Below are 72089 nucleotides of genomic sequence, written 5' to 3'. Positions count from 1 at the left end.
GGCTTTAGAGGGGACGATTTGCCTTCCAGGCTGAAGACGCTTTAGTTAAATTGTTACATAATTGGTTCAATTTGTGCACCAAAAGTATCACAGATGACTGATGAACTGGCAAATATCTATGTGACTTCCCTATGTGATGGAAAATCATTCTTGCATACCGCCATTAATAAAACGTAAGTGAGCAATCATTATGAACTGAAGTAACACTGAGACATTGATTTAATATTAGTATCAACAGCACATACTATCAGATCCGCGAATCATTTTCCAAACTTTTAATAGCCGCTGTTTCCGTTCTTTAGCCAGATCTATGTTGGGTCTTGTTAAAAAAAATTGCCAGTGGCCAGGCTAGTACTAGTACATAAACCCCTTAAGAGCCTGGCATTTCTGTATATCTCCAGGAAAGTTCCTGGGTCAGACCCAGCCATCTGAAAACCAAGCATAGGAATCTTGCTCCCCCCTGCCTGGCAGGGAAGGAGACCAGATTTTTCCCTACTGGAGTTCAGTAACATTAGACACCGAAAAGAGAAGCAGGCTGATGAACTTATCTGTCACTCTGCTCTCTCCTCCTATCAGCATTTTCTTGATATTACGGAAGGGTTAGACCCTCTGTCGGGGTTTTATTTCTGTCCTATGTCCCTGCCGGGACTGATATTCAAACCTGCCTAAGGTTGATTAACCAAGGCTTCAGCAAATTTTGTTAGAAGGTCAGTGATCCCGAATTTAGAGGCAAATCCCACTGAAGTCTATGAGTATCGTTCTTGTTACATTTTAGCCATTTTTAGGGCAAATAGGAAAACTATTGCAAAAAATGGAAGCTGGGCACTGGCAATGGTCCTCATTGCCAGTGCCCAGCTTCCATTTCTTTTACAATAGTTTACCTATTTGCCCTAAAAATGGCTAAAATTGGCTAAAATTTAACAAGATATACCAATGCAAAATTTTTTTTTAAAATGAACATACAGCAGGGAGAGAATATTTTCACCCAGTAAGGATCTTTTCAAGGGCAGCAACCAGATCCTTTAAAAACCTGCTGGGGGGATACCTTGACGCTGTATGTGGAGTTACAGAAAAGTACGATTTTTCATTGACAACTTACACTGGCAGAACATTTTAGGTTTTCTTTTACATTTAGCATGACTTACATACAGCAGCAGAACCCCATTTCATTTCCATTTGAAAAAAAGGGCTTTCTTTGGGTAGTTTTGGCACCAGGGGCGGACTGACCATTTGGAAACTCGGGCATTGCCCAAGGGCCCGGGGTCAGTAGGGGGCCCCATGAGATGACCCTGGTACCTTTTTCATAGGCTTTTTTGAGTTTGGCCAAGGACACAGGGGCCCCATGGTCCCCTATTGCCCGGGGGCCCCAATGAGTTGTCAGTCCGCCCCTGTTTGGCACATCTTTTTCATCAATTGACCAGCAGATAGAAATGAGTCAATAGTTCATTGAGGCTTATTCTCCTTAATGCAGAACTGTCCTGCCGCTGGACAATTTCTGTCAACCTCTTGTTAGGAATTAATAAATAGATGACACAGCAGTGTAAAAGTACTTAGAAGCAGGACAATTTTAAATAGCAAGACTTGGCCCAAATTTACTAGAGACAAAAACACCACAAGAAATAAGAGAGGATACAACAGTGCAAAACTGTCCACAAGCAGGAAAGCTTATGCTGGGATAATAGGCCAAGATATTCTATGAAGACAGCAGGTAAGTGTTTTACTACAAGAATTAAGATACGGCAGATGATACAATAATGAAAGATTGGCCAGCAGCACGGCAATTTTGAGCAATCCTGGGCCCAAATTTAATAAAAACAAAAAGCACAGGCTGGGATTTTACTACAAGAACGAAGATACTGCAGAGGATTCAGCAGTTTATAAATGGCCTCCAGCAGTTTTATTTAGGATAAATAGGTCTAAATGCTAAATTCCTAACTTTTATTTAGTCAATAGGGATGGGGGAATGCAGTGATAAAATGTGAGCTGATTTAGGTGCACATTATCCTTGCACTTTGCTTTTTTTTTTTCTTCTTTCAAACGATGCAGTGGCGTGCTGCAAACAATAGGCAGCTTTAAGAACAGATGGTCAGTAACAAATGAATGCTGTTCTTTGCTTTGAGGACCCCAAATTTGAAAAAATCCTTACCGAAATAAAATAGAAATAAAAATCCCAGAGAAGAAATAAAAAATGTTCAAATATAACTCCCGAAACACTGTTTTTTTAGGGGAAGCCTTGCAAAAAAGTTTTTTTTTTTTCCATAGTAAGGGGGCTGCCAAAGCCCCTTTATTACCCCTTCTAAGCCAGATGGCTGTAGTTAAAAGGTAATGCAGTGCATTTTGGTTTTATTATTTATTTATTACAGGTACTTTATATAGCGCCATCAATTTACGCAGCGCTTTACATATATATATTGTGCATTCACATCAATCCCTAACCCTCAAGGGGCGTACAGTCTAAGGTCCCTAACTTACATTCATACATACACATACTAGGGACAATTTAGACAGGATCCAATTAACCTACCAGTATGTCTTTGGAGTGTGGGAGGAAACTGGAGTACCCGGAGGAAACCCACGCAGCCACAGGGAGAACATGCAAACTCCAGGCAGGTGGTGTCTTAGTTGGGATTTGAACCAGCGACCCGAGTACTGCCAGGCAGAAGTGCTAACCATTTAGCCACTGTGCTGTCCAGTTTGAAAAAGTTTCTCCCAAGTAAGCCCTGGTTCACACCGAATTCCGCACCGCATCAGAATCGCACCCCGCTCATGCGAACCGCTGGGGGTGTGTATGTTAAGTTAACAACACCCCAAAAGCGGATAACAAAATGTGGTGCGATGTGCACAATCGGATCGCATAGGTGTGAATACCCATGCGATACGATTCTAGTGCGGGCCCAAAAAAGGTTTCTACACCTTTTTGGTGCGGTTGTGGTCCATTTAGAGCCATACAAAATGTATGGCTCCAATCACACTGCACACAAATCGCATGTGAATGTGGTGCGGTTCCTGTGCGAACCACATGCGATATACTGCACTGCAAATATGTGAACCCAGGCTGAATCTGCACATAAATTCAACAAGCTGGCAGGATTTGCACCCAACCCATGGTATTGCTATTATTTCATATACAGGACTTACTGTATATAGCACCAGCAGGTTTCACATATAAAGGGAGACAGTACAAATACAATCTAATTCATGACAAGAGGGTTTGGAAGGCCCTGCTCCTGAGAGCTTACAATCTAAAGAGGGGAGACAAGTGGTACAAAAGGTTATAACTTTGTAGGGGTAAGTTTACGAAGAAAGCAAGTTCAATTGTTAGGTAGAGGCGATACGGGTTTCTCTGAAGAAGGATTCTATTAATTCCACATCCTGTAGAAAAATAAACCCTATTTAGAAAACGTTTTGCTTGTCTACAGTGTTATCGCCTCCTCCTGACTCTGGAGGACCATGGAACCTTCCAGAAGTCGGTAAGCAGGAAGGGGTGGAGACCTAATCTGCATGGGAGTCTGGCCAATCCCATCTATGGAGGCCCTGGTAGAGTGGTGGACTGGCCCATAAATGTGGGAGAGTCAGGGTGACACAGGAGTTAGTGGAAGATGCAGTGCTGAGGAGACTGTCAGTGCATGGGAGGGGTCCCCTAGGTCCGGAGGGGGGGAGCTGGCCCCCAGGCTGGGCTCAGGCTGGCTCAGGAGGATACATTCAGCAGTGCAGTGGGAGCAAAGAGGAGAGTGTGAGTACAGGTGAAACTCGAAAAATTAGAATATCGTGCAAAAGTTCATTTATTTCAGTAATGCAACTTAACAGGTGAAACTAAGATATGAGATAGACTCATTACATGCAAAACAAGATAGTTCAAGCCGTGATTTGTCATAATTGTGATGATTATGGCTTACAGCTCATGAAAACCCCAAATCCACAATCTCAGAAAATTAGAATATTACATGCAATCAATAAAACAAGGATTGTACATAGAACAATATCGGACCTCTGAAAAGTATAAGCATGCATATGTACTCAGTACTTGGTTTGGGCCCCTTTTGCAGCAATTACTGCCTCAATGCGGCGTGGCATGGAAGCTATCAGCCTGTGGTGTTATGGAAGACCAGGATGCTTCAATAGCGGCCTTCAGCTCTTCTGCATTGTTCGGTCTCATGTCTCTCATCTTTCTCTTGGCAATGCCCCATAGATTCTCTATGGGGTTCAGGTCAGGTGAGTTTGCTGGCCAATCAAGCACAGTAATCCCACGGTCATTGAACCAGGTTTTGGTACTTTTGGCAGTGTGGGCAGGTGCCAAGTCCTGCTGGAAAATGAAGTCAGCATCCCCATAAAGCTCGTCTGTGGAAGGAAGCATGAAGTGCTCCAAAATCTCCTGGTAGATGGCTGCGTTGACCCTGAACTTAATGAAACACAGTGGACCAACACCAGCAGATGACATGGCTCCCCAAATCAACACAGACTGTGGAAACTTCACACTGGACTTCAAGCATCTTGCAGTGTGTGCCTCTCCATTCTTCCTCCATACTCTGGGTCCTTGGTTTCCAAATGAGATACAAACGTTGCTCTCATCAGAAAAGAGGACTTTGGACCACTGAGCAACAGACCAGGTCTGTTTTTCTTTAGCCAAGGTAAGACGCTTCTGACGTTGTTTGTTGTTCAGGAGCGGCTTGACAAGAGGAATACGACATTTGAAGCCCATGTCCAGGATCCGTCTGTGTGTGGTGGCTCTTGATGCACTGACTCCAGCCTCAATCCACTCCTTGTGAAAGTCCCCAACACTTTTGAATGGCTTTTCCTGACAATCCTCTCCAGGCTGCGGTCATCCCTGCTGCTTGTGCACCTTTTTCTTCCACACTTTTCCCTTCCACATAACTTTCTATTAATGTGCTTTGATACAGCACTTTGGGAACATCCAACTTCTTTTGCAATTCCCTTTTCAGACTTTCCCTTCTTATGGAGGTTGTCAATGATGGTTTTCTGCACAACTGTCAGGTCAGCAGTCTTTCCCATGATTGTGATTCCTACTGAACCAGACTGAGAGACCATTTAAAGGCTCAGGAACCCTTTGCAGGTGTTATGGCTTAATTAGCTGATTAGAGTGGGACACATTGAGCCGAGAATATTGCACCTTTCACAATATTCAAATTTTTTGAGATTGTGGATTTGGGGTTTTCATGAGCTGTAAGCCATAATCGTCGCAATGATGACAAATTACGGCTTGAACTATCTTGCTTTACATGTAATGAGTCTATCTCATATATTAGTTTCACCTTTTAAGTTGCATTACTGAAATAAATGAATTTTTGCACGATATTCTAATTTTTGGAGTTTCACCTGTACATCAGAACACCCTGGGATCCACAAGGGGAGAGACTGCCACACGTAGCAAGCTTTCTAAGGACAGCACTGGGCTCAATCCTTCATCCTTGTCCTGGGGGATCTTCGGAGCAGCCAGGAGGGCTGGTATTGTCTGCAGGCTGTGGAGCTGGGAGAAGCTCTACAGGGGAGAGGAGACATCTCTGTATGTAGCTACAAGAAGCTAAGCTGATTTTGAAGGGCTGCTAGTTCCTCGCTCGTAAAGGGGTGTCACTACTGATCCGCAAAGACTGATGGCTGTCAAGGAAAAGAACAGTCCAGGATGTGCCTTTGTACATAGGAAGGAAGTTGTCCCCCCCCACCCCCAAAACTGGGCATCCCATAATCCCTATTTCCCTCTCCAAGTTATTTCCCCTAATAAAATAACAAAACCAAGTTCATGGACTGTCTCCTGGATGCAAGTTGGTGTGAGAAATACCTATTGCCTGGCTCTGCACAGCTCAGGGGTTCCCACAACACGCGTTCCTTAAGAGGGTAGCGCTACACATGCTTTACTGCATATACAGACTGATTTGACTGCTGTGGGTTTAGTAACACTTTATGTATAAACATTTGCCATACTTTGTTTCTGTTGGAAAACACTGTTTTCATTTTTTTTTCATTCCTTTCGGTATCTCTGTGCTGCTGATTTCCTGCAGTCTGTTTGCAGCTACTTCCTGGCTGCATGTACTGCTAATAATTGCTGAGAGCAGCCCCCTGATGGTCATTATGGAATAACAAGAGGAGTCCGCCTGGCTGCTTATAGTTTCCCTTGGAAGAGTATGTGATAGGGTGACAATGCAGGTGAGCAATTGGGAGATGAGGATTGAGCGTTGTCACCTAAACAAGAAACTTCATGGCAGGCTTACCAGTTAGGCCTCAGGGCCAGTTCACACTATAGAAACGCAGTCCAGATGCATTCCAGATGCGTTTCTGACACGTTCCAGTGTGGTTTTTAAGCATTCCAGTTCTTATTTTCTTTTTTCTTCACTTTAAACAGGAACGTGTGTTCCAGTGCGTTTTTGGTGCGTTTTACTGCGTTCCAGTACAGTTCTGTACAGAAAAAAATGCAGCATGTTCTACTTTTTTTTCTGCATCCGGAACATACTGGAACTGACCACACTGGTGTGAACTATGACATTGACAATCATATAACCTTTTTGTGCATTTTGGATGCAGAAAAAAGCAACTGAAAGCACACTGGACACTTTGGCCATCTCTCCTAGACGCCCTTCCTCCTGGCAGCGGCATTTTGGCAGAAAAAACACGCTTGTAACACGTTTAGGTACATCAAGTGCTCGGGTATTAATTCATTGAATTGGCCAGAATATTTATTTATTTATTTATTTCAGGTACTTATATAGCACTGTCAATTTACTCAGCGCTTTACATATATATTGTACATTCACATCAGTCCCTAACCCTCAAGGGGTGTACAATCTAAGGTCCCTAACTTACATTCATACATACACATACTAGGGACAATTTAGACAGGAATCAATTAACCAACCAGCATATCTTTGGAGTGTTGGAGGAAACCGGAGTACCCGGAGGAAATCCACACAGGCACAAGGAGAACATGAAAACTCCAGACAGGTGGTTCTGTGGTTGGGATATTAATTTATTCTGGCCATTGATATGAAAAAATGCTCAAGCGCTAAACACATCAATGCACGTTTAGATGCATTTACACATTTAGGCTAATTAAGCATTTTTTCTCCCAAAAACACCGCTGATCCTGGACATGCTGGCAGTGGTTTTCTTCCGGCTCTGCATGGACACCCAGGCTAACATCCAGGGGCGTATAGAGGCCGAAAAAAACCCACCAGATGCCCCTAGGAGCAGCATTAGAACTAATAACTCATAAAGTGCAGCGCTTACAATTATCTCAAATAAATAAATTATAAATTAGTGACAGTTCGTGGTAAAGCGCTTGATACAGGAGTTGATGGTGACTTCAAACTTCAGTGGCGTGCCAATAAATTATAGTAAAAATACGCACTCACCAGATGCGTATCTTTAAATACGCATGTAAAATGATATAACCAGAGGTCCTCTTCTCAGGATGGAATGGATGGGTTGTGCCGTTTAACAGACTATCCTCCCTCTGGGTGGTATACAGCTACACAGATGTCTCCCTTGGTGGGTGCAAATAGGATCCAACCAGAGGCCTCCTTAATGGATGGATGGACGCTTGTCAGCCAGTAATGGAACAGCTCCCTCCTCTGGAATGGTGCCACATATGACTCTGCATCCACAAGTATATGATGGCTGTCAGACCTATGCTAGGTACCGGCGGCGTGATGTCACGGCGTAATGGCTCCTTTAACGCGTTTCGTGCAAAAGCACTTCTTCAGAAAGGGTGGCCAGGGTAGCATTAGAACTATCCCACGTGCCTTATTATTTTAATGAAAGCTGCAGATTAAAAACAATTAAAGTTTATATTACATGAACAATTTAAAAATGATATGAGATTTTAGTCTTTGGATTATCAGCTGTAAATGTTCTCCCTGTGCATTGCGTGGATGAAAAAAATATCAGTAGTCATCACCGATTAGATTAACTAGGTTAACAAAATGAATTTAGGAGTACAGTGGGTGGTGGGGTTGCCACCTCATCCCTTTGCACCCGAACACATATGAATTACACAGCTTCTGAGGCCAATTTACCCCAGGTTCACACCTAAGCATTTTCCGCAGCGTTTTGCAGAAATGCACTACAGTCCATTTAACATGATTTCCTATGGGACACGTTCACATCTCCACGTTTTCACCCGATGTGTTTTTTGGAAAGGGTCAGGGACTTTTTTGAACGCAAAAAGTTGTGGTTTTGGTTCTATAGACTTCAATGGAAATGCTGCAGAAAAGCATGTAGTGCGTTTTGGTTGCAGTTTTTTATGCGTTTTGTTTTTTAAATCTGCCTAGCAGCAAGAAAATAAATAAAACCCTTCAAAAACATAAAAAACGCAGGTGCAAAAATGCAAAACACAATGCAGAAAGGGATCAAATGCAAACTGCATACTGTAGATGTGAACCTAACCTTAATGGCCACCTTAATCAGCCACAGAACCTTTGTAGTTCATATATGTTTGGTTTTCAAGGGATGAGGTGGCAACCCTAGACCACCTCTATGCTTTGCTTAGCAGCCACAGCATTTTTGACTCAGGGTGTAGAATCTGACAGGTGGCACCACCTGTCAAACTTGCCCGTTACGTTCATTGGGGCCGCACAGCAACTGCGAGCTGAACGATCAGCTTGGAGTAGCGGCATGGTCCTGAGATGTACAATTGCCTATTCTGCAGTTTAACCACATCTCAACTGCCCTATAGCAGATATACTGCTACAGGGTGGCAGGGGTGTGCAAAATCACGTATATATATGTGATTTTGTGTTTCTGGGTAGGGGGCACACGCGCAGCCATTTACGGCTGCGACTGTCAATCACCGGGTCCTGGCCGGTGATTACCAAGGATCTCCGACGGGGAGGAGGACTGTTTTGTTTACTAACAATCCTCCTCCCTGTCAGCTCGGGCACACTGCTCTGGATGGCTGTGAGCACAGCCATCCAGAGCAGGTGATTACAGTAAAGCGCCAACACACCACCCCCTAGTAAAACACTCCCTGCACACAGTTAACCCTTTGATCGCCCCTTATGTTAATCCCTTCCTGCCCAGTGCCATTACTACAGTGTCAGGGCTTTTTTTTCAGCTTTGATCACTGTATTGGTGTCACTGGGGATGTCAGTGACACCAAGTCTGTTCCACACAGTGTAAGAATGCCTGCCGCAGTCCCGCAGTCACACTATAAATTGCTGATTGCCGCCATTACCAGTAAAAAAAGAAAAAAAAATTCCAGTATCTATACCGCCATTTGTAAACACTAACTTTCACATAAACCAATTAATTTACACATATTGAGATTTTTTTTTAGCAAAGACATGTAGCAGAATACATTTTGGCCTAAATTTATGCCGAAATTTTATTTTTTACATTTTTTTTACTGGACAGGTTTAATAGCAAAAATTCTAAAATATTGTTTTTTTCTCAAAATTGCCAGTCATTTTTTTTTCATAGCGCAAAAAATAAAAAATGCACAGGCGATCAAATACCACCAAAAGAAAGCTCTATTTGTGGGGAAAAAAGGACGTAAATTTAATTTGGGTGCAGCTTTGCATGACCGCGCAATTGTCAGTTAAAGTAATGCAGTGCCGTAACGCAAAAAATGGCCTGGTCAGGAAGGAGAGGAAATCCTCAGGAGGGCAAGTGGTTAAAAATAAAGTTTAAAAAAGGCGTTCAGGAGGGGACTCCTGAACACCTGCCAGTCGCTGCTACAGATCACTTTTCAAAAAGAAGATACCTTACTGAATATTCAACAGTCGTTTTGGTTCCTTCAATTTAACAAGCAAATCCAGATAGACACTGGTTGATTTAGAGCACGGGTCTCCAAACTATGGCCCTCCACTGGTTGATTTAGAGCAGGGGTCTCCAAACTATGGCCCTCCACTGGTTGATTTAGAGCAGGGGTCTCCAAACTATGGACCTCCACTGGTTGATTTAGAGCAGGGGTCTCCAAACTATAGCCCTCCACTGGTTAATTTAGAGCAGGGGTCTCCAAACTATGACCCTCCACTGGTTGATTTAGAGCAGGGGTCTCCAAACTATGGCCCTCCACTGGTTGATTTAGAGCAGGGGTCTCCAAACTATGGCCCTCCACTGGTTGATTAGAGCAGGGGTCTCCAAACTATGGCCAACCACTGGTTGATTTAGAACAGAGGTCTTCAAACTATGGCCCTCCAGCTGTTGAAGTAGTACAAGTCCCATCATGCCCTGCTTCTGGGAGTCTTTCCTGTGGCTGTCAGGGTCTTGCAAGGCCTCATGGGACTTGCAGTTCCTCAACACCTGGAGGGCCATAGTTGGAGACTCCTGATTGAGAGGCTGGAAGGAGTAATCTTTTCTTTTTGGACCTTTTTGATCTCAGAGAACTACATAGAGTCAGGAACATGGACACCAGAGATAGCTCTTCCAGTTATCTACATCCACTATAGATTCACAATTATACTATCCCAAGTGTCTGGACAAAGTCTACATTAACAGGTAGTTATTTTATCTAATGAGTTAACTTTTGCACGTTAAATTTCAGTTTTTGGGACTAATTCCCTTTGCAGATGAAATCAAGATGCGCCCATCTGTTCCCTATGTGGTGGGGATAATGGTAGACACACATTGGCCCTCCGGCCACAGACGAGATGCACAGGTGGAAGATGGGAAGAGCAGCGTAGAGTCAGAGTGACAGCCCGCGAGATGCTGAGACAGGCTTTAACGCTGAGTACTGGGATGGGAATTGAGAGTGGAGAATTACAGCAAACATTTCCTTCTAATTTATCTTCGGAGCTCTGTGCCAGAATCACATTTGGCATGGTTGAGAGGGAGTAATTGAGCAATAATGAACTCTGAGGTGTCCTATAATTGAGGACTGAGCATTGCGAGCTGTGCCAAAACCATAAATGCCTAAGAATTTGCGGGCGGATGCAATCTCTTAACTCTATCTGTAAGTACAGCTTAGCAATGTTCCCCTGTGGTATACCCATACTGTAATGAATTATAGAAATCCATCATTAGGACTCTTAAGCTTTTATCAAGGGTGGGGCAGGGGGCCAGATATTACTACGACCCACTATGGCTGACTTCCATATGCATGCAGCCATTAGGATGGCACTTGGGCGCCGTAGTGGCGCGTCCATTACCTGCTATCCGTTGCCATTTTTATAGTCGAAGAGGGAGGTGGGCCAATCGAAAAAAGGCTCACACTATTGTTTCTGCAAAGTGTCGCTTATCCTTTTAGCAGCAAAGAGGTTTTTTTTTTTTTTTAAATCACCCTTGCGGCCTTGTGTTCTTCGTTAATGCAAAATGATAGATTGGTCTTGCTTGTAAAGTATTTTCTATAAAGAGAGAGGGGGGTATGACTATATTTCTGGAGCACGTTACTTCAGACATATGCAGGAAAATCGGTCTGTATGTCAAATCTAAAAGATTAAAGTGGATCTGTAGGCAAACAACTGAATTCCCATTAGGTATACATATGAGGGAACTGCTTTGCCTGCCAAACACTAAGTAATTCCATTTAGGGAGTCAAGTGATCCAGGCACCTCTGCTAGAAAGCATAGCTGGGTCCCTGACCACTCTATTCTCTATGGCAGCTAAGTGATAAAGTTTTGGTCAGGGACACCCCATCCCATTCAGTGATGAAATACTTCCAGTTTTTTCCTCCTGTTAACATGCTCCCTGTGTTACATTGATAGCATTATTCAGTAGAATATGATTGGCTTAAATGACTACCCTTTCCACAACTTGTTCTGCAGTAGACTACAGGAGGTTAATTTAAAGATAGGTGGAAGTTTTATTTCACAATGTGTTTATAACTATTTACAGTTTTGCTTCAACACATATAATACTTTACACAGTGGGTGACTAATCAACAATCAGCAGAATAAATTCAGAATGCATGGCACTAATGAGGTGTGAGGGCTGAGATGGTAACCATATTCTTTAAAGCAGGGATCTCCAAACTTTCTAAACAAAGGCCAGTTTACTGTCCTTCAGATTTTAAAGGGGCCAGATTGTGGCCAGTGGGAGTAGAAAATGTCCTGCTGTTGGTAACAATGCCCCATCATTGGTGTGAGAGGAATAGTACCTCATACTTGGTGTTAGTGGGAAGAATAGTGTCCCTTCCTTGGTGTCAGTGAGAGGAAGAGTACCCTACTGTTGGTGTCAGTGGGAGGAATAGTACCCCACTGTTGGTGTCAGTGGCAGAAATTATGCCCCATTATTATCAGTGGGAGAAATAGTGCCCCATGGAGTCAATGAAGGAATAATGCCCCATCATTCATGTCAGTGAAGTAAAAAGCCGGATAAAGGCAAGGCAAAGGCCACAGTTTGGAGACCACTGCTTTAAAGCATTGTAGGAAAATTAAGCCAAAAAGCCTTGGCTTTTTAACATCTGCATTTCTGCTGACCCAATATACTTTGTGAATGTGCCCTTTAAATTTACATGGGAGAAAGGACAGTTTATAGGGGGGGCAGACAATAGCTTAGTGCAGGGGTTCTCAACCAAGAGTGCCACATAAGTATATTAGGGGTATGAAGGTGTGTTTCCATATGTGGTTCATCTGTTGGAGATAAAGAACTGAGATTTAATTTTGTGATGTACTACGTAGAGAAAAAGGCACCAGCAGATGCATACAATTATTTGTGTGTTCAGTATTATGGGGGGAGATAACATAGGCAATAGAATTGAAACCACCCTTTCTGTTTGTGGAATGTGGTGCCAGCAGGCCTGCCGGTAGAAGTTTTGTGCACCAAAGTGAGATCTCTTTTTGGTGTTTTGACCACACTTTTCTTTACGGCAGCTTGGTCAGTGATCTACTATCTGGGTTGGACCATGTTACTTTTCTCATACCTTCCAAATTTGTGAGTTAGAAAGAGGGACACCTTTCAAAACACAATATGAAAGTAAAGGACACACCTCCAGTTATGTGGACCATGGAGAATTTATATGAAAAAAAAGATTAGTTAAACCTTAAAAGTGTTTTTGTTTCACCACTATGTTTTTTTATATTGTTTTTTTGAAAATAAATGAAAAAATGTAAAGGTTGAAGGAATGGTTCAGTGTAGTCTAACAATTTAGGTATAGGGACACCTGAGGAGTAATGAAGTTGTCAGAGCCTGGGATCGAACCTGGGATCCTGGACAACACTCTGCCTGTCCTATTGGACAATCCTGCCTTGTTCCTTGTTTTCTGTTGAACCTTGAACTCCTGGCTCCTCCCAGGAATTTCCGGATAAAAGCCATGTCCATGCACTTCCTCCTTGCCAAATTATTGTGCCTTCCCAGCCAATATCCCGCTTATCGTTCCTGCTGCCGTCTACATCTTCGCTACCGACCTTTGGCTTGCCACTGACTACGATTCCGCCTCATCCTCATCTGCTACCATTTGTGACCGACCCTTGGCTTGTGACTGACTCCGCTTGTGTTTGATCCCTAACCTGTTTGATACGATATTGTTTTCCAGCTTGCTCATTCCCTGGTGGGGTGATCCTGAGATCTGCGATCTGGTATTAACACGCGTCCAAATCCATCTCCACCACTAGGAACTCTGGTGAAAACCGGTTAATACTTAGACCCCGCACCTCAGGTGAGCCTGCGCTATTTCCCAGGGTGACCTGCTGGTGTACCGATCCTGCTGGTTTCAGGTAAGCCTTTACTGCTATAGCAACTGGTCTCTGAACCTGACCCAGACCGTGACAGAAGTACAGAGGGATTTGGTTCCAAAAGAGGGACAGTTGGGAACTATTCCTTTCTTGGTATATAATTACTGGGAAAGGTATAGCTCCCAACTGTCCTTCATTTGGGAATCTCTATAACTAAGCCCTCTTGGGTGAAATGTGTTAGGGGGATCATCCCGAGGTGGGGACTGAGTGAAATGTGTTAGAGGGGGCATTCCCGCGGTGGAGACTGTCCTTGCAGTGCTTATGGTTGTTATATACAATAACACAGACTTTAGTGACCTTTACCGGAGTGCTGCAGTCTGTCATTCCTGCAACAAGAAGTTCATGAGCATGGACGGCGAAGTTCATGTCCATCAGCCAGTGTTCAAGTGAAAGCAGGCAGAAGCGGCTTAGAGCAGATAGGAATTAGTCAATGTCTTCCAGATCCCTCTTTACCTGGTTTCTCCTCAACAATGTCATATCATTGCCTATGAAGACAATATTATTCTTCCATAAAACTGTAATTGGGTGAGTGAGGTGCCTTATACTTTGAAAGAGGTGACCACAGGGTTAAAGGGTAAAGCCCAACTCAACGTTTAAATGAAAACATAGAAATTGGTAGCCCAGTCCTTGTTAAAATAAAAAAACAGCTCTTGCTACTTTGTATGTTATTGCCCAAATTCCTTAACCCCACCTCCTTCTCAGGGCATCAAGGACATGTCCTCTTTGGGCATATCATCAAGCCGGGCTTATAGGAGGATGTGTGCAGAGAACAGCACCCCATCATTACTTGGTACTATTCTCCAGCAGCATTCAAGACAACACTCCACCAGAAGAAGAAGAGGAGGAAGAGAACAAATGATAACATGTTAAGGAGCAAAGACCAATGGGAAAAATGTATGCATGCAGAAATATTGTAAAAAAACAAGGTGGTGGAGGGCTTCATGGAGTGGCAGGAAACCTGGAATTGAGATTTTATAAACATCTCTTCAAAGCACCCTTAAAATAGTTTGACTATCAACGTGCAACTCCTACACACTGGAGAAATGTCCACCAAGATTTTATCAGCACAGTGTCACCCGACATATTTGTATTCAGTACTCGACTTTGGCAGCTGGGAGCTGCTGTTGGTTAACGTGGAAATGCAACAAATAACATTGACCTATTGTTCAACACATCATTTGTTTGTCTGGAGATGCTCCATGTTTCTAAAGACCAGGCATGTTCAAACACAATTCCTAGACCGCTTTCTACAAAATTGCAGTCTAGGATTTTCCATTAGACACATTGGCTATTTACAGTAGAGCTGGAATTCTGGTAAAAAAAACACAACAACGACTTGTGTCCTGGACCGGCTAGATTTCAAGGGTGACTACCTCTTGTTCCAGAATAATTTCTAAAAATGTGACCATATGGAGTGGCTGCTTACAGTCCTTCTAAAAAATGTTTTGTTGTTTAGACCCATGGTTCCATCAAAGACAATGTGCTAATTAAGGACACCCAAGGTTTTTTTTTAGACTAACAGAATATTAAGAGGTGATTTCTGATTGGCTACTGTGGGTTGCAGCACTTTGCTCATTGCATTAGAAATTGTATAATGATCACATGTCTGTACACACAGCTTGGCCTCTTCAGACATTTCCTGACCAACAGTTTAAAATGACTGTCAGAGCTGGATTTCTCTGGCCAGGTGGTATTGAGTTGCGCCAACATCAGGGGTGTCACACGGTGACCCCTTCTCTCCATGTCTACTCTTGCTTGGCCACTTTAATAGTGTAATTTGTAAAAAAAACAATATCTATCAAAAGGTCTTTGGTGGTTGGTTAGTGACTGCATGTCCACCTGCTGAAAGATAACTTTTCACCTTAATAAATAAGCCCAATAGAGAACTAATGAAATTCTAATTAAGAACATTTAATCTTTTGCAAGTGTTTCCCATCAGAAAGATGATCTTGTCCCTTTCCATTGTGCGGAGTGTCAGTCACTTGTCACAGACCCTACCGGACACACCAGGATCTGCAGGGTTCCTTGTCTCAGGCTTTCACATGGGGATACTAAGCTTCTTTACACAAGCCTTGTTACATGCTGAGGCACAGACTGCAGTGCCCTGCTCTGTACAATACACATGATCAGTAGGGAGTGGCACAAACAGCAGCTTGTCATGCAACGCATCTGCTCCGTCACATCAACAAAGGTGAACCTGCACATGAAGCCAGTAAGCTTACACTCCAGACTATACATGCTGACCATTACTTAAATCCTCTGTTCTGTAAGCCGACAAACCTTGGAAAACATAACAGTTATTGGAGGCTCAACATATCACTCCTTGGATTGCTGTCACTGGACAATGCGAGTGTCTCAAGTTGAGTTTAGTCTGGCATTACATGATGGTTAGTAACTGCAGACATGCTACAGATGTGGTTTGAGACTGGTGGTATGCTGTAGGAGGTGGTCAGAGACTGGGGACACTACATTAGACCAGTGGTCCCCAAACTGCGGTCCGGGAGCCAGATACGGCCCTTTGCTTACTTTTATCTGGCCCTTCAGGCATCAATGATATGAGTCACTATTCCTCCAACTGACACCAAAAGCAGGGCAATAAGTCCTGCACTGACACCAATGATGGGGCACTATTACTTCACTGACACCAATGATGGGGCACTATTACTTCACTGACACCAATGATGGGGCACTATTCCTTCATTGATTCCAATGATGGGGCACTATTCCTTCCACTGATGTCAACAACAATGGGGCACTGTTCCTCCCACTGACACCAATAATGGAGCACTATTCCTCCCACTGACACCAATAATGGAGCACTATTCCTCCCACTGACACCAATTATGTGGCACAATTATTTCCACTGATACCAATGATGGGGCACTATTCCTCCCACTGATACCAATGATGAGGCACTATTCCTCCCACTGACACCAATAATGGGGTACTATTTCTCCCATTGACACCAACAATGGGGCACTATTCCTCCCAATGCTACCAATAACGGTGCACTATTCCTCCCACTGATACCAATAATGGTGCACTATTCCTCCCACTGATACCAACGATGAGGCACTATTCCTCTCACTGATGCCAACGATGAGGCACTATTCCTCTCACCGATGCCAACGATGGGGCACTATTCCTCCCACTGATGCCAACGATGGGGTACTATTCCTCTCACTGATACCAACAATGGTGCACTATACCTCCCACTGATACCAATGATGGTGCACTATTCCTCCCACTGATGCCAATGATGAGGCACTATTCCTCCCACTGATACCAATGATGAGGCACTATTCCTCCCACTGATACCAATGATGGGGCACTATTCCTCCCACTGATACCAATGATGGGGCACTATTCCTCCCACTGATACCAATGATGGGGCACTATTCCTCCCATTGATACCAATGATGGGACACTCTTCCTCCCACTGATACCAATGATGGGGCACTATTCCTCCCACTGATACCAATGATGGGGCACTATTCCTCCCACTGACACCATTCATTTTGTACTATTCATTGAACTGATGCCAAATACTAAAACTGGAAAACCATTTACTCCCACTAATGCCAGGACAAATTTCTACTCCCACTGGCCACAGTCCAGCCCCCCTAAAGTCTGAACAACTGTAAATCGGCCCTTTGTTTAGAAAGTTTGGAGACCCCTGCATTAGACTGTTAGATATCCGTTATTTTATTTTTGTACTGACAGCTGGGGGTTTATTTACTAAATTTGGAGAGTGCAAAATTTGGTGCACTTCTGCATAGAAACCAATCAGCTTCCAGGTTTTATTTCCAAATCTTAATTGAACAAGCTGAGGTTAAAAGCTGATTGGCTACCATGCACAGCTGCACCAGACTCTGAGTGAATCAGTTTTAGTAAATCTCCCCGCTGGTGTCTGCACATTGAATTAATTAAAAATGATTAATATAATATATTAAAGTTGTATTAAACACAAAACCAAAAATGTAATATATTGTAGCTTACCAATCATTAGATGTGGTGGCTGCATTCATTTTCTTTTTTAAGCTTTCCTTTCTCTGTTTTCACCTGGTGATCTGGCCAGTAACACACCTCCTGTATTAGAGTGCCCTCACTATGGATGGAGGAGCCCAGGGGGCACCTTTGTACCATAGCACTATTAGTCTGGGAGGAAGGGAGTGTTAGATGTACTAGTGGATTTAAATAAACTAACAAATTTAAGTCAGACTCCAACTAATATTATATAACCCGTTACAGCAAACATTCTTTTTCCTTGAGATAAAGGTTTTACATAAGCAAATAAAAGCTGGTCGTCGTAAGGACTCATTTCAGTGGTAAATGGTTTGTCTCATCCCTGTAACTTTATACATCTCTACAAGAGCTTGTTCTTTTGAAAAAAAACAGACTTACTTGCCAGATCACCAGGAGAAAATAGAAGAAAGAAAGCCTAAAAAAGAATACATAAGCAGTCATCACATCTAAGAATTGGTAAGCTACAATATTTTATATGTTTTGTTTTTAGGTTTAATACCACGCTAGTCTTGTTATATTTTACCAGGTTCATATACAGGTTGTAAAAGTAAAGGAAGACAGTACAATTCCAATACAGTTAAATAGAAGAGGGGTAGGAGGGTTCTGCTCCTGAGAGCATACAATTCAAAAAGTACCAAAGAGCTGCAGGCCGGGCACCATGGATTTAAAATGAGCAGAATAAAACTGTAATAAACCCCCCAAAATGTATTAAATTTCAGTTTATGAATTCCTGGATGTGGTGGCTGCATTAATTTTCTTTTTATATAATTTTTTATTAATTTTTAATAATTTATAATAATGAAGCTTTATTATAACTTGGGATCTGGTCAGTAAGTTTGTTATTTTTCAACTTCCTTTAACAGACCAAGCTGTGCAGCAAAAGTGTCAGTCAGAGGGTTGAGACAAACTATTTATCACAGACAGGGGTGCTGATAACGGTCATCTTTTATTTATGTAAAACTTTATTTCCAAATACAACACCATGGGGCGTGTCCATGACATCCTAGGCTCTCAGGAAGTACGTTGAATGACACTGGTCATCAATAAACCTTGGAGAGGACCGCTGGTGGACTACAGAGTAGACCTGTCAGTCACCTTAGCAGTCTGTGTGAATAAATTCCTTGTCTATCAAATTGTACAACAACAGTATACATTTCCTGAGCATTAAAAAGAACTTTAACTCCAGGCCAGGGGTGGACTGACAACTCATGGGGCCCCCGAGCAATAGGGGATCATGGGGCCCCTGTGTCCTCGCCCACATCCAAAAAAGCCTATGAAAAAGCCAATGAAAGGTACCAGGGGCATCTCATGGGGCCCCCTACTGATCCCGGGCCCTCGGGCAGTGCCCGAGTGCTCGAATGGTCAGTCCGCCCCTGCTCCAGGCAAGTGACTATGCACAGGCTGGTAGGAACATCTTGTGAGAACAGGGGCGGACTGACCATTTGGGAACTCGGGCACTGCCCAAGGGCCCGGGGTCAGTAGGGGGCCCCATGAGATGCCCCTGGTACCTTTCATAGGCTTTTTTGGGTGTGGTTTGAGTGTGGGCAAGGACACAGGGGCCCCATGATCCCCTATTGCTCAGGGGCCCCATGAGTTGTCAGTCCGCCCCTGTGTGAGAATAATGCCATCAGTCTGCTGCAGGCAAAAGGAAGCATTTCCCTAGTTTCTTCTCCCCAAGTCACTACTTACTGAGACTGTTACAATGTACCGTGTATCCATTATGGACATTCTCCTGTTCTGCCAACTGTACAGAAAGTCAGGAGAAAACATAAAATGGGGCCACAGAAAACAATAAAAACCATGATAGATGTAACACCTCCAGACTCTGTTCAATAAAAGTTGAACTTTAATTGATTGCTGATATACTAGGTAACCCAGCCAGGAATGGATGAAAACCCTGGACCTATCAAAGTCATCAGTAGCTGTCTTCAGGTTTCTCAGGTTCATTTTAACACAGTGTGCAAAAAAACACAAAGGCGTTACTGGGTTTTCTCATTAGACATCTAAGTGTGCTCAGCAAACACAGTGTCATGGCAGCAGTCTGTAATTAATCTGTGATATACAAATTTGCCACCTGTAAAAGTCAAGATTTAATACACATAACTAAAATATAGATAAAATGTTAGTTTATAGGCTTGTAAACCTTTAGAACAGAACTAAAACATTTAGTTTTTCTAGAAGAGGAAAACTTTTTTTTAACAATTTTTTTTGACATTTTAAATCAATAATGTTATTGTCAATAAAATATTTTTACTTTGTTTTAATACGTATTTTTATTGCTAGGAATATTATTATAATATTATCAATAAAAAAAATTAAATAATAATAATATTGTTTAAGATAAACTTTTCCTAGATCACTTTCAATCAGCAGAGAAGGCAAACATCTTGAAATAAAAAATGTTTACCCGACAACTGCCTAAATGTGTCACTTGGAGCTCAAGCATTGGTTCACTAGCACAAAAGAGGGAAGGTGATGTTGGATGGGGTGGGGGGCTTTTATGATGGAAAGAAAGGACTTAGAGTCCCCCCAGACAAAAGAGATCTGCAAATGTTTTCAATAGATTTAGTCAATGAGGAGTACATTTCCCAAAGTTTAAAAAGAGACAGAGAAAAAAATGGAGTGAATGTGGAGTATTTGGTTGAAAAGCAGAACTGAATTTAATGGGGGACTTGTGAATTTATTTGTTGGGAATCAAATTTAATTAGCTTAGTACAACCCTTCAGAGACAAAGGCGTCTCAATCTGTAGCCAATCTAAATCTCGTTTCCGAAGCTGGGCTTTAGCAGAAGTCAAAAGAGAAAGGGAAGGCTTAAAAAGGGACTCTGGGGTCTGCAGGTGACTGGCACGCGTAAAAAACAAGGGGCCCCCCTTTTTCTTTCTTTTTTTTTTTTTTTTTGGCACAAGGCGCAATTGAAAGAGAATGGAAACAAATGGAGTTTTCCTCAGGTCTTACCTCTTTAAAGCAGCCCAGAGACAAAGCATGAAGAGGCTTAAGAGAAGAGAATCTTCAGGCTACAAAGCAAACAGGAGCCATTAAGGAGACGTTTGGTGCGGGAAGCTGACAACAGGCCACGGGCTGGTTATGGGAATTTGCACAAATGGTACCTAAAGGGGTTCTTGTGTCTCTGTACTTAGTTGTGTGCTCACGTGTGCACTGCCAGTGCTGAATGGGGAGAACGGGCAGGGGTTCTGCTTGCTGAGCCTGTCTCTATTGTAATTGAACAGAAGTGAGGAGGGGATCCTGAGAGGCTACACAGTTAGGTGCTCATTGTAAGCCAAGCAGCTGCAGAACCCATCAACTTGGGATCATATGGCATTTAATAAGGCTGCTTTTGATCTATTTGTCAATTTAAAGGTTGCTAGAGATATTAGATGCTCCTTGGCCAATACTTGTGGTTTCGATAGGGAGGAACAGCAATCAGGCCACGTTTATCATGAAGCAGTCATGGGTCATTGACTACGGCACCAGGGTTACCCAACTCTAGACAAAAAGGTTTCTTTTTCAGCCTTGGATAGAGCGGCTGAGGATTACATTCTCTGTAAGGTTTTAAAAGCTGTTCCCGGTCTGTAACATAGGCAGGACTTAAGGAGGGAATTTCCCAAATGGGAACAAAGACACAATAAAAAGGAGTCTCTAACCCTTCTCTGCTCTGTCTCAAACCACAACCAAACTTTGGCTTGAGCTAGGTTTTAAGGTTCCTGGCCATGGACACAGATTGTAATATAGTGCAAAATTATTTTGATGTAGTCCAGCAAAAATCTGAGCATTTGTGGATATAAATCTCTCAGAAGACTAATGATGACCAGTGGGCATCAGTTGGAGAGATAACTGGTAATTTCTAATGCAGGTATAACCGGGAGCTTTGTGTACTGTAGAGTGGGAAAATGAACATTTGAGGGTATGATTGTGTCGAGTGCCCAGAATTGTCATGCATGATACTCTTACTTATCTGGGAGTTATCCTTACCACTTCTCCCTCTCAGCTTTATAAATTGAATTTGTACCACTTTTACAAGGAGTACAAACCAAATCTGACTGACTTTAAAAGTTCCAGAATTCAAGGTCGGCTAGACTAGATTCATTTAACATGCTGGCCCTACCTAAAATTTCATGCTACTTCAAGGCATTACCTATACCGATTCCAACTGCATTCTTTGCATCATTAAATCATATGCTCCAATCATTTATTTGGCAAGGTATTAAAGCTAGAAGTTTTTATGAGATTCTTTTTAAACATAAATAAGCAAGAGGAATGGGATTCCTCATAGGAAAAATTACTACTTAGCAGTACTATTTGACCAAAGGCTAGGTTTTACATCTTACCAAATTAGAGCTTGGTTGCACCACAAACTCTGGTGTTCAGTAGAGAATACTTCTGTACCTAATAGTGATTCATGTCTGTTTCTATTAGCATAGAATTTTAGACCTAAACCTTTCCTTGCCCATACCACCATCCATAGACGTAAAAGCATCTTATATGCTCCAGCTTTGAGGAAGAAAGCATGACATCTCTTTCCTTACCTATAGAAATATATGGACACCTCATACTCAATCTACTTCTCAAAAACTGGTCACATGAAGGAATATGAACCATAGCAGATATTATAAAGAAATATACTATGGCCTCCTTTTATACAGAAGCGCTCATGTATGCTCAGGGCTACATACTTGATCAAGGTCAGGGATGATATAGTCTAAGAAGGAAAGCAAAGATCAGGAAGCTTCTAACTACAATAACAAAGCAATGACAGCTCCCAAATGTGTTATCTTGATAGGTTTCCTTTAAAGAACAACTGTGCCTTTGGTACAAGGCATGACCCCGCCACCCTGAGTGCAGTCCACCTTGTCCAATACTTACCTTCATCTCCATTTCATGGCTTTTCCCTGTGTGACCCTGCCAGGAGCCACACAGCCTTTATTCCAGAAGGAACCATGCAGGTTCATCTTTATCCTGTGCATGCACACAATCTTATTTATTCCTATGGTGAGATGTTATGGTGGCCTCCAGTGGTCTGGTGTAGTAAGAATGAATTGAACTGTGGTGTGCATGTGCAGGAGAACAAGGAACTGGTGGGGACACTTATGAAAGAAAAACTGAGCATCTCCGAGCAGAGCTACACAGCTACTCCAAGCAGAGCTACACTACTCAGAGGAGTAAGGTCATGCCATGTACTATATTTAAACGCCAATAAAAAGCTACTAATGGTTGCTGGTTTTAACTTGTCACTGGTTCACTCAAAACGTATATTAAAGTGTTAAAGCTCCTAACTATTTCTTCTTTCTCTCAGAAATTGTAGCCACAGGATTGTTAGTTCTGCATCTCTGATGTAGTCATTAGGAGGCTTCTATCCCTCATACTTGATTTTAGTTTATTTTCTCTTATTGAGAACGCAGTAGGAATTTTGGAACAACCTAAGATAAGTAGGAACACACCAACCTCCAAGGTGGTGGAGAATATAGCTAAGAGCTATGGTAGCAAAATGCTGAAGCCTTCAGGAGCTATATTTCCAATATAAGTTGACTATCATGTTTATTATATAATTTTTAGGTGGACATTGCGAGCCAGAGATGATTTCTAGGTGGACTTAATCTGGCCATACACTGTAAGACCTCTTTCTTTCAGTCCCAGGTGCTGAACAAAAGAGATCACTTGATTCCCCCATCCATGGTAAACAGTATGCATGGTCGAATCTCTCCTGCTGACTATTGTACTCTATTCAACTTTCAGATTGGAATATATCAGATGGAAGGATGCTGACAAGGCCACGCATGGCATGAAGTTTTGGCCAGTTCATCAGGTTTGAGCCAAAACTGACTCTGTGTATGGCCAGCTTAACATTTAATGACAATCATAACAATGTACGTATTAGTCCCCGTTCCCAAAAAATTAGATTTAACAGTTACTGTAAAGTTCAACTCCCACAAAGCATTTATATTTATTTTGGTTGAAGAGGGAAAGAGTTAGGACTTCTGTCAGATTTGTATTGTTGTGTTTGGCCCCACTGCAGATGTTTAGCCTGACTTCCTGCCTTGTGACCACAGGACAAGAAATAGGTAAGACCATTGGACAGCTAGCTGTGTGTTGGAAAATATTACCACATTTTGTTGCAACTTAGCTATCCATTACTAGTCCAGTTTCAATACCAGACCAATTTTGCATCTTAGTTTTGAGCTTGTTATGGGCTGACAACCATCTTTCAAAGGTGCTTCTATGTTGTCACCTTGTCAAATGACAGAGAAAGAACTTATAACACACAAAGTTATTAAACAAACAGTAAACAAAAGTTTCCACAAGAAAGGAGATAGGATGTTAATGAATGGCTAATTAGGGTTTATTATGGGTTAATTAGGCCCTTTGTTAGGGCAAGATCAGAGAGCTAGCCAGGGATGTGCTGTGGTAACTTTGCAACATTTTGCAGGTACACCAAATGATCAACAGGACTCTTTGTTGCGGTAATCGTTCAAACAGGAGCTGATTCGACTGGCTCCTGCTTGCAAAACAGAACTTTAGCTGTCAAGCTGACACTGGGCCCCAAAAGGGGTGCACACCATGGGGAAACTAAGGGAGGGGCATTGAGTGGGAAAACTGTCCCCCGTGTTTCTCATTGGGGAGATTTTTCCTCACTGCCTGGCGTGTTGGACAGGACAGGAATCTCTTCAAGTGAGACAGAAATAGCTAAAAGGCATCTCTACTAGCAGAGTGGGGAAGGATTATAACTCACACTATCCAAAAATAACAAATAAATGTCCAATGTTCTGTTTTACGTGTTTTGATAATTTCCTGAATTTTAAATATTCATCTAAAAATGTTATTAAAACCATTTTATCCTAAACAGATTATTTTATAATCTTAATTTTAATTTATATATTAACTATATAGTACAACCGCCTGCCTGATTATGTGCAAAATGAGTCGATTTTTTAGGTACTTTCTGAATGTATCAGTGTAACTTGTCTTCTTATTAGTAGGGATAAGTCATTTTTTATTTCCCCAAAATGTTGGCAAACATCTGAAGATTTAAATGGCTCAAGAGGGTTATGGAAGCTCATTTCTATATGGCCCTGTTTTTCTGCCAAAAAAAACCCAACATACCTCATTAGCCTCACTATTATACAATTTTTCAGAGAAATAAAAATTCAGAGAATGGGAAAAAAAAAGTAAAATAGAAAATAATTGAAGCAATGGTTCACAAATAATGATCAAATACACAAATACAAAAACATTAAACACACCAACTACCTCATAATAAATCAATTTTGCCCAAATCACTCCTAGCAATGATGACACCCACTCTTTCCAGAACAGGAATATATTGAGGAGGAGGCTGATGACATTGTTCTGGATAAAGCTGTGCAATGTATGTCACATCTATGGTAGAGGGCTAGAGTGTTTTTGGGTAAAAATTACTTTTCCATGGTACCCAATCATTTTAACAGACTATTGGGTGACTAAATTAGCTGTTATCCAAACACTGAGTAATACATTTTGGAATGATTTACCCTCTAAATATCCTAATTCTTACAATGTATATCCTTTGTGAGCTATATTTTTCTCTTTACTTCCTTTTGGACATTGGCACTGAAAGTGCTGGGAAATCTCTGCAAAGAGAACAGAGACAACAATAAAACCCTCAAAAAGACATATTCAAGAGGTGCTGGGACATCTAAACTTATTTGCTCAATAAAAAGAGAAAACATAATAATTCATAAAGCTCACAGGCTCTAGTGAGACTGCTCATGAGAAGCATGGCCCTCCTTCAGAGGGGTCTGGTGTGATTGCTCATAAGAAACATGGCCCCTCTTCCGTGAGTATCCAGAATGTGTTTCGAAAAGTAAAAACACAACGTGAGTGATAGGAATCAGCCTATGTCTGTAGCCCCTTTCCTCGTTATTTTCACCCTCAGGCCTGGGAGAAATAAAGCTCCAGATACCGAAGTGTGCAAGCTATATCTCTGAACGTTCAATGCATGACAAGAATGCTTATATAGAACTCAGTAGGTGTTGCCTACTCTTAGGATGAGCAATGAACAGGGGCGGACTGACAACTCATGGGGCCCCCTGGCAATAGGAGATCATGGGGCCCCTGTGTCCTTGCCCAAACTCCAAAAAGCCTATGAAAAAGGTACCAGGGGCATCTCATGGGGCCCCCTACTGACCCCGGGCCCTCTGGCAGTGGTCAGTCCGCCCCTGGCAGTGAAACATTCCATTCTTATCAATATAGTTACGAGAAGAACAGAAACTGAGGGATACCATATAAGGTAGTTCAGTTTACAGTGAAATGGAAACTATTCTTAGAAAACAAGAGAGAAGTTATAAAAATGAAACTAACTGTTCACACATTTAGAAACGGAGGTATTATACAAAATGAATGCCAGTTAATAAGACATATTTCCTTACAGTTCCTTGCCAAACCAAATGTCTACAGAGTCCTAGTAGTCCAAGCACATAAAACAACCAATACGTTTCAGGGGTCAACACCTCCCCTTAATCAGAGCTTAAATATTATGTGGTTAAAGGGTTCAAAGATGCAGAATCCTCAGGATACCTTAATTGCAAGCTTCTAGGCAATATTTTAAGCCTTGATGTAGAGGGGAGTGTTTTGAGCTCTAAAACACATTGGATTTTTTATTGTAATCATAGGATGAATCATTAAGCTACTTATACTCTTTCGCCGTTTGGTCTGATGCTCCTGTTGTGTGTTTTGCCAGGGGATCCTGATGTCAAATATCTCGTGGAGATTGAGCTGAAGGGAGGACTTTTTTTTCACCTCTTGTCCAACACCCCTGATAGTGGTGACAGGAGATGTGAAGACAGAGTGGCACGAGGACAATTATAATGGTAAGGATTAGAGGCAGAAGCACAGTAGCACCCTACATCGGCATTGAGGAAACCTGACAGAACCTGTGTATCAAATCTTCCAGATGATGCACAGTTGTCCCTCCTTGAGCAGAAACCTTTACCTGTGGCTAAATCATGGTCCTTGACAAGTGTGGTTCTATCCCTACACTAGCCAGTCGGAGAATGCACACCAAATGCAGTGGAGCACGGCTATTTATTAGCATTGTCCACACTAAAGATGGCCACTGAGGTCATCCAGTGTTGCAGCATCCAGTTGGACCACTGCTCCCCTGAGGACACCTATGGAGCCTGCAGACCGACAATGTCCTCTAAGCGCCTCCCCCCCTCCACCTGCACAGTTGCACAGCAACTAACCCCACCTACAGCAAGGAGGATAAATGGCATCTGCCTATAAGCAGGTCAGGTCACAGGTAGTAGCCGAGGGCCATTCAGCAATCTGTCCATGTTACATTCCAGCTTCAATAGGCAGTTTGACATTGCTTACAATGCATGCTGATATGTTTGCGCATGTGTGCTAACCAGAGGGGTATTTGCCACAAGGCAAACAAGGTGTTTGCTTTGGGCGGCATTTTTCATAGGGGCGGTAAACACCCCACGCTGGTTGTCCTGCGTTGCATCAAGGAGGCTAGCTACAAGGGGCACTGGGCAGGCAGAAGAGCAGAGTGAGGGGAGCCGGGGGAGTGGGAGTGAGACTCCAGGAAGGGAGCTTGGTTTCCAGAGAGTTGTGATGGTGAGTCTCTCTCAGTTTCTTTCCTTCTCTCCTGGGAAAGGGGGTCCAGGATCCGAGGTGTGCAGGGAGGCCGCAGATGGCGGGGCAGGTGGACAGCGGGAGTGGGGGGTGGTCAATTTTTTTTGTGTTGCCTAGGGCAGCACAAAACCTATGCATGCACTGTTGTTCTTGTATTAGAACACACTGGACCTTTCTTACACCTGCAGTCTTCTGCATGCTCATGTGCTATCCATGGGTTTAGACCTGTGATGGCATGGACAGACATGCTCAGTCGAACTTTCATAAAGAACAGCAGGGTGCCATGTAAAAGTATGGTGTGTCTACAGTCCCAACCATATTCCAGCTCCCCCTCTAGTGAATGATATCAGCTTCTATCTGAAGACATGCTCCCTAGCACTAGACACACCTGTGCACTTTAGTGGAACCGCCTGCGGGATACTGTACTGAATAATGGCCACTTTATAGATCACCAAAAAGATATTTAAAAAGTTTTTTTTTCTACATTTTTGCTGTGGCTTATACAATAAAAAAATCTTTACTGTATTAGGCTATTGTTTAGCTTACAGGGATCACATACACTTTAAAGCAAAAACTTTATATTGCTTTGCATAGGCAGAACATAGATTTGTTTAACCCTTCTCCAATCTATGGAAATCTGTGTGTGGCATTTCACTTTAATCTTCTCTTAGAGTTTGATGACAGAAGGTTTAATCCATCATTTCTCTACAAGCTCGAACCTCTCAGAGCATTGATGTCCTTCACACCTTTCCTTCCTCTAATACAATGAAGTACCTGCAGGTTACTTATCATATCTGTATCTGACTCTTCAGTATCAATCAATAAGCAACCTGCAGAGTGGTCAGAGGTGGCCAGCACACATAGCCTGTGGCATCACCTTTAACAATTGTCAGCATCGGGTCCAGAGAAGGCAGGGTTACCAGAATTACAGGCCCTGAGGCTTGAACCTTATCTGGAGTAATCTCTCTGCTTCATCTCTTTCCTCTTTTCTGACCCCCCCAGGGAGCAAGATACAGGCAATTGAATTAACACTGCATGCTCTTTAAAGTATTTCCATCATGGGAGACTAGAAGGTGGTTGCAAGGTGCTAAAATATTCCTGGCAGAGGGTAGCCTTGAACTGACTGAAGCATAGGCATATACTTAGATGTGGGTAGAATGCCAATAGTCAACCTACTGAATTCATCTGATAGATGGATAGATAGATAGATAGATAGATAGATAGATAGATAGATAGATAAATGGGTTGCAGCATACTAAGTAAACATAAATGTATAGCTTTTGTTTACTGTACTGTAACCCACTGTTCTATATACTGATCATTTTTCTGGGAACACATCTGGTTATGTAACTATTGTCACCTGCTGATGCTGTCCTCCCTCTTAAACTTTGTATTATTTCCCACTATGGATGTCCACCACTTGACTTTGGTCTAGAGCTCATTAATCTCCAGCTGTGTCTATTTGTCCCCATATTGACACTATGGGGTTGATTTCCAAAAACTGGAGAGTGCAAAATCTGGGGTGCCTCTGCACAGAAACCAATCAGCTTCCAGGTTTTATTGCCAAAGCTTAATTGAACAAACTGAAGTTAGAAGCTGATTGGCTACCATGCACACCTGTACCAGATTTTGCACTCTCCAGTTTTAGTAAATCAACCCCATATGTCTAGACTATTGAGAGTATTTTACCAAATAAGAGGCAGGCTGCAATACAGATTGGAGTAGGGACTGGCCAGAGAGGGATCACTTTGGTGCAGTTGGTCAGCTTGGACCTGTATTGCAATATATATGAACTAAGAATCCCCTTTTTATAAGTAGGAGTTTTGCTATGAGTATGTAAGGGTTAATAAGTGGTTACACCTCTTTAGTATTTCATGTGTTGTATATATGAAATTTTTAAGGACCTAAGCCCTCATATCTCCATTTGTATAGTGCAGATTAGTATTTAGGCTAGGTTCACACTTGCCCGCAGTTTGCTTCTCACACCTGCAACCACCCAAAGCCAAATCACACTACTCTTACAATACGCGCAAGGCTGCCATTCTGAATGCATCTCAGCCCGCAGCCTGTTTGCAGGTGCGAGAACCGCAGGGAAATTGTACAGTCAAAAAGACCATGCGGTTTCCCATGTGGCCGCGTTTTTGAAAAGGTGCATACACCTTTTTCCTGTGGGAAACGTGGACACAACAGCCCAGTCAAATGAATAGGCTACAGTGCCCAAGCAAGCACGGGCTGCACGGTCCACAATAGCGTGAACCAAGCATACTCATTCACTCGATTTTTTTATGGACGAATACTTTACTGATTAAAGGAAAATCGTTTTGTTCTGTTATCTTACGAGAAATTTTCGTGCTTGTCCTTTCGGATTATTTTGAATGAACTGTTGTGATCGGCTGTCGAGAGCTGTGTACTAAATCAAATTGTCAGAAGATTGCTCTGAAAGTTTTTTTCATCCCATATTCTCATCGTTTGTACTATGCATTACTCTCTCTTATCGACCGTTGTGATAGAATGTCAGGCACACAAGAAGAGCATTGTTTTCAGGAAAACTAGCCATGCATGTGTAGCACTACCCCCTAAGAAGTCACTGAGTTTTGGGTCCCCCTACAGCTCTGCACAGCCAGGCAACACGCATTTCCTTTCACACTGGCATGCTGAAGCTAGTAAATAGTCCTTGAGCTTGGTTTTGATGTTTTATTAAAGAGTTTTGAACTTGGATGGGGTTGAGGGATGCATGGGATGCCCAAGGGAACTGCAAACATGAGGACAAACTCCTTAACAACTATGCACAGACATGGACAAAATAGTCTCTCCTCTGAGAGCAGTCCAGCTTGCTGGTGCTGGTCCTCCTCTTCTCCCAGATGCCTGATGGTATCCCTGAGCATGGATCCCAGAAACTGCCGCTTAGCAAAACAACCCTAGATGAGAAGCTAGTTGGGTTTTCTACCTGAATGACCTCTCCCTTTATCCGGCCCAGGGGGTGCAAGATTTCTCACTCTGTCTCTCCTGTGAGCTTGGTGGGTAGGTGGCTGCCTTCAGGCCTTATGCTCGGCTGGCTCCTATCCTGCTTCAGAGACTGTCCTTTCTCTGGGGACAATGAGGCAGTGAAATCCTTTTTTCAGCTCCTGCCTGTAGGTAGGCCTCCTGCCTGGGGACTGGAGTCCCTTGATCATGCAGATCAGCCCCTCTTAATCACCACCTCCCCACTGCCTTCCAGAAACTTCTCAAGCTTCCAGAGCAGGGGGAAGTGTCAGGTAACTGACCTGCAAAGCCCTCAGCCCTGACCTAAAATAACCTGGCTGACTCACACCCAGGCTCCTAACAAGTCTCTGCCAAAAAACTAACTAGCTCCCCCTAACTAAACTTGAAGGGCGCTACACATGGACAGGCCGAATTTCAATCTGTGTGTGACCACTGTGATTGATTAGTTGATCCACCAGTTGACTTCTGTTCAACTGACCTGTCGGTATTTTTCTGTTTTATCAGCGCAGCAAGCAATAGACTGCAGCGCTGATCAGTGACAGCAGGGAAACATCCCTGAATACAGAATACAATAGTGCTGTTGGGAGAATTCCCCCCATCCTCATTTAATGTGTGGATTGGGGTATTGGGTATTTTTGTTTTATCCACTGGTTGAACAAAAAAACTGACTCATCTATAGCTAGCCTAATGCAGGCCATACATGGGTTGAATTTCGAACAAAATATTTTTCGAAAATCGGAAATTTTGTGCATTTTGTAATCCAATGGTGCCACAATTGATTTCAAAATTCGACCAACCAAGCCTTTAATTTCACCTCAAGCATTTTCTTGGCCAAGAATTTTCTTTTCTTTCCAGGTCACAGCTCATGCTCATTTCTTTTTACATTACGTTTCTCGCATGACTCTCCCATCATAGATTAGAAATTAGTTAATTTTTTAAAAAATTTCCAACATTCCCAATCACTCAAATTCGATGGTCGCTCAAAAATCGGCTGTTCTTGTTGCCCACTAATGGTGCAAAATTCAAATGAAAATTCTTAGACTTTTATTTTGAAAATCCTTTCTTTCAAAATACAACTCATGTATGGCTGGCTTTAAACTGGCCATGGATGGATGGAATTTCAAAAGAACATTCTTAGGAAAAAAAGGTTCTAAGAAAATTTGTTCTTTTTTTCTAATCATTAATGGGGTCAAATAAACATTGGCCTTCCATGAGAAAAATTGAAGGAGCCAGATGGAAATTTTTTTTTTAAAGGAATAGTGTATGTTTTTTGGTACAGCCTATTCATTCTAAAATTGAATGTTAAAAGCAAAGGAAATCTTTCGAATGACAAACGAATGTTCCTGAGATTTTTCGTTCAAATTTTCCTAAGACATTTCCTAGGAATCTTCATTTGAAATTCTATCAATCTATGGCCAGCTTTTAGTCAGCCTGGACCTTGGTTTACCAAAAGAATAGAGACTGCTCACTTAGCAAAGCAAATAAGATGAAGCTGTTTTCACTTCAATAATCCAATCATGGGCAAGCAAAATCCTGTTTTTTTTCTTACACATGACTGGGCAGTACAAAGCAAGAAATAGAGCCTGCATAGTGATTGGAAAGACTTGGGATTACCATCAGGCAAAGAAGGTTTGACAGGACAGGTGTCTGAAGTAAAGAGGAAACCTTCCTTGTGTAGTTATTACACCTTTCTAAGGCAGCTTTGGACCAATAAAACAAGAAACTGTCCTGTGTAAAAGTAGTGATTGTAGCAGAGGGGTATCACTATGGGTGCCCACGGTTTTGTGCCTACAGGCTCCTTTGATGAAGATCAGACCCTGGTAATGGACAAATATGGCTGCCCACCAGTGGTGTTGGTAGTCTACAAAGGGTCCCTGTGTGAGAACAATTTTAAGGTCCCTTTTTTTAATGATATGCTCAAGTACCATCACTTAGTCACAGTGTATTAGTGCAGTCTTTGAGATGCTGAAACATAATTTGCAGCTGTGGTCACTTCCTGTCATGAAGAGGGAATGGGAATAACATTCTGCATAGCAGGAAGAGATGGAGGTGATAGCTGCCCCAACACCACTTAGATATTACAGACAGTAGAAAAGTGAGAAACACAAGAAAAATGGGGCTCTGGATTCAGATTTTCTAAGGGTCATCGAAATTGTCACTGGGCGCACTGGCTCCGTTTTGACAAAATGGGGACCATCCTCAGGAACCAGGACCAGATTTAAGAATCCAGACACATACAATCCAATGAGAGCGCCAAACAAACTTCCAAGGAGTCCAAGGTAATTTATTGATAGAACTGATTCATAGCAGAATAAAGTCAATGTGTTTCTTGGGCCAAACCCCCCCTTCATCAGGACTACAAAACAAGTACAAACACAAGGTATAAATACAAAAGTCATGAATCTAAAGGTAAGAGGTCATAAATATAAAAGCAAATATACGAGTAAAAAATAATGAATATAAACGTCAAAGGGTATTTAACCATTTGCATTTAATATCAGACCCAAAAATAATAATATCCTATACACAGACACCAGAGAACACAATACTTCATTAGCAAACAGTGAAACTAATAGAATCATCATTTCCTATCATTCTGTTAGTTTCTCTGAACTCCAGGTATGATCTTAAAGTGGTTGTAAACTCAAAAGAATATTTACCTTAATACATTCTCTGCACTAAGCTAACAAACGCCCCACTAACTGTCCTACCCACCCCCACCTCATTACCACTTACCTGGTTCCTGTCACTGATCCAGCACTATTTCGGCTCCAGCACCGCTCCTCTCACTTTCTGCTTTCACAGAAGACATGGTGGTAAGCAGGCGGCATAGGCTCCTGCTGTTGTCAGTCAAACTCCTATGAGGAGGAAGTGGGGGCTTGGTTTACCAACACTTTGGGGGGGATTTACTAAAGCTGGTTCACTCAGAATCTGGTGCACCTGTGCATGATTTCCATTCAGCTTCTAACCTCAGCTTGTTCAAATAACCTTTAGCAATAAAACCTGGAAGCTTAAGAAAAAGTCGGAAGTGACGAAACGTGTCAGAGTCGTGACGTCAGACGGAAAACCGGAAGGAGCAGCGCGGCCATCTTGGATATGGTCTCAGCATAGGATGGACAGTTTTTTCTGAAATGTAAGCGGATAATAAATTTGTGATTTCTATATATATACTCCACTGAGTTTGCTCTTCTCTGCCCTGTGAGGAACGGGGATCCCACTGCCCACTGCCCTATGAGGAACGGGGGATCCCACTTCATACTCCCATAAGAGGAAAGCCATCTGGCATATGGGGATTTGTGAAACGCCTGTGGAAGCGGAAAGAGGGTAATAGCATGTTTTTCTAACGCAGAGTGGTGGCACTTATCTGGTCCTGTACACTTTCTCACTGGTCACATACTTTGAATCTGTTGTATTTCACTTATTGGAGAGATTATTTCACAGTATCACTAGTGGAGTTGTGTGGATCTTTAACTTCACGTGTTGATTTATAATATTGTTTATATTATGTTTTACATCACTAGTGCTTGTGCATGTTATCACATAATATATTTTGAAAGATAATGCACTATATTTAGTTTATTTTTTTGAGGTATCTTTGGATTGGAGTGACGATTCGGATATTTATCACAGTTGGAAGATTGAATAGTGTGGACAATTTTGGATTTTGTATTATGGACATTTTGATATATTGGGAATGAGGGTAGGATTTAAGTTTTGGGGAAGGTTTTAGAAAAGGTTTATGATAAAACCTGGAAGCTGATTGGTTTCTATGCAGAAGTGCATGAGATTCTGAGTGAACCAGCTTTAGTAAATAAACCCGTGTGTCTATGGATGCACACAGCAGGGTTTGGGAGCACATGCGCACAGGTGCCTCCTCCCTTTTTTAATTTTTTTTTCCTCCCTGCTTACATGATGCTCTGCTGTACACTTTTAACATATTCAACTACACAGCAGAACCAGCCTCATCCTACTTAAATCCTCGGCTCAGCAGCTGCCGCCAGGTCAAGCACCTCCATGTTTCTCTCTGACACCATCAGAAGGCTGCACCGGGTTCTAGCGCAGTCTTGCAATGAGGCCCACCCCTTTCTCTGTTAGTGAATGGGGTGATGTGCATGGGGAATAGAGGCACTGATGTCTAGGCGAACAACGGAGGATGGGGGGCGGTAAACAAAACATAACATATGTGTTTGTGTGTGTGTGTGTGGGGGGGGGGGTTGGTTGGGGTGAGTTGGGAGGGGAGGCAGGTCAATTTAAAGGGTGAAGATCGGCTTTAAGGCCTCATTCACATGAATGGTTTGGCTCATACAGTTTAAAAATGGGATGTTTTTGGGTGGCTTGGAGGCATAGGTGCAGCATACAGTCTGTCAAAACCAACGACAGGCTGAAATATGTGGACAAACACAGAGGGGTTGATTTACTAAAACTGGAGAGTGCAAAATCTGGTGCAGCTGTGCATGGTAGCCAATCAGCTTCTAACTTCAGCTTGTTTAGTTAAGCTTTGACAATAAAACCTTAAAGCTGATTGGTTTCTATGCACAGCTGCACTAGATTTTGCACTCTCCAGTTTTAGTAAATCAACCCCAGAAAGTCCACGTTGGGGGCATGCATCCCTGTACACACACAGCCCTTGGATATCACTTGGAACAGCATACAGCCATGTACAGCCATCACGTATATCAGCCTATCATTGATTTTTGACAGGCTGCTGAGAGCAGGCTGTATGGTGCACATGCACCTCCTGGGTGCCCCAAAACTTTGGGTTTTTAATTAACGCTGTAGGGGCCAAACCACCACTAGGCATGAGACCTAAAGCCTAAATGTAACTAACACTTTATAAGCAGTTACAGCCATGTGAATAAAGGTTGATCGTCTCGAGCACCCCGTCAATGTTAAATGGCTTGTCTCAAATCTTGTAACTGAAAGATTTGCTGGACAGGTTGGCCTGTTAAAGAAAGTAGAGAAATAATGAATCTACTTGCAGGATCAACAGATAATAAAACAGGGGACTGCTGAATTTAATGCTGCTGACAGAAGGTGGCATCATACATGTATTTGTTTTATTTTTCCCATGGTTCTGCTTTACGTTGTATAGTACTTCAGGTGCCCATTGAGTTCCCAATTGCACAAGTTCCATCTAGCATGGCGCAGGGTCAGATCTTGGGAGGTGCTGGGGTGGGCTATGCCCCCCAGATTTTAGCTGTGCCTCTTCCAGGTCTCAGAGTGCATTCATTAATCCATGAGCCAGTCTGATGCAGACAGTTAATGTAAGGAGTCACCATGATGGTAACAATCCATGTAAGGGGAACTCTGATTTGGACACCTGATGTAAGGGGGAACTCTGATGGGGGGTGGGGACACCTGATGTAAGGGGGCACTCTGATGGAGACACCTGATGTAAGGGGGCACTCTGATGGTAACAATCTATGTAAGGGGAAGTCTAATTCAGACACCTGATGTAAGGGGGAATGCTGATGGGGAATGGGGACACCTGATATAAGGGGGAACTCTGATGGGTGCTGGGGACACCTGATGTAAGGGGGCACTCTGATGGAGACACCTGATGTAAGGGGGCACTCTGATGGTAACAATCTATGTAAGGGGAAGTCTTATTCAGACACCTGATGTAAGGGGGAATGCTGATGGGGAATGGGGACACTTGATGTAAGGGGGCACTCTGATGGTAACAATCCATGTAAGGGGGAACTCTGATGGGGGATGGGGATACCTGATGTAAGGGGGCACTCTGATGGTAACAATCCATGTAAGGGGAAGTCTGATTCAGACACCCGATGTAAGGGGGAACTCTGATGGTGGATGGGGACACCTGATGTAAGAAGGCACTCTGATGGAGATACCTGATGTAAGGGGGCACTCTGATGGGGACATCTGTTGTCTAGGGGGGCTCTGATGGGGACCTGGAAGTAAAGGGTGCTCTGATGGAGACCTGGGTGTAAGATTGGGGGCCCTAATGTGCAGGGGGACTCCCAAGATGGACTCTGATGTATAGAGGGCTCTGATGGGGACTGTGATGTAAGGGGGGACCTCAATAGGGACACCTGATGTAAGGGGGTACTCTTATGGGAACCTGATATAAAGGGGGACTCTGATGAGGACTCCTGATGTAAAGTGGGGCTATGATAGGGCCATCTGATATAAGGGGGCACAGGTTCTTTTTAATCACCATAATCCAAAACAGCCAAATACATACTAGTGTTTCCCAAGTTGTGACACTGTGTGAAAGACTGTCAAGAACTCACAGTGTTGACATTCTGCTCCCTGACTTTTTTTTTATTGTGCCCCCATATCAGGCTAGACCTGGCCCTGGCATGGCAGGAGGATCTACTTCTATGGACTGAAGGGCAGCAATTAGTATCAAAGGACGTCCAGATTTCTCTGTTGCACAGGAGTCCTCTACTATCGATGTCACCGAAGATAAATTATAGACACATACATTTCTCAGTGTGTCAGATCAATCATCCTTTGAATGAATGGAGATATTTTCTTTTTAATTAGCATGAAAAGTGTCCCAAATCTTGGAGCTTGGCGGTCCTCCACTGCTGTCCTGTATCCCTGATCAATATCGTCTGCTGGGCCAGCCTACTTGCACTAATATCTTTTTAATGACTTGCTGTGTTTACAGATTTTGCCCTGCAGCCTGGATTTCTCCCAGCAGATGTTCCAGGCCGAGAGGGAGAGATGGAAGCCCCGTCACTTTACCATGGGGTGAGGATATAAGAGACTTTATTGCAAAGTTCAAAGGGAAGAGCAGAGAATCCATCTTCAGTAAAAAAAAAAAAAAAGTATTTGGTGGTTTTTAACAAAAGGCTCCATTCTGCCCTAGAGAGAAGAGCAGCTCCTGATCTGTGGATGAGGCGATGGGGTGGCTTTACACACAGCAGGCTGGGTTACAGGACACCATTAGGAATCATTTTAATGTCATGCTTCTTAAGTCATGTTCAATAGGGCTGAACTGCCATTAGTGTGGCTCCTTCTTGATACGGCACAAGAAGAATGGTTCTGTCTCTCTGGCTGGGACTATGGTTGTCTATAAGGCACAGGGTCCCCAATAGGTGGAAGGAGGGGATAGGTACTGTTCTGTAACCTATCCAAAACCTGGCACTGGATATTTTCACCTTTTAGGAGCTGAAAATTAACCTGCACTTCACTGTAAGCACCCATACCCCCCAGCTAATACATACATCATATTAATGCATCCACCTAGAGCTGCCCATATACTTATAGGCCACCCATGGCTCGAATTTTGGCTGAGTGGGTTGAAATTTGAGTGTAAAGGCAAAACTTTGCTTCTTAGTTTTGGATAGAATGGAGAGGTATTAGAACACCTGTCAGGATTTCATTGCTCTCTGTGCCCCCCCCCCAACCCCCCCCCTTAAGGAGATTTCTCTCCCCATTTGTCCTGGTGACTGTTATCTCTGAGAGTTAAAAGGACTGAAAACTGGAACAGAAAGGGGATCTTCCAATGGAAACACTAATTCTGGTGACAGCCAGAGGGTCCCTCACTTTGGAAGGATTTCCACTCACTTTCCTGTTTTGGCTATGGGACAGGAAGTGAAGGGAAGTTTCCCCAGTGGGACGCAGATAAAAGAAAAATAAACAGACAGGGGTTATACCTTTCCTTACTCTATCAAAAATTAAAAATCATTCGATGTTAGCTTATGGGTCCATGCACAGAACTTAGAGGCAGAAAACCCCCCACTGCCAGCTCTTTCAGGATCAGCAGCGTTTTGGAAGAAAAACACCAGAGGCGCCTAAACGAATGTAAACGCGCTTAAACGCATCGAGGGCCTGAGCGTTCATTTATTTCAAAGGTCAGAATAAAATAATATTCTAGCCAGTTATTTGAATGAACACCCAAGAGCTTTATGTGCTTAAACACACCTAAACAAGTTTGCAAAAATGCAACTTGTAGGCGTTTTTTTTTTTACTCTGCTTTTCTCCTGATGTTTAGATCTGGGAAAATGCTCAGTGTGCATGAGCCTCTGCTGTCCAAAGCCCTGAGTTGTGGCAGGTCCCTCGGCTTTCTTACTTACAAAGCACGACCCTGGTCCTGCATTGTACACCATAACAAGGAAGAACTGGTACCAGTTGGGAAGCAAAGAGGAAGGGCTTCGGCTATCAGACGTACAATGAGGAGGAAGCCTGCAGGAGTGATAATTAAGGTAAGTATTTTTCCTTACACCTACCCACTAGAAAAAAAATGAGCATTCAACCCTTGCAGTGTGCAGACTATTGCAAATGCAACGTTTTCTCTGGCTGGGAGTTCAGCTTAAATATATTGCAGTTTACCAGTTCTATTTTAGATAAGGTTTCTGCACTAGTTTTCCTTTTCAGGCTTATTTTCCTTTTATTTTCACCTGGAAATCCTGCCAGGATCAGCAAATATTTTTTTCACTTATTGAACAGATATACCAAAATGCTTGCAAAGGTATATTTAAGAAATCAACAGGGAGCAAAGAGGAGAAGTTCATTGTCAGGGTTTATATACCCTCTAAAACTAAGCTTTAATTCTTCTACTTACTTCACTGGGCTTATCAATTTGTAAAAGTCAGCCTACAAGTAACGCAATTATGGCACAATCATCTAAAAACACATATTAATGATAAGGAAAGATGAGGAGTTGAGAGATAAACTGGGTATACATGGTCCAAATGTTGGCCGGTTCCTGATGAACTGGGTAGAATTTGATCAGTGGCTGGCTCTGTTGGCCATGTTTTGCCCAACATCCTTTGATCTTAAAGTAGTATTAAACCCAAAACCAAAAATGTATTCAATTGCAGCCTACTAATCATTAGATGTGGTCATCGCCGGGACAAGGTCATCCACCATCCAGGGCAAACATGCCAAACTGCACCCTCCTCCATTCATGATGTGCAAGCTTGGGGGATCCTAAGCCCAGCAGACACTTGCTTGTCAAAATCACTGCCGCTATCACTACTCCTGTCAGCCTTGTAACAGAAGGAAAGCACCGGCATCCCTACAGTAAGACCTGCTTCAGATCTGAAACAGACCTGAAACAGATTGCAAAACACAGTACGATTGCCAGAATTTGCATCACATAGGTTTGAACACCTATGCAATGTAAATAAGGTGCAAAAAAAAAGGTGCAGATCCAATTGAGCCATACCAAATGTATGGCTCAAATCGCATCACACAGACACTGCATGTAATTTGCAGAGGAACCAGTGCAGCCACAGGTGCTGGTTGTCAGAATACAATAGCAAGCAGAGAAGTTTCCTACATTCACTCGGTTTTGCATGGATGGGGGAATCCATAGATTTATCTTGTTCAGCCTATGAGGTTAAACGAGAGAATATTTGCAGTGTATGGCATGCTATAGAGATGGAGCTGGGGGGGAGGGGGAGAGAAAGTACAGCATATAATGAAAGGAAATAGAGAAAATAGCAAAAAAAAAAAATGATGGTGAGACAGACAGATAAATAAAAAGGCAGATACATTAGAGATAGATAGATAGATAGATAGATAGATAGATAGATAGATAGATAGATAGATAGATAGATAGATAGATAGATAGATAGATAATAGATATTTTTGTATGGAGAGACAGAAAGAAAGGAATGAGAAAGACAAAATAGCAAAATCCATTTAAGTTATAGAAAGTTAGAGAGGAGGAGGGGAGGGTTGGGGAAAGAAAGAAAGAAAGAGAGAAAGAGAAAAAGAGAGAGAAAGAAAGAGAAAAAGAAAGAAAGAAAAAGATAATATTGCATAAGACCTCTGTGACCACAGCACAGACCTAAATGCCTAAACTGTCATTCAATGAGTTAAAGAGGACGAAGGAAAGGAAAGTTCCTCGAAGCAGCACCGCAGTATTGTCTGTTACCTGCCCCACTCACCCTCTCCTACAGAATAGCAGTCTTTGTTGCCAGTCTCTTTTCTCACTCCATTGACAGCAATAAATGTTTAACCGTAAGACATATAAATCAGTCTAAAGCCTGTACAGATCCTATTCATAGGCTAGAAAAAAAATGCTGGAGAGAAAAAGGGGGAAGTGGAGCCCCCACCCTGAAAAAAAAGCAGCTGTAGAGCACTAATCTGCTTTCTTACAGTGTCATTCACCCTCTCCAGGCACATATCATGCTGTCCTTTCTTCTGTCTCCTCCTGCAGCACTGGGCCCATGTCTCCAGCACAGGCCTGTCCAGCTCTGGCCATCCCCTTCCAGACTGAATGAAAAGCTGAAGCCTTGGATGTCAAATTGGCCTCAAAGAGACCATCCTAGATTGATTTCCTCACAATTCAGCCTGACACTGAATGGAGGGGGACTCCAGGCTCTATGGACTGGAATAGAGACGTATTCTGCCCAGGAGGAGGAAAGGGGGGGGGGGCACCAAGTTACAGAGCTGCATTTTACTACTGCCCCATCAACCCTGCAAAAAAGAGAGTTAAAAATGGGAAGAATAGAGAGTGAGCAGAAAAAGAACTCAACCTATTCAGGCAGTGAGGAAGAAATACACCTCTGAACAATAGGCCAATATAGTGAGAGGCTCTATTAATTGCCATGAATATTTAAAGTGCTCAGCAAACTGGGGGCTGAAAGGAGGGGTGCAGGAGCCATTTATAATGCCATTATCTGCCCCGCACTGAATATCCCTACACCACCAGTTAAATGCATACAGGTTTAACTGGGAGTAAACTGGAAATGAACTCTTGATGAACACAGGCAGTCTAGGAGCCGACCTCCTTTCAGCTGTATGGACTTACCTAGGATTGGCTGATAAGGGATCACAGACAGTGCAGGAGGTTCTGCTGCCAGTCCTGAACCTGGAGGACACACTGTAGCAGGTTGCTGGCTCCAACAAGAGCTGAGGAAGGCTATCAGGGGGAAGTACATAATCTCATATCACTGATCAGACACAAAGATGGCGTTATGTTCAATGAATACATCTAATACAGAATCTGCTATATGCAGATCCAGATCTAGCTAGCCATCTATATATCTTCATATCATTTACTTGCCTCCTCACATAATTATCTATCTATCTATCTATCTATCTATCTATCTATCTATCTATCTATCTATCCCTGTACCTAATATCTATCCATTTCTTAAGTATTATCCACCCACCCATCCATATTTTCATAACTCTCTTTCTACCCCCCCCCCCCTCACACACACACACACACACACACAACCACTATAGGGGTTATTAACCATCTCTTACATTCATTAATCTCTCTACATGTCTACCCACTATGTAGTATCTATCTACTGTATCTGTTATGTATCTATCTCTTTATGATATATCTATTTTATCTCTCTAATAAATCCATTCATCTTTATCTATTTATCTATCCCTCTATGCAGTTATCATATATCTATCTATCTTAGTATGTATTTGTCTCTTTATGTTTTATCTATTTCTATTGTATCTATCTATCTATCTATCTATCTATCTATCTTTCTATCTATCTATCTATCTATCTATCTATCTATCATCTATCTATCTATCTATCTATCTATCTATCTATCTATCTATCTATCTCTTAAGTATCATCCATCCACCCATCCATCTTTTCATAACTCTCTTTCTATCCCTCCACTATGGGGGTTATTTACTAAAGCTGGAGAGTGTAAAATCTGGTGCAGCTCTTCATATAAACCAATCAGCTTCCATGTTTTATTACCAAATCTTAGCAGACAGAGGCGGACTGACCATTTGGAAACTCGGGCACTGCCCGAGGGCCCGGGGTCAGTAGGGGGCCCCATGAGATGCCCCTGGTAGTTTTTTCATAGGCTATTTTGAGTTTGGGCAAGGACACAGGGGCCCCATGATCTCCTATTGCCCGGGGGCCCCATGATTTGTCAGTCCTCCCCTGTTAGCGGAACAAGCTGAAGTTAGGAGATGATTGGCTATTATGCACAGCTGCATCAGATTCTGAGTTCTCCAGTTTTAGTATATCTCTATTTATTTATTTATTTATTTATCTATCAATCATTAATCTATCATGCATTTATCTACCCCATTATCTATCTATCTATCTATCTATCTATCTATCTATCTATCTATCTATCTATCTATCTATCATGTATTTGTCTTTTTATGATCTATCTATTGATTACTATCTATCTATCTATCTATCTATCTATCTATCTATCCAGTATGTATTTGTCTCTTTGTGACTTATCTATTTCTCTCTCTCTCTCTCCACCCATCCATCTTTTCATAACTCTCTTTCTAGTCTCCCCATCCTTTATATTTAGCGTTTCCTTCCCTGTGTGTGGAGTGTTCTCCAGCATATCTCTATGTGTGTCAGGTGTGTGCACTCTCATATCTGGATGTCACAGATCGCCTCCACACCTTGTCCAGTCCATGTACAATTCCTCTGTCCTTCCTGCACAACTTCCCACACACCATTTGTCAGAGAACATCTGAAAATGTTGGGCTACAAAACCCAATTCTATCTGTGTACTTCTAGACTGCATTGGGAGCTGCTTGGATCAATGGATCTAACTGTAATAAAACATCACCCCAGGTATCATATGTATTCCTCTATAATAAAACATCAGCCCAGGTATCACATGTATTCCTCTATAATAAAACATCAGCCCAGGTATCACATGTATTCCTCTGTAATAAAACAGCAGCACAGGTATCACATGTATTCCTCCATAGTAAAACATCACCCCAGGTATCACATGTATCCCTCTATAATAAAACATCAGCCCAGGTATCACATGTATTCCTCTATAATGATCCCTCTATAATAAAAACCTCAGCCCAGGTATCACATGTATTCCTCTGTAATAAAACATCAGCCCAGGTATCACATGTATTCCTCTGTAATAAAAAATCAGCCCAGGTATCACATGTATTCCTCTGTAATAAAACATCAGCCCAGGTATCACATGTATTCCTCTGTAATAAAACATCAGCCCAGGTATCACATGTATTCCTCTATAAAAAAAATCAGCCCAGGTATCACATGTATTCTTCTGTAATAAAACCTCAGCCCAGGTATCACATGTATTCCTTTATAATAAAACCTCAGCCCAGGTATCACATGTATTCCTCTGTAATAAAATATCAGCCCAGGTATCACATGTATTCCTCTATAATAAAACCTCATCCCAGGTATCACATGTATTCCTCTATAATAAAACATCACCCTAGGTATCACATGTATTCCTCTATAATAAAACATCACCCTAGGTATCACATGTATTCCTCTGTAATAAAACATTAGCCCAGGTATCAGATGTATTCTTCTATAATAAAACATCAGCCCAGGTATCACATGTATTCCTCTATAATAAAACATCAGCCCAGGTATCACATGTATTCTTCTGTTATAAAACATCAGCCCAGGTATTACATGTATTCCTCTATAATAAAACATCAGCCCAGGTATCAGATGTATTCTTCTATAATAAAACCTCAGCCCAGGTATCACATGTATTCCTCTATAATAAAACATCACCCTAGGTATCACATGTATTCCTCTGTAATAAAACATCAGCCCAGGTATCAGATGTATTCTTCTATAATAAAACCTCAGCCCAGGTATCACATGTATTCCTCTATCATAAAACATCAGCCCAGATATCACATGTATTCCTCTGTAATAAAACATCAGCCCAGGTAATCACATGTATTCCTCTATAATGATTCCTCTATAATAGAAACCTCAGCCCAGGTATCACATGTATTCCTCTATCATAAAACATCAGCCCAGGTATCACATGTATTCCTCTATAATAAAACATCAGCCCAGGTATCACATGTATTCCTCTGTAATAAAACATCAGCCCAGGTATCACATGTATTCCTCTATAATGATTCCTCTATAATAGAAACCTCAGCCCAGGTATCACATGTATTCCTCTATCATAAAACATCAGCCCAGGTATCACATGTATTCCTCTATAATAAAACATCACCCCAGGTATCACATGTATTCCTCTGTAATAAAACATCAGCCCAGGTATCACATGCATTCTTCTGTAATAAAACATCAGCCCAGGTATCACATGTATTCCTCTGTAATAAAACATCAGCCCAGGTATCACATGCATTCTTCTGTAATAAAACATCAGCCCAGGTATCACATGCATTCCTCTATAATAAAACATCATCCCAGGTATCATATGTATTCCTCTGTAATAAAACATCAGCCCAGGTATCACATGTATTCCTCTATAATGATGCCTCTATAATAAAAACCTCAGCCCAGGTATCACATGTATTCCTCTATAATAAAACATCACCCCAGGTATCACATGTATTCCTCTGTAATAAAACAACAGCCCAGGTATCACATGTAGTCCTCTGTAATAAAACATCAGCGCAGGTATCACATGTATTCCTCTATAATGACTCCTCTATAATAAAACATCACCCCAGGTATCACATGTATTCTTCTGTAATAAAACATCAGCCCAGGTATCACATGTATTCCTCTGTAATAAAACATCAGCCCAGGTATCACATGTATTCCTCTATATTGACTCCTCTATAATAAAAACATCACCAGGTATCACATGTATTCCTCTGTAATAAAACATCAGCCCAGGTATCACATGTATTCCTCTATAATGACTCCTCTATAATAAAACATCAGCCCAGGTATCACATGTATTCCTCTATAATAAAACATCAGCCCAGGTATCACATGTATTCCTCTATAATAAAAACATCACTCAGGTATCACATGTATTCCTCTGTAATAAAACATCAGCCCAGGTATCACATGTATTCCTCTGTAATAAAACATCACCTCAGGTATCACATGTATTCCTCTGTAATAAAACATCAGCCCAGGTATCACATGTATTCCTCTGTAATAAAACATCACCCCAGGTATCACATGTATTCCTCTGTAATAAAACATCACCTCAGGTATCACATGTATTCCTCTGTAATAAAACATCAGCCCAGGTATCACATGTATTCCTCTATAATGACTCTATAATAAAAACATCACCCAGGTGTCACATGTATTCCTCTGTAATAAAACATCAGCCCAGGTATCACATGTATTCCTCTATAATAAAACATCAGCCCAGGTATCACATGTATTCCTCTATAATAAAACATCAGCCCAGGTATCATAGGCGTGTTCCAATCTCTAGAATACAAATTGTACCCCATGTGTTATGTATTCTGGAGTACAACGTTAACGCCATGTATTACGAGCTCCAGGCATTACAAGTACCATCTAACTCTGGTCCTGTATATTACAACATATCTATCTAACTCTGGATAATAATGTATACTACAGGTACTGTGTGTGCAAAACGTGTACAGCCCCCCACTTCTAGGTATTACAAGTATATATCCAATTCTGTACAAAATCTGTACTCAGGGTATTATATATGTCCATCTAACTGTATGATGACATCTAAAATCATTCTCTTTCTCTCTTTCTTTTTTTTTTAGGTCATTATACAGTTAGATGGACATATATAATACCCTGAGTACAGATTTTGTACTGAAATGGATAAATACTTGTAATACCTGCGGGTGGGGGTTATAGATATAGATGGATAGATAGAAAGATTGATAGATATATACAAACTTAGAAATCTATTTACTTTCCATTGTGTAAATTTGGGGTTAACCCTCCAATATCTATGCATTAGTTGCCATCTGAGCCAGGTTACCCAGAAGAAACTCAAATCCCCCTCCCCTCCCAGCCCAGCGCTGTTTATTTTATTTAGTAATGATTGTTTTAGGACCTGGATGAAAAGAATTGGATAACCTTTAGCTGCATACCCCCCACCCCCTAACAAAACAGCGATTCCAATCCACCTCTTCTCCACCCGACAAAAGCCCTGGCCGGGGAATGTTCGTCTGGGCTGATTAAAGTGAAACAAAAGCAGAGCATTCCCAGCGCCCGGATCCAGCTGCCGACTGACGCGTTCAGGTGCGCCACACAACACCGGCACTCTTTTATTTTTGGGAATTGAACGCATTGATTCGTTTGATGACACATGCGAACAGAAATCAGTACCATTTTCTAGGATTCGATACGGTACGAAAACTGGAAACGAAGTGTCTTGCGTGTAGCAGAATGTAACGAAAATAAAAGGCAATCAACAACTATAATTGAAGTAACAACAATAACAAATAACGCAATAAGCAATAATAACACAAAAGAGAATTACACCTGTAAAATGAGACGATAAAAAAGAAACAAAGCAGAAACATTAAAAAATAACACAATTGTAGGAATAATGACATTTACATAAAAAATAATTGCACCTGTAAAATGACTCAATTAAAAAAAAAGCATAAAGCAGCAACAATAACAATAAAAAGTATAAAATAACAATAACATAGTAAAAAAAATGTGATGTGCGTTTGTGGGGCTTTTTTTGGGTGTTTGTATATATATGTGTGTGTATATATATATATATATATATATAAAAATAAATATATATATATATATATATATATATATATAAAAATAAATAGGTGTGTGTATATATATATATATATATATATATATATCATAAATGAAAATATATATGTAGAATTTTATATATATATATAATAAATTAATTTATATATATATATATATATATATATATATATATATATATATATATAGACTAAAATTTAAAACACAACCAAAAATTATATATATATATATATATATATATATATATATATATATATATATATATAAAACATAAAATAAAAATTATATATAGAAGAAAATAAAAATGTTTATTTATATATATATATATATATATATATACACACCACAAGTCATACTGAATACACTTTTAAAGGGTCCTATCATTGCGACTCTTGTGTCTTTATTCGCACACTAAGGATGCAGATATTTGAAGTCTACACTTTGACAGCAGCTTTTCATTCCAGGATGTGGCACCCACCCAGTCCCAGCACCAGAACCCCCTCTTGGGTACTGAGGGACTGTCAGGCAGCTTTGGGCACAGTCCTAGGTATTGTGGAGCAGGTGACAGAGGCAGCTCCTTCTCCTCCACTGGTGGGTTGATGGTGGGAAGTGAGCCTGTCTCCCCCACCATCTCCTCCCACCCCTCTCCTTCTCTCTGCTCTTTATCTTGCTGTCTCCCAAAGGGAGGGGGCTCTCTGAAGGTTTGGCTCTCTCTCTCTTTTTTTTTCCTCCTTTAGAACAAGTCTATCTTACAACGTCAGGGAGGTCATTAATAACCAATTAGGAGGGTCATTCGGGCCCTTATAAAGAGGGTAGGGCTTTGGCTGGAAGAATTCTGGCAAGTCTTCTCTTTTGGAAGAGGTAGAGTGTGCCTAGTGGGCTCCACACAGCACATACCCCACCAGAAGCTCGGGCAAGCAGTCCTCTTGTGGCTTGTAGGTTGTCATCAAGTGCCAGCAGATCCATGATGGGCTCGGTGCTCCCTGCGGAAGCCCTGGTGCTGAAGGGTGGGTTGAACAAGCCCACCTTGTCCTTGGCTGAGATGATCACCTCTGATATCCTACACAGCTTCCTCTATGGGCGCTGGAGGAACGTCCTTGGTGAGCAACTTTTTGAAGAGAAGAACAACCACAGCAGTCCAAAAACTGCCTTCACAGCTGAGGTCCTGGCACAGTCCTTCTCTGGAGGTGAGTACACCGACTTCACCCAACCACCCATCAACCAACCAACCAACCATCACCGTGTGCTCAGCCTACCCAACCTACCTTGGATCTGACCCACCAGCTGCGACTTTTAGTCCTCCAACCCTCAGTCATTTATTTAACCACTCTTTCATAATTCTTTACACTTTTTCTCTGGCTTCTTTTGCATTTTTTGTTCTTTCATGGTTACTTTGCTTCTATACAGCCATGGTTAACCCTTGATGAAATCCTCACCCATTTTCTTTTTTTTTTTTTCTTCATTCCTATAGCTCCCCTGTGCAATAAATAATTGTGTGCATTGTAAGAATGTCCCCCCTTTAGGATCCAGCTAGGAATTCCTCCCCAACTTTCTCACAGCCCTCTGTCTGGGCATCACCCGACACAAACTTCAGCTGTTTTCTTCTCCCTTCAAAGTGTCGGCTTTACCAATCTGCCCTGAAATCCCATTCTCTTGTGCCTTCACGTTTTCTCTTCTTCACCACAAATCCATTCTGACTTTCCTCAATTCCTACCCCCCTCCTCCCCAGGCTTGTAATAAAGCCAGACTTGGCCCCCTAAAAAAAAAAAAAAGCCTTAAATTCATTTAGTTAACTTGGGGTTGACCTGAGAAAAGTTCTCACTTAAACCAACTTTTTTCAACAAAAAAAAGAGACCCTTTAAAAAAAGAGACTTTTCTTTTATTATGTCGCAAGTTTTTAGTCCTCATTCATCAATCTTGGCACAATATACCTCCCTTCTGTTGGCATCCGTGGAAAAGGCATTATCACCCCCTTTATCAGCGATGTTTCTTCCCTAATTTGCCATGAACGCTAATTCCATTTCCATTCAGATTATGTCAAGCAGCTAATCCCCCCATTTTGTTCCAGAAATTCCTCCAGCCTTTATAGCTGCCCCTCACTACATGATGCATCAATGTATAGCTACACCATTCATACAGGCTAATGAATTTAGAATTAGCCATTTCTTTCTAGTTGAGTTTAAATGAATGCCTATCACTTTAACAGTGTGACAAATTGCTGGACGGATAGATGGGGGACACTATTTAACCTCTGTCTAGAGAACAAATACCACCAATCCCTCTTTTTCTATCGCAGGTACCGTGTTAAGAAAAAAAAGTTCTCCTTTAAAAAAGTCACTTTCTCAGAACTCTTCACAATTGCGCACAGTTCGCTGAGTTCGCAGTTGCGACGAATTCTGCTGCCTGCAGTGTGTGAACACTGACATCTGAGCAAGGTTGCAGTCAACTGTGCATATACATATATATTCTGTGATGTGTATATACATGTACATTCTATGATTTGTATATAAATATGTATTCTATGATGTAATTAACTGTTTATATACATATATATTCTACACAGCAATCAACTGTATATATACATATATATTCCATGTTGTAATCAACTGTATATATACATATATATATTCCACGTTGTAATTAACTGTGTATATACATATATATTCTAGAATGTAATTAACTGTGTATATACATATATATTCTACGCAGTAATCAACTATATATACACATATATTCTACGTAGTAATCATCTGTTCATGTTCTATGTTGTAATAAAAAAAAAAAAAAAATATATATATATATATATATATATATTCCATGTTCTAATCTATACATATATATCTATATATTCCATGTTGTAATCTACTGTATGTATACATATATACTCTGTGGTGTAATCAACTGTGTATGTGTATGTATATATATATATATATATATATATATATATGTTGCAATCAACTGTAACTGTTGCAATCAAATATATATATATATATATATATATTCTCTCTCTCACTCCTTCTCTCTCTCTATATGTATAGGTACATATATTGAATAGACATTCATTGAAAATAAGCTCCAATGTTTTATGATTTAAATTAATATATTCGTTAATAGCCCCTTTACTGTACATTAACCTTGCAGTTATAATTTGTATAATGTTTGCCACTTGAAATATTTAATTGACTACCTAGCAAAACAATGGGGGTCTAATGATAAATTATTTCACTCAAGAGTCAAGTATTTTCTTAATAGGATTCCAGTAGAATATGTGTGAATCCTGGGTGACAGTTGTGTGAATACTGAGTGATTTATTAATAGAACCCTATGGAGTATTGCGCTTTTAGAGGGAGGAACTGGCACCGATTTTAGAGAAGTTTTGAGCTCTCTCTTTAGTAGAAATGGGGGATTTCAGGTGGCCGGTACAATTTTAAAACATTACCCCCGACTTATGAGATGTAGGTAGATCAAGATATGGGTGTTCGAATAATGTAAGAACAACTTGTTCCAACATTTTCAGATCTTGAAGGTTGGGTGGTCTTCCTCATGGTAGATCAAGACAGGGGCGTTGGAATAAAGAAGGAACACCTTGTTTCAAAATCTTTAGATCCTGAAGGTTCCCTGTTCTTCTTCATGGTAGATCAAGACATGGGTGCAAGAAGCTTTGTTCCAAAATCTTGATACCTCGTATACCCGATGTTATCCTCACTCAGTCTTCATCTAATATATAATTTACATATATATATATAAAAAGTTGCCTGGTGTTCTTCATGTTAGGTCAAGATATGGATGCTGGAAGAATGAGAGAACACCTCCACTAGAGTTTATTATATTCCTCGTGTCCCCAGTCTCAGTCTCTATATAAAAATTATATATATATATATATATATATATATATATATGTATATATGTATATAATGTTGCCTGGTCTTCATGGTAGACCAAGACGAGGATTCTGGAATATCAAGAGAGCACCTTGTTTCAAAATCTCACAGTTGCATCTCTCCATTTCTCTTGTTCCTGATGTTCATTTCTATTCTAATATATATGTGTGTGTGTGTAATATATATATATATATATATATATATATATATATATACATACATATAAATAAATGTTGCCTGGTCTTCTTCTTGAGAAGCTCATAGGTTACCTATTTCCTATCCTTAGTCTAGTCCTTCTAATGCTCCAGTATATGAAATACCTGTTGTACCAGAGCTTATGGACCATTTCTATGTCCATGTTTCCTGCAGAGGTGCAGAAGCTTTCCAGCCTGGTCCTGCCTTCAGAAGTCATCATTGCTCAGAGCTCCATCCCAGGTGAGGGACTTGGCATCTTCTCCAAGACTTGGATTAAGGCCGGGACTGAGATGGGGCCGTTCACTGGCAGAGTCATCTCTCCGGAGCATGTGGACCTGTGCAAGAACAACAACCTGATGTGGGAGGTAAGGACACTGTAGTAATTTACTTCTGTTATGATTAAGGTGTAAGTCATGACAAGCTCCCTACAGCCATAGAGGAACCATAAGTCCCAGCATGTTTTTCCGGTCACAGGTGTGCAGGTGTTCCCTCTCAGCTGAAGGACACAGTTGTATGCTGGAAGGCACTTTTTCTATATATAGAGCATTGAAGCCATCCAGTACTTTAAGAACCATAAGTCTCAGCATGCCTTTGCAGCTGGATTATGGCTGTGTAGGCTTGAGCTTGCATTTCCTTGGCTTTGTATGACATGAATATATACTTAGGGACTCTTAAATTATTGCCCCTTGTGGTCTACCTCTGTTGAAGAACTACAATTCTCAGCATGCCCTGCTAAAAAAAGGTTGGTAATAGGTGGAGGAATTCTGTTTTCTAAACTGTTGGAAGCCAAAAGTGCATCCTAAGATCAGGGGCGGACTGACAACTCATGGGGCCCCTGGGCAATAGGGGATCATGGGGCCCCTGTGTCCTTGCCCAAACTCAAAAAAGCCTATAAAAAAGGTACCAGGGGCATCTCATGGGGCCCCCTACTGACCCCGGGCCCTCGGGCAGTGCCCAAGTTTCCAAATGGTCAGTCCGCCCCTGCCTAAGATTCACAAGACCAGTCACCTTCTACCAAACAAAACACTGACCAGTGCAAGCTGGGAATTATGGTTCCTTACCAGCTCAACAGCATTTTTTTTCATCTTAGGTGAAATCACCTTATACAATGACCCACATGGAATACAGGTACCATGCTGGTACATGTGGTTCTTCAATGCTAGAGATTATTTGCATTCTAGATTGCTGTGTCCTTTACCCCTTTTACACCTTTAACAGGTTAGGAACATAGGTTTGTGTAACTAGGTGCATATCTCTTTATCTAACTTTCTTCAGGGCATAGATAAGCCAGAGATGCCCCCCAAGGGGAGCTCCTAATTGAATGAGATTAACTGGATACACTAGCCATGAATACAGTGGGCTCCAAGATTAATGACATTAATTGACACCACACCATGGACATTTCACATTACTGATCCATTTGGGATGATGTCAGGGTGGCTGGGTTAAAGGGACCCCTTGGAAGTCTAAATGTCTAACCGCTGTTTTGGTGTTTGAGAAGCTCCCAAAGTGATTGAGGGCTTCAAGGGGCCAGTTAAAGCCTTTGTGTAAACGGATTGCATCTTAAGAGGAACTATTTCCCTCCTGATCAGGAGATAGTAAAGATAGTTGATAAGGTCTGACGTGCATCTGTCCAGCCTACAGGCAATTCAAAATGAAGAGTTGCAGAATCTCAAAGTCTTACCCTTCTATAAAAAGGTGTGGAAAAATAGAAGAACCTGCTATCTTTATCACTTATATAATACATGTGAAACATAACAGTGCCATCACCATGAATGCTAATTATATTCATTTTTATGATGTAATCATTCATTTTGTGACACTATTCCATACTATCAAATTTGTCAGAAGGGAAACTTATATTGTGGGGGGGTTTACTAAAACTGGAGCACTCAGAATCTGGTGCAGCTGTGCATCAGCTTCTAACTTCAGCTTGTTCAATTAAGCTTTGACAATAAACCCTGGAAGCTGATTGGTTTCTACGCAGAACTGCCCCAGATTTTACACTCTCCAGTTTTAGTAAATAACCCCATTAATGTTTTCGACGTCTGCTGCAAGGATCCATAATTTGCCACTTCTTGTGGTACCATAAGCTTCCTCTGATAACCTGAAGCTGCCCAGTCCAAATACCTGTTATACCACATTTACCTTCCTATTTATTTTCTTCCATTATTAAATCAATGATTTAATGTTTCTGGAAAATGAATCAATCTTGTGTTTAGGCCATATGAAGGAAAACATACTAATTGCAAAAATAGATTTTTGAAACTCTTTAACAATATGTTTAAAAATTAAATTGTGAATGATCTGCAAATGCTTTATATTCTTTGTTAGGCATTTTCAATATGATGGTACTGTTTGTGCTTTTCACTGAAGAAAGCCATGTGGAAAGGAAAAGAAAAGAAAGTGAAAAACCGAAAAGGAGTTTTTTTTCTTCAGTGCGATGTCATTGTTTTGACAATTGAAATGGAAGCATCATTCAATGACTTCAATTAGGACTCAATTAAGTTGGGAGAGGTCATATATGCATTGCACTTTAATGCACTACAGTCTTTCTTTGAGCACAACGGGTTAAAGTGGTTACTTTAATTGCTACCTATTTGCACATTCCATTCAAATATGACCTACAGCATTACAGAGTAAAGTATGAAGATTAAAGCCTAATTTATTTCTTTTTTAAGTTATAATGCTTATATTGTTTTCTCCTCTAATCAGATGATACATAATTTTAAAACAATTACAAAATAAAAAGAGACTGTAGGCTTTACTCTATATTGCAAAGTTGATAGATGGATAGATAGATAGATAGATAGATATATAGATATATAGATAGATAGATAGATAGATATAGAGATAGATATAGATAGATAGATAGATAGATAGATAGATAGATAAGTTAGATGAACAGTCATACATTGTTATAGCTAGCTAGCCAGATAGATAGATAGACAGATAGATATGAGATGAATGGATAGAAAGCTAGCTAGCTAGGTTCATATATATATATATATATATATATATATTATAAACATGAAGCTCAAGATTTCTGCTTTTTACCATATTTTTTCTGTCTATGGATATGGTATCCTGTTTAGGATTCCAGCATCCGGCATAAAATGTAGAACTGAGTATCATGACCAGAAGGCTTTTTCCTTTCCATACCAGTTTTGACAAGTACCAGGATGCCATTGCAACTTTTTTTCAAACAAATATTCTTATATTGTCACAGGTGTTCAATGAAGATAGCACAGTGCGTTATTTTATTGATGCCAGCCAAGAAGACCACCGTAGCTGGATGACTTATATCAAGTGTGCCCGCAATGAGCAAGAACAGAACTTGGAGGTGGTACAGATTGGCAATAGCATCTTCTACAAGGCGATAGAGGTAAGGGAGTGCAACGTCATACAGATCAGTGATGGGTGGAAATCAGATAGGAGAACAAAAGCTTGAGAATAAATTAAATAGGTTGGGTGAACTTGTAATTTCTGCTTAAAAGCCATAGCTGTGACCTATGTCTAGAACAGCCTTTTTCAACCAGGATGCCCAGGCACCCTGGGGTGCCTTGAGGTTTTTTCAGGGGTACCTTGGCAAAATGTCTAAAAACTACCTACAACTTGTATGTAAGCCAGCAGGTGGAACAAACCTGCCTTTTAGTTACACAAAGCCACAGGTTTTCATTGTGCACCATTACAACCTTCTAGCCGCTCGCATCCTGACAACCAATGACATCATCAGTTGATAAGGAGGATGTCAGTTGCCTGCGTTATATAAACTATTAGAATAGTTTTCCACATTTTAGAATGGGGTGCCTCAAGACTGTCCAAAGTTGTAAAGGGTGCCTCGGGACTGTCCATAATGTTAGAGGGTGCCTTAACATTGTCCATACTTTTAAAGGGTGCCTTGACTTAAAAATGGTTGAGAAACACTGGTCTTGAATATTGATGTCCTATTGGAAGCTCTGGACACAGATGTCCTTTGTGATGTCTTTGTAGACATCAAAATCAAATTGTTTATTGCTTCATTATAGGGCCACCTAACATGTTTCACATTTTCCTGACTATGCTAGCATTATCAACTTTCAAGCCTCTGGAGGGGAGCCTGATTAGGACTTGGTGACAGTTGATGACCACATGACTCATTATAAATTATAGTTGATCATATGAACCTATTCCATTCCTTGCCTCTCTACATTTTTCACTTGATGCAGATAGTCATTTGGTAGGTGGGGCAGAGACAGTAATCAGTGGACTGCAGTTTGTCAAAAGCATGTACTTTATTCAATTTAAAAAATCCCTAAAATCAATAAGGAGATCATTTAAATTTTACATTATGTGAGCATAAGTATATCAAAATGATCTAAGCTAAATGTTATGTCTAATTAGGGATGGCTACTTTAAATTAAATCATTTCAGTTCGGCTTAGTGTTGGTACATTTTTTTACCCACAAAACAGAAGTCACCTAAAACTGAAGCCCTTTACAATTGCCCATTGGCTGCAATTCAAGGACCTCTTTTCTTGAGCACAGGTGTTATTGCTTATTGCTCTGTTCTTTAGATTGGCTCAGCTGTGTGAAAAGCAGAGTAATCCTTTAACTGGAACCTGCCACACAGCCTTGAGGACTGGTAATGGCACTCTGTGCTTAAATGACAAATGTATGAGCAGTTTTGTAGAGCCAACAATAGCATCCCCCCGTCATCTCATCGCTCTTCAGAAAGGTTACCTTCTTTTCTAGGAGAAAAGAAAAATCAATTTGACATCTAACAAATAGCAAGGTACAGTGAATAGCTAGCGGACTAAGTGATGTTTGGAGACGTCCTCTTCATATATGCTTTAAAAAGAGCCTTGAATGAAGCGGTGTCTGTAAATATCAGTTAGCTAATAAAAGACTTCCCGCTAACCTGCCATTTTGTGATTTGCTTTTGACAGGAGATGACACTTTTTTGTTATCTGTCCTTTTTGGGGTGAGGGCTGATATTGACAGGGTAGCTGCAGTTCCTTAGTTGTAAAGATGGCTATGCCCTGGACAATGTGCAAGCAAACAAGATGGCAATGTAGTAAAAGGCTCAAAGCCCTGATTTTCCCTTTCCCCAAAATGTTGCTTTTATTTTTGTTCTAAAACCCAAAAAGCTGTATTTTTAATACAATGTACTAAAGATATGCTGAACATTGTCTTTCTACACCTCTCAGGCCACGGCATAACTGTAGCTATAGCAAACTGCAGTACTGCTATGGAACCCAGAGCTCTGTGGTTACCCAGCTATTTATGCAGCAAACAAAAGCATTTGGCAAATACCTTTAGATTAATTTAATGGATACATTTTGATAATTGTCTTCTGTAACAATAGAAGAATTGCTTTTAAATGGAGATTAGAAAGACAAGGGACCCCTAGTAATTTTGCTGTAGATCACACTTAGCGATGGTCTTGCTTTTAGGACAGGCACAGTGGCAAGATACATCATTCAAATCTCCAAATCTGCCCAACTGCTGTTACCACTACAAAGACATATGATGCTGTCATATGCCACCAATGGATGTTCCAAATTGTAAAATCCACAAATAACTAAGGAATTATGCAGAAAGAAATAGTTCTGCTATGGCCTCTAGGGGGAGTGAGGGTGGTGGACAAGCCCCTACACAACAGTTTCAACAGTAGATCATCAATTTTCTATCCATGTGATAGTATAAGCCCACCCTTCAATGCCCCTATACAATATAAATATCAATTTAGGGGCCAATGTTCTTTTAAGTTAAGCACCACCTTCCTGTCAGAATTACGAGTTACTCATGCTTGAACGTGCTCTTCAACTCAATGATGCCAATGGGCCAGTTTTACATTTTGTATAGACCACCTGAAGCAAGTTTGTGAAAGACCCACATAGTGGCAAGCAAGTTAGGAGTTGGGTTAAGCACATGTAAATGGTATTGAACAAGACAGGCAATCAGTATACTTTACAAAGTTGGTTTGGCGCGGTCATATTTGCCAAAAAAGGTGGAGAGATACTTTAACCTCAGGCACAAAAAATCGAGGCATCTCATCTGACTCCAGAACAATATGGCTTCTGCTCTATGGGGCATGCCGTGCTTGGCTCAAGGTCACCACCAACATGAGATACACAAGCAGCCGAAAGCACAGACTTGCTATTCACTGCCTTTTTTTTATCTTGGTTTGTTTGTTTAATAAAAGCATGTTAAATAACCCTCCCATTCAGGGGTGTCCTTGGTAACCAAGGAGCTGACAACTGGAAGTCAAAGGAGACACCCAGCTTTACAGGCAAGGAGAATCAATACACACACTAATTTCAGAGGTTATGGAAAAAGCAGAAAGAAAGAGAAAGACAGAGTTCTTCTATACAAAGATACTCAGAGGCCTTCCTACACATCCGAAGAGCTCATCTACATAATACTACGAGCATCTTGAGCACTTTGCATGTTGCAGTGCTCTATTATTTCCAAGTTGCTATGTAGTCACCGAATATTATACATGCTACTATAGAAAAACTGTAGCGCCCATGATGTTCACTAGAACATTGGCAATCTATGGCATTATGGATGACATTTAGAAGAACAAAAACAGCTTTGGTTGGTGCCAGAGGTATAGAACAAGTCTTGAGTTTAGAAGTTTAGAAATTATTTAGATGAGCCAAGGGAGAGTTACGAGAGATAGTAATTTTTTCTTGCATCTAAGGAAGTATTTTGTCTATGTATGTGTGGCTCAGAACTGTGAGATTGCTTGACACGGGCGACCACAGGATGAAGATTTATCTGTATTTGTCCCAATTGCCATGATTACTGCGTCCCACAACAACTTTTGTTCCTATTCCACACCAGAGGAGACAAGCAGATCTGGCATACACAAGTGCTCATTACTGCTCAGCAATTAACCAGAGCAGAAAGATTGGTTTCAGCACTGGTACATTTTGGGGTGTGCCCCTTGTCACAAGTGGGCTCCTTGGTCCAGCTTAAAGTAGGCTGAAATAAAAGTCAGAAAATATAAGATGTCTACAAAAATAAGAGTTGCGAAATTTACCTAAGATGCTAATGAGTGGTCAAGTCTGAAATAATCAGACGTTATATGGTGGGGAAGATTTACTAAAACTAATGCGCTCAGAATCTAGTGCAGCTGTGCATGGTGGCCTATCAGCTTCTAACTTCAGCTTGTTCAATTAAGCTTTGACAATAAAACCTGAGAGCTGATTGGTTTCTATGTAGAGCTGCACCAGATTTTGCAGGCTCCAGTTTTCGTAACTCTCTACTGGAGTGTTGTACGGTTCAACACCCAGTTTTTTGTAAAGTTTGCAAATGTGCAGTGTAAGTAAGATACAAAAGGATCTTCACATTAATTAGATGGCCTTTTTGTTTTGTGGTGTACCAAGACAGCTAGAGGAGAGTAAGACTAAGCCCCAACCTCCACAATCAATTCACTTGTTTGTCACCCTTTTTTATTTTCCATAGCCCACGTCAATATATAATATGAAATAAAGGAAAAAATTTGATTAAAAAGAATAAATGTGTTTCTTTTTTTTTTAAAAAAAAAACTTTGTACACTTTTAAAGTGAGCATAGGTGACACCTGTTAAGTCCAGACAGGCCAAAAAATGGTCACTTAAGCAAAACTATGTATTTACAATTAGGCAACCTGCAAATTATGGCCAGAATACTAGATTTTGGTTGGTCAGTCCTGTTTTCAAAATGTAAAAAAATCTCACATTTTGGGTTTTGATATTGCAATGTATTTTAACTGAGTGTTCCTATGTGCTTTGTTTACAGACAATCCCTCCAGACCAAGAACTTTTGGTATGGTATAGCAACTCACAAAACAGCTTCCTTGGCATTCCCGGAGTCCCTGGAATCGAAGAGGAACAAAAAAAAAGTAAGCATGGTAAGTTACTAGAACATTATTATTAGATTAGATTATTATTAGATTGTAAGCTCGAAAGAGCAGGGCCCTCGATCCCCTCATGTTTTGCATTGTATTGGTATTGTTCTGTCACATGTTCTGTCCCCCTTTGTAATGTACAGCGCTGAGCGAACCATTGGCGCTTTATAAATACTGCATAATAATAATAATTATTATTATACAGGATTTATATAGCGCCAACAGTTTGCTCAGCGCTTTACAATATAACAGGAGACAATACAGCAACAATACAGTTCAATACAAAAGGGTTAGGAGGGCCCTGCTTCTTGGAGCTTACAATCTAAGAACATGGAAACAATATCTCTGCGCTTGTTTCACACGTAGTTTAGAACTTGCACTTAAATACTGTATAGAAAACCCCAATCTAGAAAAAGTGAAAGGAGAAAAACATAAATGTGTTTCCTATCTCAATGAGTTAAATTTTTTTATCTAGATTTATGCCTTGTACCATAAGAATGATGGCTGTAATCTGAATATCTTCTCTAGTTAAAGGAGTAGAAAGTTCACTTAGCTGTGCTGACTTTAACCATCCAGTCATGTGCAGGGAAAGTCCTAGTTTTTATATTTCCCTGCAGATTACTATGTATTTTAATTGGCTTAGTGACCTTCCCACATCTTGAATAAAGCAAACGAGCTGTCTCTGTTACCTAAAAAGTACCATTACTTTTATGTTTAACAGCCAATGTCGTTAACTACATCCTCTTTCTTTTTTTTTTTTTTTTTTTTTTAGATTTTAGTTTGGGTGCAGGTACCACATTTTTTTTGGCCTGTTTAAACTGTAGAGTCAGAAAAGTCTTGAATGCAGCTTTGGTTTCATTTTGTATGTTTTAAATTTTTTTGTATACCCGAAGTGATAAAACAAAATTAACCCTAGAAAAGGCCAAATAACTGAAAGTAATTTTTTCTTCCCTAGATGATTTTGGTGGCATTGATACTGCTGGACCAACCCTGAGTGGTCGAATGCGCTGCGTCATCTGTCACCGAGGCTTCAACTCGCGCAGCAATTTACGCTCACACATGAGAATCCACACACTGGACAAACCCTTCGTATGCCGTTTTTGCAACCGCCGCTTCAGCCAATCTTCCACCTTACGCAACCATGTCCGACTGCACACCGGGGAGCGCCCTTACAAATGCCAAGTCTGCCAAAGCGCCTACTCACAGCTAGCTGGCCTGAGAGCCCACCAGAAGAGTGCAAGGCATCGTCCACCAAACGGCTCCTTGCAGGTTCATTCTCCAACCCTGCCAGTGCCACACCCAGCCTCTCTTGCCCACCACATCCCCACTATGGTCTTGTGAAGATGGCCATCATTACAAAAAAACTAAAAAAAAGAGACACCTTATAGGCTGATCCTTGGACTGAGGTGGTTTGCACCACCGTTTTTATTTTTGTAGCTCAAACTTACTTCTACCTAACTTCCACAAGTTTTTTTACACAGTACCAAAAACATCATGAGAGTTTGAAGTTAAAAAGTACATTCATACAGATAGATACCCAACTAAAAAAGCCCACCAGTTAATCATGCAAAAAAAGAACATAATCATGTATTGATATATAACTGTTGCCATTTTGTATGTTGACACAACATGCATGGGAAAGGAGACCTCTATTTCTGGCTTGCTGATTTTTGATAAAGTAGTTCAGCAGACAAAATGGCTTGTTTGGTTCATCGTAACCAAAATACAATTGCTTTGTTAGGTATCATATGAGCCAAGTTGATTTTCTAAATTTACTTTAAATTGCATACCTTGCAAGATATAATGTAATGGGTGCCAAGGCATGCAGTACAAACATCTCTAAATAGCTGTAGGATGCTATGTTCTCTTATAAACATGGGTACTACAAAATTACTGGGGTGACCATTTTTGTCTTAACACCTTGTATGTGCTAAAAATAACATTTCTACATTTCTAAAACAGCCCTCAATTGGGTAAACGAGGCCTTTACTACCTTTATGCCAACAAAGCATCAAAACCCGACACAAATAAGCATTTTCTGCTTGCAGGTGGTGAGGCCTTTTGTATAAAAGAGTATATAAATATCTAATAAATATATAAATATATATACATATCTATATAAATAAAGAATTTAAATATATATATAATACCTCTAAAATATATACCGTATATATATATATATATATATACACAGTGTATGTATATATATATATATATATATATATATATAAATATAAAAATACATACACAGTATATATGTATGTATATATATATATATATATATATATATACACATACACACAGTGTGTGTGTGTATATATATATATATATATATATACATATATATATATATATATATATATTATAGTACACAGCATTTTCACAAAACAGTGTTCTATGAGAAAAAAATTAAAGCAAAAATAACCCACAATAAGTCACTTTATATATGTAAATATTGAATGTAAAATCTTTTCTGATATTATCTGTATAATAATTGTAAGTAATTTGTACTTCTCTGTAACTATCATATATTCAGAATAAAAGAGGTAAATTTATTTTGTGAAAGTTTATTTCTGTGAAGGTATTTTTTTTGTGTAATGTATGAATGACCACATATTGTTCATGCTTTATATTTATTTTGATCAGGCATATTGTAAAAAAAACCCAGAACCTTATAGCAACTTGTTCACATGGAAAACATCTGCACCAAATGTGACATATTTTATAAATGGGTGTATTACGTATGATCATTTAAAGCAGGTAACTTTAAAACAGCAAGTCAAAGTAGACGGTTTAGATTATTGATTTTCTTTAGAAAGTATAGGCCCAGATTTTTTTTAAGCTTGTACAGTATAGGGCTGATTTACTATGAAAATATTCACTCTAAAATAGGTTCAGGGGTATTGAAAATAAAATAAAAATTTCCTCCGATACTAATTATGACCCCGTTTTTAAAAACAACAAGTTAGGGTAACAAAAAAAATTTCATTTTTTGTGGGCTTATTTATTAAGTCAATCCATCCAAAGAGTGATGAAGATATGAAAAGTGAAGCAGCTTTTAGTAACCAATGTAATTTCATTGGATTAATTTACCTCTCTACTGACACTGAAAGATGACTTGTGTTTGGCTGCTTAGGGTGATAATAAAAAAGCTATTTAATAATGTACAGAACATAAATAGAGGAAGCAAACAAAGAACAGGTAACTATAGTCCCTGTACTACTGTGTTGATGCTAACGCAAAGAAAAAACTACGGTATATATATAAATAAAATTAGTCACAGTATATACTACATAGATATATACATATATACTCTGTGTGTATACATATATATATATATATATACATATATATAATTAGTCACAGTATATACTACATAGATATATACATATATACTCTGGGTGTATACATATATATATATATATATATACATATATATAATTAGTCACAGTATATACTACATAGATATATACATATATACTCTGTGTGTATACATATATATATATATATATATATATATATATATATATATATATACACATATATATAATTAGTCACAGTATATACTACATAGATATATACATATATACTCTGTGTGTATACATATATATATATATATATATATATATATATATAATTAGTCACAGTATATACTACATAGATATATACATATATACTCTGTGTGTATACATATATATATATATATATATATACATATATATAATTAGTCACAGTATATACTACATAGATATATACATATATACTGTGTGTGTATACATATATATATAATTAGTCACAGTATATACTACATAGATATATACATATATACTGTGTGTGTATACATATATATATATATATACATATATATAATTAGTCACAGTATATACCACATAGATATATATATATATATATATATATATATATATATATAAAACACAGACTACACAGTTTGACAAATTTTGCAGGAAAATAATCAATTCAGCCACATCAATTTGCATTCTGGCATTCTGGGAATAATATAAAAAAGACAATTATATTAAAGTAAGTACATTTTCAATGGGGACAGAAATTGCATTTCTATCTTCACAAAAGATCGTTTTCATTTTAATATATTAAAGTGATTAAAATGCCAACTATTGTCAATTATATAAATATTAATATATTTTTTGTCCTTACCAACGCATCACTAGTTGACCTATCATAATCAAACATATTCCATAGGACTTAAATGTAAAACACTTTGGATTTCACTGTCCTGAAGTCAGACCAGATGATTTATGATGCTTTTCTACTGGCTGTTGCGTTTAACATTTAGCACTTAAGAACAAGCACTTCCGCATTTGTTTCCTTTACTGAATAAGGCCAAATGCCTTAATGGCAAAATATGATAATACAGCTTTTATTTTCCTGTTAATTGCTTTCAAAGAAATAAACTTTTATTTCTTAAAAATGCTAGTTGCTAACATTAAATCTTTAACTGATAAAAGTACTTTTTTTTTTCAATTCCAGAGTACAGCCATGCAAATACATTGAAATGCTTTCAACGCTTGAAAAAACTATTGTGCTTACAGTGGAGGATGGATACTTTGCTCTGCTCTGCTCATATTTCTTTTTGTAATTTTTCTGCAAACCCAGCAACAAAAAGACCAGTGTATCTGTTAAAACACCTAGGAAATCGGCACATTCGTGTGGCAATCCTTCCATATTGCATCCTAATGCACTTGACAATTGTACGTATTAAAGTACAAAGGAATGTTTCTGCTGTAACCTTGTTCCATCTTGACCCGCTTTATGTGTCACAATGCGCCTCGCACAATGGAGAATTTGTATTGGGAATCTTTACAACAATGCTCTGTATTTCTCTAATAGCTATACTGCTAGGTTATGATTGCCTTATTGTTAGGTGAAAATGCAGTTTTTAACTGCTTACTTGACCCCGTGTCCAAGGTGTGTTTTACAGGTTGCTCAATTAATTAAAAGATATTTTATAGAGAAAAGCATGGAAGAACTGAAAAAAAAATATATATACGCATTTTTGTCTTTTTTCATGTTTTTGTACAATCTGCCCTACTGGTATAATAGGCCTTGAACTGATTGCAAAGTATTTTCTCCTATCTCTCACAACAGTTGACTACGTAACATAATTAAATAGAGGTCTCAACCTGAAAGTACAATGGATCATCCAACTTTTCATAATATAAACTGGTGCCTATTACCGGGTAAATGGTAAAGGAATACAAAGTCCGAGCCATGTTTTTTTATTTATTTTTTTTAGTTGTGTTGCTATTCAGTTAGAGCTGATGTGTTTCTTGCTATTTTTTTCATATGAATGCCTTCACTGCAGACAATTCAGAGACAATATTCCGCAACAATTCAGCCAACGTATTTTCCCTAAGAATAAAAGTACAGAATATATTTAAATAATAGCTTTGTGCATTACAAATAATTTGAATGCACTTGCCGAAACATGTTTTAAAAGCCTATATTGAAGATCCAATTAGTGGAAAAAGTAATTTAGATGACGAACAAAAATAATAACCAGTACACAATGATAAAATGTTGTCCTGTGCTATGCAAGACTAAAAACAGATAAAGTGTCAATGTGTAAAATTAAAATAAAAACATTAACAGACATATACCCAGCAATGAAGGTGCTAATGTGTAAAAAAAAAAATGCATGACAATGGAAACATAAAACATAATAAAGCCATTATTATACAAAGCTAAATTTTTGGTATGCAAATATACAAGTGCAAAATACTAAAAAAAAAATTAAAAAATTACATCTAATAAAAATGGTCTTCATTATTCTCAGATGGATAACTGCCAAAAAATACATAAAAAATTACAATGCACAAAGGGCAAAATGTTTTTCAAGGAAACTTATTGTTCGAGGATTGTCAAGCTTTTCAGAAAAAAGGTGACACCGTGGAGAAGAAGAAATGAATTACAGAAACAAGAGGGATATTGGCGGAGAAAAATATTCTGAAATATTCCAACTGTCGCCTTTCAAGCAGCTTGATGCTGACCTCTGAGCGCGTGATGTGACACAGTCCAAGTAATCGGTGAAAATCAGACACAGGCAGATCTCATAGATGAAGCATCGCTGTAAGCACCTATTACTGGAAATGAATAGAGGGCTATGTCAGACATTAGAATGGGATTGTTGCCTGACAGCGGTTGTAGTGTACTTCTATCTCACACAGCAGGGAGCCGCGTTGAAATGTTTCAAAATACAGGTAAAAACAACATGATCAAAAGGCGGGGAGGGGAAAAAAATCCAGTCGCCAATGATGTTGAAAGCTTCGCTCCTTTTCAAACCTCGGATCTGAATGCATCTCTCCGCTGCGTTTAAGGAAATAATATTATGAAATTATAATGCTTTTCCTGCGGCTTTTTTTTGCCTGAAATGTCTATGTATTTTTTTTTCAAGGCCTGTTCTGTAAATGGTTTGCTTCTTTCATGATTTCTGTGCGTAGGCTTGATGATAAACTCAGAAAAGAGGTGATGGGAGGCAAAGTGCTGTAGAGATCGCTTTAACTGCTTCGCTGCAAAAGGAAGATGCAACAATTGAGATCACTCAGCTTGCCTTAAAGTTTTTTTCCAGTAAAAAAAATCTATCTATCTATCTACTTATCTATCTAATCTATCTATCTATCTATCTATCTATCTATCTATCTATCTATCTATCTAATATAATCTATTTTATCTATCTTATCTATCTATCTAATCTATCTCTCCATCTCTCTATATCTATCTATCTACAGGTGAAACTCGAAAAATTTGAATATCGTGCAAAAGTTCATTTATTTCAGTAATGCAACTTAAAAGGTGAAACTAATATATGAGATAGACTCATTACATGCAAAGCAAGATAGTTCAAGCCGTGATTTGTCATAATTGTGATTATTATGGCTTACAGCTCATGAAAACCCTAAATCCACAATCTCAGAAAATTAGAATATTACATACAATCAATAAAACAAGGATTGTACATAGAACAATATCGGACCTCTGAAAAGTAGACGCATGCATATGTACTCAGGACTTGGTTTGGACCCCTTTTTCAGCAATTACTGCCTCAATGCAGTGTGGCATGGAAGCTATCAGCCTGTGGCACTGCTGAGGTGTTATGGAAGACCAGGATGCTTCAATAGCGGCCTTCAGCTCTTCTGCATTGTTCAGTCTCGTGTCTCTCATCTTTCTCTTGGCAATGCCCCATAGATTCTCTATGGGGTTCAGGTCAGGCGAGTTTGCTGGCCAATCAAGCACAGTAATCCCACGGTCATTGAACCAGGTATTGGTGCTTTTGGCAGTGTGGGCAGGTGCCAAGTCCTGCTGGAAAATGAAGTCAGCATCCCCATAAAGCTCGTCTGCGGAAGGAAGCATGAAGTGCTCCAAAATCTCCTGGTAGACGGCTGCGTTGACCCTGGACTTAATGAAGCACAGTGGACCAACACCAGCAGATGACATGGCTCCCCAAATCAACACAGACTGTGGAAACTTCACAATGGACTTCAAGCATCTTGCAGTGTGTGCCTCTCCATTCTTCCTCCATACTCTGGGTCCTTGGTTTTCCAAATGAGATGCAAAAGTTGCTCTCATCAGAAAAGAGGACTTTGGACCACTGAGCAACAGACCAGGTCTGTTTTTCTTTAGCCCAGGTAAGACGCTTCTGACGTTGTTTGTTGTTCAGGAGCGGCTTGACAAAAGGAATACGACATTTGAAGCCCATGTCCAGGATCCGTCTGTGTGTGGTGGCTCTTGATTCACTGACTCCAGCCTCAGTCCACTCCTTGTGAAAGTCCCCAACACTTTTGAATGGCCTTTTCCTGACAATCCTCTCCAGGCTGCGGTCATCCCTGCTGCTTGTGCACCTTTTTCTTCCACACTTTTCCCTTCCACATAACTTTCTATTAATGTGCTTTGATACAGCACTTTGGGAACATCCAACTTCTTTTTCAATTCCCTTTTGAGGCTTTCCCTCCTTATGGAGGGTGTCAATGATGGTTTTCTGCACAACTGTCAGGTCAGCAGTCTTTCCCATGATTGTGATTCCTACTGAACCAGACTGAGAGACCATTTAAAGGCTCAGGAACCCTTTGCAGGTGTTATGGCTTAATTAGCTGATTAGAGTGAGACACATTGAGCCGAAAATATTGCACCTTTTCACAATATTCTAATTTTCTGAGATTGTGGATTTGGGGTTTTCATGAGCTGTAAGCCATAATCATCACAATGATGACAAATCACGGCTTGAACTATCTTGCTTTGCATGTAATGAGTCTCATATATTAGTTTCACCTTTTAAGTTGCATTACTGAAATAAATGAACTTTTGCAGGATATTCTAATTTTTCGAGCTTCACCTGTATCTATCTATCTATCTATCTATCTATCTATCTATCTATCTATCTATCTCTATCAATCTATCTCTATCAATCTATCTACTATCTGTCTGTCTGTCTATTTATCCATACATAATTCCATTCACACAGGTGCTAATTATTAAATGCCACAAATATATGTTGTCATATTTAGTTCTTGGTATTTACTTTATTAAAAATTTACATTGGGAAAACAACAATTAAACCTTTCACTATATTTGTTTATATGGGTGCGCATGGATTCCTTTGCATCTACACAAGCTAACTGCTTGTAACAGTAACAATGATATAATTCGTTATTTATAGGTATTCCGCATCATGGAATGTTCCATTATTACTAATATACTATTAAAAGCATGCTGGCAGAAACTTGGAGCCGGCAGTCTGTTTGATTGGGATATAGGGATTGTGCTGCAACCTAACACAACCAGTTAAAAATCCCCATTGCTCTGATTATGTGATGTGATTAGTTGGTAGAGGCTACAGAACTTTTCACCCCATCAGTACCCATTGCAATGAACCCGATAGTGAGTTATAGAAATGAATTGTACTTTGTTTATCTAATCTGATTCTGGGGAAGCGGGTTAATGCACAACATTTCTACAGGGCCTTCATTATTGCTTTAACAATAATTGGGACAAAACCCAAATAGTAAGTACATGGATTATGATACACTGGTGATTTGTGCTTGTCTAAAAGTTTTGAAAAAAGGACTTATAACATTTGTTGATGCCAGCTTCCACTTCTGTGTGGTATATCCGGGCCATTCTGCTGCTTTTTGTAACGGCCTGAAATCCAACTTTCGACGTTAAAGCAGTTGTAAACCTCAGACATGAAATATGAATAAAGCATATCCCTCTATAGTGTGCAGCTGTCTCAATCCAGAGCATGAAGTGTAATTTCTGTCTGCTACCTCATTCCTCTGCTATTTGCATGAGTCACTTCTGACACGTTTTCCTGACACAGAGAGAAAAATGGTGACGGGGAGGAACCTCCAGCCTCAGCTCTGTTCCTGTGTGCTGTGTGAATGGGGGGGGGGTGTCCCTTCCCTCCAATCAGCTCTCACTGTGCTTTGCAGAGTGCACGCCCTGTTTTCTGACAACTCAGACATGCTTTATAAAGACTGCAGATAAACAGGTACAATATATGTAGGAGGATTTGTTTCATCTCTGTATCACTTCACTGGGTACATGTAAGGATTTACAACCACTTTAAAGTCCAGGTTAAGGTTTAGATAAAAACGCCCCCGCTCACCCACCTTCCCCCCCCCAACTTACTCTAAGCTAACCCCCTCGCAACTCAGGAGCCCACTTACCATTCTCCTATGGCAACAATCATCTTCTTCCCTAGCCTCCCCTCAAAGCCCATGGTTTTTCCATCAGAAATCTTGTTAGAGCTGCGTGCACTTTCCGTAGACATGTATAGACGATACTCATGCCATTGGAGTAAGGCCCTATTAAAGTCTATGAGTTAATGCTCAGACATCACCAAGAAGATTTCTCAATGGAGGGTGTAATTGGTGCAGGAGCCCGCCATCATCAGACAGAAGTAAATGGGCTCCTGGGGGAAGGGTAGATGTTTTATTTGAGTATGTTAGGATATATGGAGAGGGAGCTGAGGATTTTTTATCCAAACCTGTCCATTAAAAATAAGGTGCCGGTCACATAAAATACACATTCCGGCATGTAACATCTAATTCATATTCTGATCCCTTCTCAATAGCTGGAAAGCTTCCAACTAAAATTGAAGATAACATACATAAATGACAAGAAAACTGTTGAATTGTACAATAGAATTAATTTATGATTGAAACAGTTAAAACTGACTTTAGCCACTTGCCTACCAGGCACTTCCACCCTCTTCCTGCATAGGTCAATTTTCAGCTTTCAGCACTGTTGTACGTTGAATGACAATTGAGCGGTCATGCAACATTGTACCCATGTGAAATTTTTATTATTTTCTTTTCACACAAATAAAGCTTTCTTTTGGTGGTATTTAATCGCCACTGGGTGTTTTATTTTTGCTCTATAAACAAAAAAGGAGCAAAACATTTAAAAAGTTTTTCTTTGCTTCTATCATAAAATTTTGCAAACAGGTAATTTTTCTCCTTCACTGATGTGCGTTAATGAGGCTGCACTGATAGGCAGCACTGAGTGGCACTGATAGGCAGCATTGATGGGCATTGATGAGGTGGCACAGATAGGCAGCACTGATGGGCACTGATAGGCGGCATTCATAGGCGGCACTGAGGAGCTTGCACTGATGATGCTGCCCTGATAGGCGGCATTGATGCCGATCACTTCTCTGACAATTGCCGGTTATCGGCAGTACTTTCCTCAAGCTGAGACAGCGTGAGGAAAGTGCAGCCGATAACCACCAACTGTATTTACCCAGTGATCTACTGTGTCATTGGACACAGCTGATCACGTGGTAAAAGGCTACCGTGATTGGCCATTTACCATAGCACGTGATCAGTTCTGTCCGTAGGATACAGTGATCAGCGGCAGCGCCGGGTGCACGCCTCTGGGGGCGCGCAGGGGGTGTGTTCTGGAATGACGGCCATGGACATTGTCACAGAACCAGACAACCGCTCTGTAGCCATCCTTCGGCTATAGCGTGGTAGGGAATTGGTTAAATGGCACTTTTATGGTTTGATTTGTATGAGTCTGTAATGACCAGCATGCCTCTTTTCATATTGCACTTGTACTTGTTTCTTTGTACATGTACTTTGAGCTCAGTACTGCAAGGGTAGAAGACAAGATACCTCAAATTATAACAGAATGGTTCAACTTCCTTGCCCGGAGTCCCCAGTACAAACTACAATATTTAAGTCAAAAAAAGAAACCCTGGTTTATGGACTTCAATGGACCTCACAAAAACTAAATACATAAATATGCAAAGAAAAAAAAATTAATAACAAGAGACCAAAACTGACTTTATTCCATTTACTGAAGTTTAAAAAAATGTTTTTATTCCTACAAACCTTTTAAAACCAGAACCATGGAAGTTAAATTATGCCAAGAAGATTGGTGGCTTACTTGCTGTGACCTAGTATGTAAGCCATTAGTATTGTATATAAATATACCAATATAAAGTACCATGCTAGTGTTTTTAAAAGTTTTGTATGAATAAAAGATTTTTTCAAGGAGATTCAATTTCAGTCAATTTCTTTTATTATTTTTAATTATATCTTTATATATTTGTTTTAGTGAGGTCAGTTGAAATCACTAATCCAGGGTTTTCTTTTGAAACTTGAATACAAGCCAGGATAGCCTGGGCAAAAGCAGAACTTTCTGAGGTATAGGAAATTTTTCATAAAAATACAAAGTGCCTGATTGACTAAAGAACCTGAGAATTCTGTTTATTTATTACACACAATTGAGATTTCAAAGTGAAAAGAGCTACAACTTATTGAGTGAAGATTCTCAAGTCCTTTAGTAAATTGGCCTCAGAGTAACTGATCTACTAAAAGAGCTGAGAAGCTTCACTCAACAAAGTGAATGAGGATTCAATTCAGTTATCCAGTCATGTGCAGATGAAATAAATAATCAGACATTTGCTTTTCTGTTTTTTTTGTTTTTCCACATATAAACACAAGATTACATTTAAACATCAATTTACATATTACTCATAATGCTCACTATATTCTCTCATTCCGACATGACACATACGATAAGACAGAACAAAAAAGGGGTTAGGTCCCAATGGCCCTATGCTTCTAACACAGCAATGGGCAAACTACGACCCGCGGGCCGTATACGGCCCAGCGGACCTTTTAATCCGGCCCGCGGAGCGTGATACTGTCAGGATGGCTGTCAGGATGTGTGTAGGCGGGGCAGCGTGACGAACGTGAGGGGAGCTAGGCTCCTCTCACAGTCCACCCTGAAGACCGGAACGGCACGGGAACACGGCGAGAGGAACGCGCGGAGCAAAGGTAAGTAAATTGACACAGGGGGGACTTGGGGACTTAATATGGGGGATGAATTAATATGGGGAATGAATTACTATAGGGGGGATGAATTACTATATGGGGGATGAATTACTATGGGGGATGAATTACTATATGGGGGATGAATTACTATGGGGGATGAATTACTATATGGGGGATGAATTACTATATGGGGGATGAATTACTATATGGGGGATGAATTACTATGGGGGATGAATTACTATGGGGGATGAATTACTATGGGGGATGAATTACTATATGGGGGATTAATTACTATGCTTACTATGGGGGAATATTACTATACTTACTATGGATGACACATACACATCATTCATCTACTCTTGGTCCGGCCCCCGGGTCCAATATATGAACCCATTGCGGCCCTCAAGTCAAAAAGTTTGCCCACCCCTGTTCTAACATATCAAACCATAGGAAAATCTCCTCCTTCTATCCCCTATTTCTCTACTCATTTCCCCTTCTACTTCTGACTCATTCCCTATTTTCCTTCTTATCCTAAAATGCCCCCTTTCTTTATGGCTATACCCCACCATCCTATATATTTAAATTCTCTTAAGATGTGCCAAACCCAAACTCGTTTAACTTGTTAACATGTGTTTGTTCCAAGAACGATTGAAACACGATTAAGGAGCATGAGAAGGATGGTCTAGGTACTGCTTCCTTTTCCTCCCATCCTCCATAAGTGAACTTTAAAATTATTGGATTATTAAAGTGAATCTCCACGCAATTTACAGTGGGGCAAAAAAGTATTTAGTCAGCCACCAATTGTGCAAGTTCTCCCACTTAAAAAGATGAGAGAGGCCTGTAATTGGCATCATAGGTAGACCTCAACTATGAGAGACAAAATGAGAAAAAAATCCAGACAATCACATTGGCTGATTTGGAAAGAATTTATTTGCAAATTATGGTGGAAAATAAGTATTTGGTCACCTACAAACAAGCAAGATTTCTGGCTCTCACAGACCTGTACCTTCTTCTTTAAGAGGCTCATCTGTCCTGCACTCATTACCTGTATCAATGGCACCTGTTTGAACTTGTTATCAGTATAAAAGACACCTGTCCACAACCTCAAACAGTCACACTCCAAACTCCACTATGGTGAAGACCAAAGAGCTGTCGAAGGACACCAGAAACAAAATTGTAGACCT

The 72089-nt window shown here is 40.3% G+C and overlaps 1 protein-coding gene across 2 annotated transcripts; it reads left to right on the top strand.

Moving 5' to 3' along the window:
* The first annotated feature begins 47394 nt into the window (after window positions 1–47394).
* On the top strand, window positions 47395–61153 carry PRDM12 (PR/SET domain 12). Of its 2 annotated transcripts, none has more exons than XM_089669036.1 (5): window positions 47395–47822; window positions 50886–51076; window positions 53941–54096; window positions 58480–58582; window positions 59544–61153. In XM_089669036.1, the coding sequence occupies exons 1-5, from the start codon at window positions 47600–47602 to the stop codon at window positions 59927–59929; spliced, it is 1059 nt and encodes a 352-aa protein (XP_089525162.1). In that variant the 5' UTR covers window positions 47395–47599; the 3' UTR covers window positions 59930–61153. The 2 variants fall into 2 exon arrangements, with proteins under 2 accessions (XP_089525162.1, XP_089525161.1); XM_089669035.1 differs by having other exon boundaries at window positions 47396–47822; window positions 58480–58591.
* Window positions 61154–72089: the final 10936 nt, after the last annotated feature.

This window comes from Staurois parvus, unplaced genomic scaffold (genome assembly GCF_062004578.1).
Source record: "Staurois parvus isolate SC_StPar_1 unplaced genomic scaffold, SC_StPar_1.0 ptg000068l, whole genome shotgun sequence".
Lineage (NCBI taxonomy): Eukaryota > Metazoa > Chordata > Amphibia > Anura > Ranidae > Staurois > Staurois parvus.
The sequence above is the reverse complement of the archived record's forward strand: the minus strand, read 5'-3'. Positions and strand labels throughout refer to the sequence as shown.

What these genes read in the sequence shown, in the direction of transcription:
- PRDM12 (XM_089669035.1), top strand. Translation starts at nt 47,600, where the DNA reads ATGATGGGCTCGGTGCTCCCTGCGGAAGCCCTGGTGCTGAAGGGTGGG. An exon ending in ACAACAACCTGATGTGGGAG is followed by an intron (nt 51,077 to 53,940) that starts GTAAGGACACTG and finishes ATATTGTCACAG; the next exon opens with GTGTTCAATGAAGATAGCAC. An exon ending in TCTTCTACAAGGCGATAGAG is followed by an intron (nt 54,097 to 58,479) that starts GTAAGGGAGTGC and finishes CTTTGTTTACAG; the next exon opens with ACAATCCCTCCAGACCAAGA.